This window comes from Spermophilus citellus (genome assembly GCF_964194105.1).
Source record: "Spermophilus citellus genome assembly, chromosome: 17".
Taxonomy (NCBI): Eukaryota; Metazoa; Chordata; class Mammalia; order Rodentia; family Sciuridae; genus Spermophilus; species Spermophilus citellus.
In genome coordinates, this window is record NC_138199.1 from 57,724,665 (window position 1) to 57,793,699 (window position 69,035).

A 69,035-nucleotide genomic window follows, 5' to 3' on the forward strand; every position below is an offset into this window, starting at 1 on the left:
AATTCTTTCCCCAAAGATGACGAGCAATTTAACCTGAGGCCTTGGACTGTTTCATAGAACTGTGATCTAGGACTATCAGGTCAGGGAAGGAGGCAGGAGTGTCTCTTGGAGGCAGCCTTCTTGAGGCCTGGCCTCCCTGCCCCAGAATCAGGGAGACCCAAGGCCTCACTTTTGCCTAGCAGTAAAGCAAAGGCATGCCTACAAATAGACTGTACCAGGGCAAGGCTATTTAGGACAGTTTCATTTAATAATTAAACTCAAAAACATTGACTGGCTGGCAGGCAGGGCTGCATCTGGGAACAGAGAGGGAAAGCTTCACCTTTTTGTCTTGGTTTTTCTTGGGCTGTAGGGGGCATCCATTTCTGGGGTGGAGAGGAAATACCAAATGCATTGTTGTTCTGCTCAGTACATCTCACGTGTTTCTAATAAAGGAAGCAGCTGAATAAATCGATCTGCCCTCCTGGTATTCCTCTGGTCAGCAGGTGGCAGTAAAAACAGATGAAGCATGGGGCTGGGCTAGAGCAAGGGTGATAATAAAGGCCCCCAGGAACCATGATACTAGGCCAGGTTTGGAAGACCTTCTTCCAGCACATACTTGGCTCTTCTCACCACTAGAGAGGAACCAGGACAGAGCCAGGTTCTCCAGAGGAGTAACAGCATAAGAGCATCAAGCAGTTTGGTAGTCAGAGTGGCTTCTCACAGGAGGATACAGGCACTACATCCTGCCAGAATGTCAGGATACCACATCCCCTCATGGGACACAAGCTGAGAGGTGATGTTGCCTGGTGGAAACTAAAATACCACAGCTCCATGGTCCCATAAACTCCTTCTTTTGACAGGTGTGAGCCCCAGGTTTTCTCTGGATCCTGACCTCCCGTATATTGCTTCCTCTCCCAGCATTGTTACAGAGGTGGCCTAGAGCGCTGCCACTTTCCACACTTTCATTTGTGAGGCCGTTTGCCTGTTCTTGGGGTGTGCTCAACTGAGCAGATGGGTCCTGAACCCAGCTGAGCCTGGAAAGTGGGGTTCCCTCAGAGTACTGCCCTGTGCCCCATTTAAGGTCACTGGTATGTGGTAGGGGAGTAGGTGACCTTGTGAATTAGTGTCTTCAGACAGATTTTTAAGTCAAGCGCAGCGGTCAGAGCTATTTTGAGCCATGGCATCTCCCACAGCCACTCCAGGCTATCTTAGACAGTCCAAGCCCTGCTGGGGCTCTCGCTGCAGCCGTCCCTCGGGGCCAGTGTTGTGGTTCAGAGGTGCTATGGCATGGGGGTGGTAAGGGAAACTTGCTTCTTTATTTTTCAAAACAGACACTCTCCCTGCCCTCTCCAAGGCTTTTTGTTTGTTTGTTTTTTTAATAGTTTTTTAGTGGTCCTGAGGATTAAACCCAGGGCCTCGAACATGCTAGGCGAGCGCTCTCCACTGAGCTACAGCCCCAGCCCCTCTCCAGGGCTCTTCTGTGACAAGTTACAAACCTACTGCCAGGTTTCCCCAGGACTCCACCTCAACACTCCCTTCTTGCTCCAGGAAGTGAAGCCAAGGGAGGAGAAGCTCAGGTTGGAGAGCAGGAGGAGGCAGCCAGGAAAGCCTGGGGGCTGGAGGGCTTTAGGGTAGGCTAATGCCTGGGGTGGGGGGATAGGGGGACAGCTCTGTGGGGCTGAGGGCTTAAAGGTGTCCTGCTTCCCAAGTCTCCTGACAGCTACAGGCCTGCCTTCTTATAAGTCACGATGAGGATATGGGCTGAGGACCAGAGGAGCTGGAGCCATCTCAAGACCCCAGGGTTGGAGCCCACTGATGTCGAGTGAGTGTCTTAAGGGCACAGATCCCCTGCTAGTGGCCCAGGAGGGGCTGGGTAGCCCTCAGCACCCAGTGAAGTCAGCAGCTGCTGAGCCGGCCAGGTGGGAGCGCTGGAGGGACTGTTGCTCCCACTAGTCCTTGCTCCAGGGGAAGAGAGGGCTCTGTGCAGACTGGTACCGGCAGAACCCTGGGGTGGTTCTTTAGTCCTTCAGGAGCGCTGGATGCGGATGTGGACAAAAAGCGTGGCAGGGGACAGTGATGCCCCATCCTTGGAAAGCAGGTGGATGTGGCGGTACCCTGTAGGGACAGCAGCCAGGCATCAGATCCTTGGACCCAACTCCTGCCTGGTTCAGGGAGGGCCACATGGGGAAGTCAAGGGTCAAAGGTGAACAGGGCTTGAGGCTGGGACCCCATCCTGTTCCATCCCTACCAGCTTCCACCAACCTTGCTTCAGGCTGTTGAGAGGCAGTGTAAACTGGCCCACAAAGTCATTGGGGGAGGTGGTATCATAATCTTCTACCACAAACCGCACCAGCACCAGCTCTGGGGCCCGCAGCTGGAACTGCAGGATCTGGCCCCAGTGGGGATTGAAACCTAGGGCACAGGTGTAGTTGTCAGGGCCCAGTTGGCCCCAGGGCCTGCCCTGTGCCTTCCTCCTCTGCTGTTTGTGTCTGTCCCCCACTCCCACCCATGGGCCCACCTGCCCACCATTATTGAGCACATAGCTGGTCTCCTTCCGAGCACAGTCTGCGGGCACCCCATGGATCTCCACACGCACCAGGGGGTCCACAATGGAGCTGGGCTTCTCAGCATTCAGCTTGGGCAGCTGCTGGGCAGTTAGTACCTGGGGAAGGGAGGCAGGGAGCTTTGACCGGGCCCCTAATGGGGCCATGCCCACTCCTGCTCCCCTGCCAGGACAGGAAGCCTCTGGCCCTATCTGCATGCAAGCCAACCGTGCCTGTGTGGACACTCAGGCCACTCTCACACCAGGCCGGCCCTGGCCTCCTGTGTCTTCCTCTACTTCAGACTGGTGCCTCTCCAGAATGAGCCCTGACCCGAGGCTGGATCTTGGTCCACGCTGCTGACCTGGACTGTTAGAGTAGTTCTGGGAGGTCCAGGGCATTCGGGGTCAAAGGTTGTGTCAGGTTGCCGTAGGCAGGCAGGTTTCAGGACATAGCCACACCGCCCATTGATGAGGAAGCGCCCTTCATTGAGGTCCATCTCATAACCTGGTGTCTGGAAGTTCAGGGCCACTGTGGACAAACAGGATTAAGCAGGGGCTTTTAGTGGCCCTCTCCTCACTGCCCAGTTTCAGGTGACTTGGCTAGAGAGGACACAGCTCTTTGCACAGAGGCCCAGCATCCTACTATCTGGTCAGAGATATCTGCCCCCACCATGACTTGCAGGAAGGGGGTCATAGCAGCCAGGGGACCCAATCCTACTGTCACCTGTACCTTCTCCCTGCTATCTCAAGTCTGGATGGTGGGGCTGGGCTGAGGTGCTAGAAAGGTCCCCACTCTCAGGGCTAGGCCTGGGTCAGAGCCAGGGCCTGAGAAGTCCTGGGGTTTCCATAACTAGCCCCAAAGGGACCATGCTACCCTCCTTTGGCAGGACTCGGTGTCCCCCAGAGCCCAACCCTGTCAGTCTTGACTTAGTAGGGCTGCCAGGTGTGTGTGCCCATACTTTTAAATTTCTAAAATTATAGAAACAGCTTTTAAAATAATTGTTGTTAACAGGATGCATATTTCTATCTTCTGGAAGGCTATGTGGCCCCCTCCCGTGGCTGCCCAGAGGCTACACCTACCTAATGGCATCTGGCTGCCCCACTCCTGTGGCCCCCGTGGCCCCTACTCACCCAGCTGACAGCCTGAGTTCCACATCTCCTGGGGGTTGTAGTTGGCCGAGTTCATCCTCAGACCCAGGGGATACACACGGGTCAGCTGGCGAGCATTGTGCCTGACAAAGCTGTTCCCTAGGGCAGAGTTTGGGCCAAGACTGTGACAGACTCTGGGGGTGTCCTTGCCCAGTGCCTGTAGCCTCCTGGAAACAGAGGCTGAACTCCCCCAATCCCAGCTTCCCACTCCCCTCTGACCTAGAGTGAGAGGGGACTCAGGAGGCTGCCGAAAGCCAAACAGAGGCAGGGACACAGCCTGGCACTACAGCCCCAACCCATAATTCCCACATTCCTGACTCCCTCGTGGAATACCTGGCCCCAGGCTGATCCCCTGCCACTCATCACTCATCCTGCCCACATCCTCCAGCCACACTCTGGGTTCCTGGAACCTTCCATAGGTCATGCCTCTGGGCCTATATACAACCTGTTCCTCCTGTCTGGAAATTCCTTCCCCTCTTCCCCAGGCTGCTTCCTCCTCGCCCTTCAGGTGAGGTGTCTTCTCAAGCTTCACCTGCTCCCGAAAGACTTCTCTGATCTCACCCACTCGGGTCGGACTTCCCCAGCCCCCGTGATAGCCAGACTGATTACCCATCTATGTTTAGCTTACTACCGGGCTGTGAGCTCTGTGAAGGCAGACACAGGCCCTCTCCTGCTCGTGGCTCTCTCCTCCATCCACGCCTGGCTCCATGTTGGGCCCTCATTCCCTGAATAGAGCCCCTCTCTGGGTCCTGATCTCTTATGGCCCCCACAGTCTTCTCAATCTCTTCAGACCAATTTCAGGATACCCCCTGACCCTCCAGAGCCTGCAGGGTCCTACCACCCTCCTGCCGCGAAACACGGAATCTCCAGCTCCTACCTGCCTCCCGCATGAACTTCTTGGCCTTGCGCTCACTGAGAGAGCTGACCTGGTAGGGCTGGGGTGGTCCAGGGCCAGGGTTCAGGGTCCGCAGGCGGGTGGCCCAGCAGTACACAGCCAGGGCTGACAGCTCCGGGGAGATCTGCTTGGCCTGGGAGACCAGCTGCAGTGGGGGCCCCTGGCTGGAGCCCCCTAGTGCCACCTCCCTTCCCATCCCAACCTCAGCCCCTGCCAGTCCACTGGTCCACCCAGGATGGCTCACCTTCCGTCTCTGCTCTGCAACCTCTGCAGCTTCTTCCCCCTCCTCTTCCTCCTCCTCCCTGTCTGATAAAATTCGGCAGTCCTCCATGTGTGCAGCTGGTAGCTTCTTCCCCTTCACCAGGACCCGGCCTTTCAGCTTCTATAGAGGCCAATATGGACAGATGAAGCCCTCCGGCCCCTCAGCAGCCGGTGGTCAGCCATTCAGCCACCACTGAGACTGATAGGGTTGGACACAGGAAGGAGACAGGTGAGCGATGTGGCTAATAGGAAAAAATAAGGAATAACCTACGAGGCCATCAATAGGTACAGCTAATAGGGTGCCTCCCTCCATCAGAATACCACGCAGCAGCAGATACAAACAGGACAGCTCAGGCCTGAAAGGGAAGGGATCCTCTTCTAAACGGATCTTTCAAGAAAGAAGTGAACAGGACGTGTAATGACATGAGCCTTTTTATGTAACATTTAAAAGAGAAGTTACGTACATAGGTGTGTATGCACATGAATATTCTGGAAGGATTGTGGAATAGAATGGGGTGAGCCTGAGTAGAAGATGACCCATTTTTTCATTCTATATCCTTTGTATAGTTTGGTTTTTCTTTTACCCTATGTATGTTATTTTCATACTAATAACAAAATCAAATCTCACCCACACACAAAGGTGAGTCAACATTCCTACATATTTGGCACTGGGAGGAAGAAAAGAATCTGTCAGAAGCTTAAAGGTTACACGTCTTAAGAGAGCAGATCAGATGCTCTGGGGCTTGGGGGAAGGGAGGAAGGCCTCTGGCCAGAGGGCTGAGGAGGCTCGTAAGGTCCAGGAAAGGGCAGGGGACGCTGGGCTGAAATTCTGAGCAGGTGGCGCTTGGTGAGTGCAGGTGGCTGGGACTCTGTGGGCAGAGACACAAAGCTGGGCAGGGCAGCACCCGGTGAGGAGGGCTCTGAGTAAGGTAAGGGGATGGGTTGTGTCTAATCCGACACAGAGAGCTAGAGGGCAGCACAGGGACAGATGAGTGGCAGGTATCAGGTGACCCGAGAAACAGGGAAAGGTTAAAGCAGAAGTGAGGGGTCCTGAACCAGAGAGGTGACATGAGCAGGGCTGGGTGGTGGACACCAGTCAGACCCTCCTCCCTCCCAGGCTGGGGGTTCTGGGAGCTTCACCTCTGGCGACGGCAGCTCCTCAGGATTCTGGGAGTCTAGCGCCTGCATCACCAGCATGTCTCCCAGGATGGTTCGAAGGTGGCGAGCCATGGCAGCCTGCTGCTCCAACCCGCAGTGGTTCTCAAGGGACAGGATGACAGGGTATGGGGACAACTGGGGAGCAAGAAGGGCAGCTGCTTAGAGCCACTGACTCTCCCTCAGTCACTACCTTTCCTCTACATCTGGCCCCCAACTCCTTTAGGACAGGAAGGCAAAGGCAGAGCTCTGGAGAACCCATTAGAGAGATCAAGTCCATGGGAAGTGGGACACACGGGGCCAGTATGTATCAGCAGACCAGTTAGATCTGGGCCTCGGGGAAGGGGTGGACAGTCTGGGACACTGAGGGCAACTGCAGGAATGGAGTTCTTTTATAAATGCTCTGTGTGTCCATGGTATTTACTGTGTTAACTATATTGCAATGTCCCACCATTATTTAATAGGACCGTATAACTTGATTTTTTTTTTTTTTTTGGTACTGAGGCTTGATCCCAGGGGTGCTCCACCCCTGAGCATGTCCCCAGCCCTGAGGTCTGTATATCTTGGAGTTGCAATACTATGTAGATGCTCCTCTGAGATTCTCCGATGGCTTACTCTTTGGAAGTCATGATTAAAATTCTCTTTCCTACTCTCAAGGTTTTCTTTTTCATTTTTGGTACCGGGGATTGAACCTAGGGGTATTTAACCCCTGAGCCACATCCCCAACCCTTTTTAATTTTTTTTTTTTTCTTTGAGAAAGAGTCTTACTAAGTTGCTGAAGCTGGCCTCAAACTGGCAATTCTCCTGTCTCATCTACCCTAGTTGCTGACCCCAAGGTTTCTTCTGGAAATTTCGTGATGTTAATACATGCGTTAACCGTGAAGGTAGAAGGAGGGAGCACTGAGTCCAGCTTTATTCTTTCCCATTGGCCAGTTTTCCCAGCAGCACTTGGTGAATGAGTGGCTCTCTAGACAGGGACTAAGGGTAGCTGGTGTATGAATGGGGTGAGGGTCACTGGGAAGGCTCTGGGGCTGGGTATGGGGTCCTAAGGGCTCACCACGAAGGCATGGTCACGTACGGCTTGGATCACATCTCGGAAGAGGATCTTGGAGGTGAGTGTGTGGCCATGGTAGATGACAGGCTCCCCTCCTGGGCCTTCCCAACAGTCCAGTTCCACACAGCGGCATCCCTGGGCAAAGGCCCTGGACAGACACATGGATGGGCAAGGTGTTGTGTGGATGCCATAGAGTCAGGCCGAGCCAGGGAGGTCCCTGGAAGCCCAGCATAGGGGTTGAGCCCCATATCCCTCCCTAAGCTGGGCTCCCAAATGTGTTGACCCCACCCCGGCTGCAGTACCTAACATAGGCCTCCGTGCTGCTGGGCCCCCCAATCTGAGAGTCAGTCAGATAAGTATTGTGAGAGGAGGAGATGAAATAGTGGGCAAGAGGCTGGCCCATATCCTGGAACACACACGTGTGAGCCGTGTCCAGGGCAGCCCCCTCGGGTGACAGCAGGTACATCATAAAGCCATCCAGTGTCATCAGCTCATGCTGCTTGGCTACAGAAAAGGGCAGGAAAGAGCATTAGGCCACAGGGGCTTCCGTGTCCAGACCCAAATACCCCTGTAATAACAACTAGAGCACCTACTGACTAGACTGCAGACACATGCCATTTAGTCTTTCACCACACCCTGTGAGGCAGACACATTATAATGCCAGGATACAGATGTGCAGTCTGAGTCTGCGAGTCAAGGTAACCTGCCCGAGATGGCAGAGCCCCTTGGCTGGGAACCCAGAGCGGTCAGGGAGCGAGACTGGGCTGAGCTCCCCAAACCCACCTGTTTCATTGAGTTCATAGGTCTGGATGAGCTGCTGGGCACGGGCCAGGGTGGCGCCATCCTCACCCTGATCCTCCAGGAACTCCAGTAGCTCAGGGGCACTCAGCACACAGTCCTCGCCTGAGTATCGACTGAAGATCTCCTCCAACTCCGGGCGCTTCAGCAGCCGCCGCAGGAACTCCTCAATTTCAGCTCCCTCCAGACGCTCATTGTTGGAACGGTCACACTCCTGGAGAGCCGGGGATGGGAAGATACTCAACAGAAGCCACATGGAAGGAGGACTTGATCCCACTGTCCCACACCAAGACCCATCTCAGCTGGGAAGGCAATGACCCCCATTCCACAGGTGGAGAAACTAAGAGCAAGGCTCTGGTCACACAGCCAGGGAACTGCAGAGTAGCAGGGTCTTGGGTTCAATGTCTCTCCCCAAGATGTGGGAGGAAAAATAATGATCCTGGGGCAGGGCTCAGCCCTGGTGCCACAGGGCCCCTCCAGGTGCACATACAACCATAACCATTACCACACTCACACACTCACACTTGGGGAGTGTGCAATAAGTGAAAATTCGCAGAGTGGTTCAGGTGCAGTGTTGGGCTGTGGATAGGTGCCACAGGCTCTCTTATCTTCTAGAGTCACAGTTTGGTCACAGCCCCTACACAGGTGTCTGCTGTGTGCCCTGACCACTTCCACACATGGAGAGCTACCCCAGTGTGCCCTGAGACGGTGTTCCCACACAGGCACGTGTGGAGGGGCCACACATGCCTCAGTGCAGGGTCCTACATGGAGGAGGGTATGTGCGCCCAGGTGTCTGCAAACCAACTCCCGCCTGTGCTCCTTCGTCTTAGCCACACATGGTTACAGGTACAAAGGCGCCCTGCAGGCTGAGACATGAAAGCAGCTTTGCTGCTCACTTCAGAGGGCTAGGGCAGTGCCACCCAACCCTGGGCTCTGCCTAAGGATGAGAAAAGTTCTGGTTCACCACTCCTAATCCCATCCTGGCCCAGTGGCCAGGGGGAGGGAAAAGAGTAACTAGGCCCAGATGTTGCTTTTCTGCAGGGAGAGCAGACTCCCTATAAAAAAGCCATAGTGGGGAGGGGTGCTGGGACCAGCAGAGTGGTGGCAGAGCCAGAGGGGCCAGGGTTCACCTTGAAGAGGCGGTAGGCATACATGTCATTCATGTCCACGTTCACCATCCTGAGGAGGCTCTTGATTTCCTTGAAGCTCATCTTACTATCCTGATTCGAGTCTGCCCGGTGCAGGTAGGAGTGGATCCAGGTGTGGGTGCTCAGGAAATACCAGCAACAGGCTGGGTCCGTCCCCTGCCCCCCCCCCCCCCCCAGTGGCAGGCAACTGAACCATAACTCACCACCGCCTGGGTCTGGGGGCTCTGGGGTACAGACTTGACTTTCTAGCCAGCCTGTGGATTCCCTGGTCTCTGTTGCAATGTGTTCTGCATGGGACTGGGCTCCCCAAACCAGAAGGCCTCTCCACCTTTAAAAGGTCCTTCATCCTCGCTGAGGAGGGGCACTGCCTTCCTCCTTGGTGGCAACTCAGGTCAAGCCAGGCCAGGGTGAGTGTCCCCACTCAGTTCCAAAGACTAGAGGCCCTATCTCAGACCTAAAGGCAGGACCATGGCTTCCTTGGGGACTGGGGCTCTCTAAGGGACCGGTCCTCCCTTTCAGCACCAGCAGGATATTGGTCAAGCTTCTCGCGCTGGCTCATAGCATCGAGGCGCGTGCGCAGCTTGGCCAGGCCACGCACCCAGCGCTGGGCCTCCTCGGCGGTGGGTGCCGCCAGGTCCAGGTTCTTGCGGCGACCCTTGAAGGCGATGGTGAGGCAGCGGGCAGGTGCGAAGGCGCCCCCGTAGCGCCGCAGGCCCTCAGACTGGTGCCCCTCGCGGACAGCCTCGATGTGCTGCACGAAGACTGTAGGCAGGCGGGGTCAGTTGGTGCCCGAGATCGTCCCCGCCGCCCACCGGGTGCCACCCCCTGGCCTGCTCACAGATGTGCTGCGATGGCGCATGAGGGATGCGCCTCTGGAACCACACGCTCAGGCCGTCCTCCTGCAGCCGGTACAGCCGCTCCTCGTGCCACGTGCGTGAGCGGATCTTGCAGAGCCGGGAGCCCCGCAGCATGGCGCGCACGTCCTCGTCCTCCGTCAGGCCTGCGGGGAGGGACCTGGAACATTGGACCGGCCAGGCAGAGTCCCGGCCAGAAGCTCCCACCTGCCCTCCCTAGCTGGTCCGCTGCGCCTTCCTTCCCTCTCTCAGAGCCCTGTCAGTGAGCTTCCCTGCCCCTCTTCTCATTCTAACAAGTCGCCATCACTGCACTTGGCTTTTGGCTTTGAGGCCCCAAACACCGCCCATCATCCTCCCTTCTGAGCAGGGGCCTCTGCAATCCCTTCAGGCAGGGCCTGGCACTCAGGCCTCACTAAAGGTCACCCATTTTGCTACTACTTTTTTTTTTTTTAATATATTTTTTTTAGTTGTAGATGGACACAACATGTTTACTTTTTAAATTTTATTTTTATATGGTGCTGAGGATTGAACCCAGTGCCTCACACATGCCAGGCAAGGACTCTACCACTGAGCCACAACCCCAGCCCCTTTGCTACTACTCTATCAAAGCCTTCAAGCCCAGAATCTGCCACCAGTAGCAAGTTCCTTGATGTGAAACCGGTGGCCATCAGGAAAATAGTCTATCTAATCTAAATCTCTCTTGCTACAACCCAAGCTTCTCACTTTTGCCTTCCCAAGACAAGGGAGGATAGCAGAGGCCATCTGTCACCAGAGACACAGACCAACAACCCCAGAACCATCCCTGCCTGGCGGATCTCCAGGTACCAGGGAACCACTGCACTACACTGTCCTTCTGCTCTGCCCTCTTCTTCCTCTCACTGCCGCAGCCACCCTGGGCAGTGAGAGGTGGTAGAAGAGCAGAATTTAAATTCAGGGGTCTGGGGCAGGAGGTCCCAATTCTGTTACCTTCCGGTTACTCAGCCCTGGTGGCATTAACCTGTGACTGCTCTAAGCCTCGTGTTCTCCACTTATAAAATGGGAACCACAATAATACCTATTGCAAAATCCAAAATTTAGTAAAAAAAAAAAATCCAAAACTCAGGGCTCTACGCCCCTGAACACACTGCCTGGCCCTGTGACGCCAGCTCTGAACCCTTTCAGCATAAGTCCGAAACCAAAGGGTTATGAGCCAGAGGACAAAAGGACAAGTGGGAACCAAGCCACAGGAGAGTCCACACCCTGTGGAGGGAGGGGGACAGCCAGGAGGGATGAGGGCCCAGAGTTTCCAGAGAACGGGAATCTGGACCTGGATGTGAAGCCTCCACATTTTTTAATGTTGGCAACCAAATCAGATTGGAAAAACAAAAAACCAAAACCGCTGTGAGCCAAACAAAACTCCACATGCCTCTCTGCCTCCTTTTTTTTTGTAAGAAAAAATAACCCAGGATTGAACCCAGGGCCTCACACATGCTAGCAAGCACTCCACCACTTAGCCACGTACCCGGCTCTTCTTTTCAATTTTATTTTGAGACAGGATCTCGCTAAGTTGTTCAGTCTAGCCTCAAATTTGTGATTCTCCTGCTTCAGCCTCCTAAGCATGCACTGGCCACTGTGCCCGGCTCCTTCTTTTAATAAGCTCCAGTTGCAAACTCTGACCTAAGGAATCAGTCTTGGCACAGTGGCACATGCTTGTAATCCCAGCCACTAGGGAAGCTGAGGCAGGAGGATTGTAAATTCAAGGCCAGCTTCAGCAATTTAGCAAGACCCAGTCTCAAAATAATAAAGAAGGGAGTTGTAGCTCCTGGATTCAATCTCCAGTACCAAAAAAAAAAAAAAAAAAAAAAAAAAGGTATAAATCTAATCTAAATCTCTGGAGATTTGCATCATCTCTTGGACTGTTTGTGGTATCCTTTTTCTTTCTCTTACTAGTAGCTGAGTTCTTCAAGGAAAGGCTCAGTCCCTCACCTCCTCCAGGAAGGCTTCTTTGATTTGTCCTCAAATGGCAGTTCTCCCTTCCTAACCAAGAGTACCTTTTCCTTTAATTAACCATTAAAAAAAACCCTATATTATAATTTCAGGGAAATTTATCAGGCCTGAGGGCAGAATGAGGTCTTATTTCCTCCCCAAAGCACTAGTTTATAGAAAGGCCCACAGTTGGGGGCTAATTGCGCTCTATCCCAGTCCTGCCCAGTCTTTCCTGAGCTCAAGGCAGAGGCTTGACAGGGTTTCTGAGCATTAGCTGAGCATGGAATCACCTGGGGGTGCAGAGATGCTGATGCAGCAGGTGTGGGGTACAGCTTGGGCATCTGTATTTAAAATTCTTACCTTATGGCTTTGAGGGTCACAGAGAAGCAGGATCTCAGGGGCAGGAGAAACCTGCCCTTCTTGTACCCAAGAAAGGGTACCTGCTGGGGCCAGCCTGGGGCCCTCACAGCTCGAAGAGATTTCTTGGGGACTTGACTTTGACCCTCTGGGTCAGCACCCACTTGCCCGCCCCCTGGTCAGGAAGGGGAGGTGGAACCCTCCTCTTCTTTCCATTCAAAGAGCCAGACATCCCTGCACTGCAGGCTTCCCACCACACTCAGGCGACTTCTGAATTCTCTCCTGAGAAACAACAGGGGGAGCAGGTCAGGGGAACCTGCAGTGCCACTGTGGCTGGCCCACTCCACCCCGCCCCCCAGCCCTGGGAAAGGCTCTGCAGCAAGGCCACCTCCCCTAACCGGCCAGTCCTCCAAGTCTGTGGGGGTGGGGAGGGGGCTGGTGAATGACTAAGGCCGGAAATGGAGGTGAGTCACTCAGCTTCTGTTTGGTCCTGAGCTTTCTGCAAACAGGCCACAAAGACAGGCAGCCCATGTGCCAGATGCCCCCTGGCAGGTTTTCACATGGAGGGGGCTGCTACTCCGGGCCTTTGCCCCCAGCTCCCTTGGAGCCTGCTGAGTAGAGAAGAGGGGTAACATTCCAGGCTGCCCACCCAAGTGGCACTGGCCTCTGAATCACATGGTCCACAAACCTCTCTAACTACACATTAGGTGTGTAGCCAAAAGAAAAGTCGAACATAATGAGGATCAACACAGGCTGGGCCTGGGGCTGAGTCCTGAGGCTGGGAGCCTTCTAAACCATGGGCAGTGAGGCTGTCCAGGAGCAAGGGCGGGGCCAGCAGACACAAGAGGCAAGGTCAGCAGGAGGGCCTGGCTCGCTCTCTACTTAGCCACCAAGAAAACATCTGTAGGTCCGTCCAGGCCCAAATTCACAGATGTTGCCCCAATCTCATTCTTGCAGGCCCTGAACAGGTGCATAAGCCCCCCACCTCCTCTGTCTGTGGGTTTTCTATCTGACCTGAGGCCAGTCCCAAGGCCACTCTTGAAAGAAATGAAATAATAGCAGGAAAAAGGAGGGTGAATTGCCAGAAAGTGGGGACAGCCCAACTGTCCATCCCAGATGAATGGATAAGCACAAGGTGGCAATATGCACACAACACGGTGTCACTCAGCCTTAGGAAACCTTAGGAAATCTGACACATGCTGCAATTCGGATGAACCCCCAAAACACAATGCCACGTGAAAAAAGCCAGGCGCAAAATGATAAGCAGTGGGTGATTCCACTTATTTGAGGCTCTCAGAAGAGGCAAATTCATAGACAGAAAGTAGTTTAGAGGTTGCCAGGAGCTGGGGGAGGAAAGAAGGTGGGGGTTACTGCTTAATTATTACGAAGTTTCTGTTTGGGGCTGTTTTGGAAATAGGTAATAGTGGTGGTTGCACCTATTAGAATTAATGCCTGTGAATTGGCCACATAAAAATGGTTAGAATGGTCAAGTTTATGTTATATCTATTTTATCAGTTGTTGTTGTTGTTGTTTTAAGATGAGGATTGACCCAGGGTGCTTTACCACTAAGCTACATCTGTGGTCCTTTTTATTTTTATTTGTGGTACCAGGGATTGAATCCAGGAGCACTTAACTACTGAGCCACATCCCCAGCCCTTTTAATTTTTTTTTTTTTTAAAGAGAGAGAGAGAGAGAGAGAAGGGGGGGGGATTTATTTATTTATTTTTTTAAGCTTTCGGCGGATACAATATCTTTGTTTGTATGTGGTGCTGAGGATCGAACCCGGGCCACACGCATGCCAGGCGAGCGCGCTACCGCTTGAGCCACATCCCCAGCCCCCCCTTTTAATTTTTTGAGACAGGGTTTTGCTAAGTTTCTGAGGCTAGCTTCGAACTTGTGATCCTCTTGCCTGGGATTACAGGTGTGCACCACAGTGCCCAGCACTTTACCCCTACTTTAAACATTTAATAATATACCAGAAACCACTGTATACTTTACTTGTGTGTGTGTGTGTGTGTGTGTGTATGTGTGTATGTGTGTAGTTGGTTGTGTGTGGTGCTGGGGACTGAACCCAGGGCCTTGTGCATGGGAGGCAAGCACTCTACCAACTGAGCTATATCCCCAGCCCCACTGCATACTTTAAATGTATGCATAATGTGGTATGAATTAATCCTGGGGAGGGGGGACTGGGACTGAACCCGGGGTGCTCTACCCCCGAGCTTCATCTCCAGCCCTTTTAATTTTTTAAGATTTTTTTTTTTTTAGAGAGAGAGAGAGAGAGAGAGAGAGAGAATTTTTTAATATTTATTTTTTAGTTTTCGGCGGACACAACATCTTTGTTTGTATGTGGTGCTGAGGATCGAACCCAGGCCACACGCATGCCAGGCGAGCGCGCTACCGCTTGAGCCACATCCCCAGCCCCTAATTTTTTAAGATTTTGAGACAGGGTCTTGCAAAGTTTCTGTGGCTGGCCTCAAACTTTCCATCATCCCACCACAGTTTCCAGAGTCACTAGGATTATAGGTGTGTGTGACTGTGCCTAGCTCACCGTGGCTAAAGGTCCAATGAATGTTACCTATTACTGTTACTGCTATGTGTCAGGCATTGTCTCATCCATGATTTCAATGATGAAGACTGATTAGTTTTTGCTGTAAGGTTTTGGATTTGTCTCTCCCCCTTCTCTTTCTCTCTCATTTTTTGTGTGTGGTGCTAGGGACTGAATTCTAGCACATGCTAGGCAAGCACTTGACCACTGAGCTACACTCAAGTCCATTTCGTTTTTATTTTTTGGAAGGGTACTGGGGATTGCACTCAGTGGCACTCAACAACTGAGCCGCATCCCCAGCCCTTTTTTGTATTTGATTTAGAGACAAGGTCTCACTGAGTTGCTTAGTGCCTTGCCATTGCTGAGGCTGGCTTTGAACTCATGTTCCTCCTGCCTCAGCATCCTGAGCTGGTAGGAATTCAGGAGTGTGCCATGCGCCTGGCTCATTTTATTTTTTTATTTTGAGAAAGGATCTCACCAAGTTGCTGAGGCCGACTGTGAACTTGTGATCTTTCTGCCTCAGTCTCCCAAATCACTGGGATTATAGGTTTGCCCACTGCATCCAGCATGGATTAATATCTTAATAATAAAAGTTGCTAACCTGGTGCAGTGGCACATGCCTGTAATCCCAGCAACTGAGGAGGCTGAGGCAGGAAGATCGAAAGTTGGAGGCCAGCTGGGCTTGGGGGCATATGATTTAAATCTTAATGCCTTGGGAGGCTGAGGCAGGAGGATTGAGTTCAAAGCCAGCCTCAGCAACAGAAAGGCGCTAAGCAACTGTATCTAAATAAAATACAAAATAGGGCTGGAATGTGGCTCAGTGGTTGAGTGCCCCTGAGTTCAATCTCCTGTACAAAAAAAAAAAAAGAGAGAGAGAGAGACAGAGAGAAAGAAAGTAAGTTAGAGGCCAGCTTCACAATTTAGTGAGACCCTGTCTCAAAATAAAATGAAAAACAGGGCTGGGGATGTAGTTCAGAGGTAGAGTGCTTCTGGGTTAAATCTCTTGTACCAAAAAAGAAAATTAACAAACAAATAATAACAAAAGCTGCTAAAGAGGCAAAGAACATCTAGCCAACCCCTCTGTGGTCACCGGTGGGTGAATGGTAGAGTTTGATCAAGCTGAGAGTTGGAAGAATCTAATCCCAAATGAGAAAAGGCACGAGGCACTCAGTTTAGGGCCTGGCCCATAATAGGTGCAAATAATAACAAAGACAGGACCCGGGGCAGGCTCTGGAGGTGAGTGGTGCCCCAGGAAGGAAGAGGCAGCTGCCTTCCTCATACCCGGGGGCTCCATACTGGTCCTCTTCTGGACAGGATGAGGTTCTTCCCGCCCACTGAGCCCCAGGGGCTCAGATACCTTCCCTGAACCCACTGCTCATCTCGGCCCCAGAGAAGCCCATGGCCTAGCATTTCTAACTTTGGCCTTCACCAGGCCCTATGATCTGGGGTCTCTGTAGTTTGCCTTGGTGGCCAGAGCCAACAGCCAGAGCCAACAGCCAGAGACTGCCTCAATAACCAGGGCAGTCTTAGGAGAGCCACTGAAGCTCAGAGAGGGCAAGCTGTGCACTTGAAAATATTGCAGGTCATCTAAGGCCAGGGTGGGTGCAGAGGTGGCCGTGTAGGGTGCTGGCAGGCCAGCATAGGCCTGGGGAAGTAGCAGGGGCATTATGTTGTTCTGGGTGTGTAATAGGGGTGGTATGCAGAGGGCAGGGTGTGTAAGGAGGGGTTGGTCTCCAGTCAGGGTATGTGCAAATAGGGTGTGTGTATGGGGGAAATGTTGGGGAGGGGAATAGGCAGTGTGTGTGTGAGAGCCAGTGCACACTCAGGAAGGGTGCCCAGGGCTCCTGCAGGAATTTGAGACATGCAGGGAACAGAGTTTGTGCCAAGGCCAAGGGCAGGAAATGAGCAGCGTTTCCTGGTGCCCGGCCCCAGGAAATGCTGGGAGAGGACAAGCAGAAGGACAGGTTCCCAAACATCTTCCCACCTTGGCCCCTTAGTCAGCAGGCAGTCCCTGCACGGTGGGTCCCCCTCACTCCAGCTGGCAGCCACACCCAGGCTGGAGGCAGGGAACACCAGTGTCCATAGCATTCTTGGAAGAATAAACAAAGGCAGGAAGGGTGGGTGGTGCGCCCCCTGACCATGCCAGCTACATGGAGGTAGCAGCACCTTCCCGGTGGGGCCAGAAGAGGCATGAAGCCTGTTGGTGGCAGAGGTGAGACTGGGGGCAAGGAAAAGGTGAGGGGGCCACAGGACATGAGAAAGCCAGCCCATGCTTAGGATGTCCCTGTTTAGCCTGGAGGGCTACCCAGCCCTTTCCACCACCAAGCCAGCACCTGCCAGGGATGGGGGTCACTGTGGAGACCCCCACTTGCCAACCCCACCAATGACAGTCCCACTCACCCTGCAGGAGACATCCTAGATGGGCCATCGAGAGAGCCCAGGGGTGGGTGCAGGCATGGAGAGGACAGAACAGGATTGTGCCTACTCAGTCCTCTGCCTGCTGGGAGGATTAGGGGTCAGGGCGGAGCATCAGGGCACAGGCGCAGACAGGGCTCTGGGGAGCTGGGACTGCTGGATAAAACTCAGGGCAGCAGTTAAATGTAAATTTCAGGAAAACGACGAATGCTTTTTTAGTATAAGCATGTCCCATAGGGCTGGGGTGTAGCTCAGTGGTATAGCACTTGCCTAGCATGTGTGAGGCCCTGGTTGCACCCCCAGCACGACAAAGGAAAACAAAAACAAAAACAAAAAACCTAGGAGGACCTCTGGAGGTTGGCCGGCCACCTTGGAGAGAGCAGCAGCAGGCCCTCGCCAGGTGGAAGCTTCTCTTTCAATTGTCTTAGGAGCCTGGACCGGGGTTCAAATCTCTCAGCTACACCCAGCTTTGAACCTGGGTGAGTTATAGAACCTCTCTGAGCCTCAGCTTTCTTATTTGTAAAAGGAGGCTCTGGGTACCGCCTACCTCATGTGATTATGAGCAAAGGTGATTAATACTCCAGGAGCACCTGGTGTTAATTAATATTTATTCATTTGATAACAGAGAGCACCATGGTACTCAGGCTGGGGCACAGGCAGACGGTCTTAACTGCGCAGTCTTGGGTGGGGGCTTCACCCCTTCCCATTTCAAGTTTCTCACTTGTCACCAAGAAGCGCACTTTCCCACAGGGATGTCACAGGACTAAGTGGGATCACCAGCAGGGGGGTTCCCTGGGCTGTCTTCCCACCTCTGCATATTCCCCGGCCAAGCCAGGGCTCAGCCCTGGGCTGGGGATGCTCCCATTGGGCAGGAGGGGAGTCCTCCCCGGTTAGCTTCATTCTCCCTTGTGTGGTCCGAAGAAATGTTCTTTCCCTTGGGTCCCTCTGAGCCGCTCCCTGCCCTAGTTCCCTGACCTGATCTGAGATAAGATCAGTTCTCTTAGCCTAAGGGGTGTGCTGAAGGCCCAGGAAGAGCAGGGGTAGGCTCTTCTTGGGAGGGGCAGAGGCTCTGGTGGTAGTGGAAGCTACTTGTGTGGTAGGCCTAGGCCTTGGTCCCCCATGGCCTGAAGCACTAAGCCCCAGGACACCTGGGTCTTGTCTCCACCCTGTCCTTGGGCTCAGTGGGGTTTGACAGGGGCTGTCCCCACAGACCTACATTCCTCTCAGGGATCACTCAGCAGTCACTCAGCAGGATGAACCAGTGTGGGGAGGGAGGGTGGCCAAGATGACATTCCAATTCTCAACATAGTTCCTGACAGTGTCACCCTTGTGAGGTGCCCAGAGCGCCTGTGCAGCCTTACTCAGATGTTGGGTGCCGAGTTAGGCTAATAATTATGCATCCACTAGCATCCAAGCTCCCCGGTTGGCAAGTCTCTGTCAACCACTGCTGCAGCCATGGCCAGCACCTGGCCTACTGATGGACAGAGGCAGCCAGGTGTGCAGTGGCCTCAACTATATTTTCCCTTGGCATCCATACCCCCATCAGGGGCTGACTCCACTTCTTTGGCTCCTTGATAGCCCTTGGAGGGCACACTGGCACATGCCTGTAATCCCAGTGGCTCAGGAGGTTGAGGCAGGAGGATCACAAGTTCAAAGCCAGCCTCAGCAACTTAGCATGGTCCTGAGTAATTTGGTGAGACCCTGTCTCTAAATAAGATATCAAAAGAGCTAGAGATGTGGTTCAGTGGTTAAGCACCCCTGGGTTCAATCCCTGGTACCAAAACCAACCAACCAAACAAATAAAAACCTTGGCTGTCTTGGCAGTGGATCCCCTTACCATGGCCATGCCTTATCCCCAAATCACACTGCTTCTTAGCCCAGAGAATGGTACCACCTAACCAGAGACGCCTTCCAGATGGCGCATCACAGAGCCCCCTTGTCTACCTAATAGGAGCTTCTTGAACCCACACCCCTGCACTAGCCCAAGTCTGAGCTCCGACACCTTTCCCCAGCTACTCCTCCGCCTCCCTCCTATGGGTTCCCTTGTTCCGCCCTGGCTTTCTCTACCCACTGCCATATAACTCCTGCCTGAGAACTTTCTGGGGTTCCTACTGCCTTCCAAATAGAGTCTATAACTCTACAGGGAGAAGCTGTGAATAGCCCCCCCACACACCTGCTTCTCCCTTTTCCATTCCAATCGCCCTCCAGCTTTGGGGTATAGTAGGGCCCTCACTGGCTCCCTGACATTACATTTACCCCACTCCTTTCTGGGTCTCATTCTTACTTCCACTATCTGACCTGTTTGCTGATGTGCTCAGCTCTCTAGGGACAGAGCACACAATAAATGCTGGACACGTGCATTATTGATGGGAACGTAGGCAGGTCTTGGCAAATAAAGCACAATGTTCAGATCATAGTCTGTGCCCAATAAATTCAGGTGGAATGAGTGAGAGAAGGGCGCAGTGGTGGAGGGAAGGCAAGGTTGGTAACTGGGACATCTGAATTCTGCCTGAAGATTGGGCCCGGTGTTTCTGGGCAGCCCTGTTTTTCTGCCCTGTCTTTCCCTAGTTCTATGCCTGATCCCTCTGTCACTAACTGCTACCAGTGGCAGTTCTCTAGTAAGGTACTTTACTTTTATAAAATGCTCTCATCTATTCCCCCCTTGTTATTCAAAGCCCTCACCCCAATAAGTCTCACTTCACCCATACTCTGAGGGTACCAGTGGTGTGCTGGAGCACAGCCTGGGTGCCCTTCATTCACTATGTGATCCCAAATTCCTTGACCTCTCTGAGTCAGTTTCCTCACCTGTGAAGTGAGGATTACACCTCCTACCTCTCCGGAAGGTGCCGAGGATTGTATGATTGCATGTGTACGTCACCCTGTGTCTGGCTGTTTCTGAGACATGCTTAATATGCCAGTTACATTCCTTCCGAACTAGTGACTTCCCTTAAGTCTGAGCTGGGAACTTGGGCTTTCTGACAGTGTTCTCCCTGGTTACCACAGTCCTGCCAGTACTGTGTCGCTGGAGTTGGAGTTCTCTTGGGAGGCCACTCTCTTTCAATGAACCGGCCTCAGATATCTCATCCTTCCCAAGGGCCGCCAAGAACCTTGGATGTCCTGGGAACCCATAGAAGAGAGCCGGGTGAAGGACACTCCAAGCCTTTATCTCCCCCTCCACTTCCCTGTCCCCTGGAACCCCATCCTCGTCCCAGGCCCAAATTCACACTCTGGTGACACGCCCCGCGGGCGCCTCCTGGTGGCGCGGACATCCTGGATGCCTGGCTCGGCCAGGGAACCTAGGATGACCCCAGGTGCGACCCCCAGTTGAGACGGTGCATGCAATCTTCACCATTGCTTCCCAGCCCCATGCCGCCTGGGAATCCCAGAAGTGACTGCCCGGAACATCCCGCTCCTCCCGGAGCGAGCCCAGGGAACAGTCCGAGCCCCCCCTGAACTCCCGCTGCGTGTCACTGACCCATCTTTTTCAGCGCCCGCAGACCGGGCCTCTTGGTGCCGCCGTCCGGAGACGCTGGCGAGGGCTGGAGCGTGAGGGGCGCGGAGACCTGAGCAGGCACCGGAGGCTCCTCAGGCAGGCGGCGGCACCTCCTCCAGTAGCCGCACAGCATGGCGTGGTGGGGCCGGGGCCGGGCCCGGGGTCTGCGCTCGGGGACACACCAGCGGAGACACCGCTCGTGCCCGGCCCCGGCTCTCTGCGCGGTCCCGAGAGAAGAAACTTAGCGGCGCCGGGAGAGTCGGGAGGAGGAGACCTTGGGAGGAGGGAAAGAGGGAGGGACGAGGTGGAGGGGCAGGGGCGGAGCGAGGACTGCGCAGGGGAGGCGCGAGCCGGCCGCGGGACCCCAGGCCCGGAGCTGTGCGGTCCCCCGAGTCTCCGCGTTTGGTCGTGAGTCCCCTCCCCTTTCCCATGCGATCTTCGGATCTCCGCCCCATCTGTGGTCAGAGCCTACATGGCGGGGGGAGCACTAGAGGGGCGAGGGCTGTCCTCCCGCACAAACACCCTCTCCTTTCCGGGGACCCTTGACTCCAAGAGGACACAGGAACCCACCCCACCCTCTCTCATCGGTTCCACCAGGAGGACTCGGGAGGGAGCCAGGCAAGGGACCGGTCTCTGCGAGGACTCTCCTGGGTTAAGGGTCTTCGGGCCGGGAAACCCCGCAGAACTCGAGAACCGAGCGGCGCGGCGCGGCAGAGAGAACCCGAAGGGCGGGGACAGGGAGGCCTTGGCAGTGACATCACTGAATTAACCTCCAGGTGCCGGGCCAGTGCAGACCCTCAGTGGTGGAAGTCCCGAAACTGACTGATCTGGAGAGTGAGGAAGCACCAAGTCGAGAAATTGGGAACTGGTTCTGGGGTTCGAAGCTTGAACGGGTTGACACCCCAGCCTGGGGCTCCGTGGTCCGCCTCACGCTGTGTGAGTGTCCTTGACACCAACTCGTGGGCAACGTCCACGTGCAGATTCTGGTGGCCGTGTCAGGTGTGTGCTTATAAGCGAGAAGGGTGGGATGTCCTGATGGCTGCGTTGTCCGCAGCAGGTGTCCTGGGTCAGGGCAGAGAGCCAGGCACAAACCGCCACTGGGCAGTTGCCCACCGCAGGGCCTCCCACACAGAAAACCGCTGTTTTCAGGACCTAGATCTGCCACCTATTGCTCCCCATTCTCAGATATTTTCAATCCAGAGATTTTGCATACTGACTTGAGTCCCCACCCCTGTGGAGCCTTGAATTTTCTTTCTGAATATCAAGTCTTCACCTTTGTACTTTTTGATCTTTCGAGCCCTTCTTCCAAGAGTACCATCCTCGTAATTCTCTTGGGTCACTCTCAAATCTTCCAAAATTCAGCTCCGATGTCTCTCCTCCAGAACTCGTGGCTCAAAACAAGACTCTATTTCTCATTCCCCAGCGCCCAAGTATCCGAAAATCTGAGTTGGACGACTCCTATAGCGGGGTGGGCAAAAACCAGCGGGAGTGAATTTCCACGAGGGGGCGCAATGACCCCACGACTATTCACTATGTCCACAGGGGGGCGCCGCAGCTCGCCTCTGGCTGTCGGGTTTGGGAGTCCAACACGTAGATTATCCCCGCCTGATTGGTACAAGCACCGCGACGCTATTTACATAATCTTGAAAGGGCCGTTCTGAGTGGTTAGTGTATAGATACTGAATGTGAAACGGTGCCTCTCATTGGCTTGAATTTACCCTCTTGCAGTGCGTTCCCATCCCAGCCAGACTGGACCCCGAGGTCAGTCGGAAGCCACCACTTAGTGGCGAGAGAGGACCCAGGTGTCCCGGCATTGGGAGTCGCGGGGTGAGTGCCGGGCCGGGCTATGGGGGCCCTTGGTCCGAGGCTGTTCGCCCCGCCCTGATCCTTCGTTCCCTCATTCGCCTGTCCAGGAGCTGGAGATGTGCACCTAGAAAAGCGCATCTGGGACATGTCAGCTCTGGAACCCTTGGCACCTGGTTCTCCACTCACTTATTGAGGTCCTCATCACATCGACCCCACTCCTACTGCCTTGAGGTAGGGAAAATGAGCCTGCTCAGCCGCAATTTCTGACTTCACAGCTCTCTCTCAGGCCTCTAACGACCCTAGTTACGCTCCTCTGGGAATGGACCCGTGGCTCATGGATCTTGAGGCTTGCTCACACCGAGGGTCGTTCTTGCAGAGTCGCCCCAAAGTAGGGCCCCAGGGCTTGGAGAAGCATGGGCACCAAGAATGAAAGCCCAGAGCCAGACTACCAGAAACAGTTCCAGGCTGCGGTCAGCGTCATTCAGAACCTTCCTAAGAATGGTGAGGCTACGGGGACCAGCGCTTTGGGGTTCAGGATGCGGGGGTAAGACTCTAAGAAATTAGTGAGGAAGATCCTTGCAGTGTTTTCACACAAGTTCCTACCTCGACTATCCTGATGGTCCCCGCTACCTCCTGTCCTTGTCCAGATGGATGGGACCCCTCACCATCTCTGCCCTCTCCAGGGGTGTTCCCCCTTTCCCTCTATTCTCTTGGAGCTGGAGGTGATGTTGTGTTCTCCACTTCCTAATCCTGTACCCAGGTTCTTACCGCCCGTCCTACGAAGAGATGCTGCGATTCTATAGCTACTACAAGCAAGCTACCATGGGGCCCTGCCTGGTCCCAAGGCCTGGATTCTGGGACCCCATTGGACGATATAAGTGGTGAGCTCCTCACCTGCCCAGCAACTTCGGTTCAGCTGTTAACCAGCCTTTTAACAGCCTTCTACCCCTCCCCGCACCCTCCAGGGATGCCTGGAACAGCCTGGGCAAGATGAGCAGGGAGGAGGCCATGTCCGCCTACATCACTGAGATGAAACTGGTGGCACAGAAGGTATGAAGGGCTGTGGCTCTCTGTCCCCAAGCTTCCAGATTGGTGGCCTGCCCCTCACCCTTCTGGTGCTGATCTCCATCATGTCTCCTCACATTGATACCAACTTGGGAATCACCACCTTCCTGTTGTCCCTGTGTCTTGCAGGGTGCAAGGTAGAAGTGTATGCCAGGGCATAGTAAGGGGGAAGGGGCCTACTGAAAGAGGACAGAGGGAGCAGAGGTGGGAAGGGCCAACTCTTCTCCATGAGAGCCCCTCCCCCACAGGTGATCGACACCGTTCCACTGGGCGAGGTGGCAGAGGATATGTTTGGTTACTTCGAGCCCCTGTACCAGGTGATCCCAGACATGCCGAGGCCCCCAGAAAGCTTCCTGAGAAGGGTCACAGGTCAGATCCCGAGCATGGGAGCTCCAAAAGTTCAAGTGAACTGTCTTAGGTCTAGGCTAAGGGGGCTGGGAAGGGAGGTGCTGGACACCGAGGGCCCCAGTTGATGTCCCTGTAAGGACCCCAGCCAGTGCCCTTGATGGACTGGGTGTCCAGCAGTGTTTCTAGCTAATGGGGCTGAGGGACTTGATGTCACTTAAGCGGTACCAGCCTTTCCCCAGCCCTATCTCTGGATATTGTGTCCTAACAGGCTGGAAAGTGCAGGTGCTGAATGGTGATGATGGGGCTGTCCCTGGACCTCCCTGCCATCCCAAGCAGCCAGCACCCCCATGCTCAGGTTAGTGCTTGGGCAGGAGGCACAAAGGACTAAACCCAGCCTGGTGGTGGCCACCTCTAGGAGGGGTGGAGGAGAGCAGGCTGGGAGGCATGCCATGCTGTGACCTTCATGGCTCTTGCCCATGGACACTGAGCCCCCCTACATTTCCAAAGGCCAGGGGACAGGCTCTGGGATGCCTGTTCCAGGGGCTCACTCCTGGGGTCTGTAGTGCCTGCTGTGGCAGGACTCCTGGTATCTTCTGAATGGGTGTCTCTGCCCAGCTCTGCACCCCTCCCTTCCCTCCAGGGCCTTCCTCTTGGCAATAACCCTACCTCCCCTTACCCAGAGTCCCAGCCACCCAGAGACCTGGACTTGGAGGTTTTCTGTGATTCCCTGGAGCAGCTAGAACCTGAGTTGGTGAGACTACCCTCCATTCCCTCCCCTTCCCCACCCACTGTGCCCTGGTTCTCCACTTCCACCCCTGGACCTGTGACTCATCTCAGCAGGTTTGGGCAGAGCAGAGGGGAGCAGCTGGAGGAGAGCCTGACACCAGAAACAGTCTTGAGCCCCCTGGAGAGGAAGGTGAGCTCCTGCTGTCCTTTCACCCCCTCTGTCCTTCTCCAGGGTTCTGGGGCCCCAGGCCTTCCCTTGGCTTCGCTCTTAGGGCAAAGGTAAAAGTCTAGAGCTGGTCCTGGGGACAGCAGCCTCTGCCCAGCAAAAGTTGCCAAACAGCCGCAGACGCCTGCCTGGGTGGACAAACCCCTGCCCTGCCTCCTCACCAGCAGGCCACCCAAGAGTCTATACCCTCAGCAGGTCGCTGAGAAAGGACAGCTCTGTCACTGCCAGCTTCATGGCTTTGGGAAGTCACCAAAATTTTCTGAAATTCTCTCTTGGGAATCTCAAAAGACGATGAATTCTGCCCTATTCCCTTTTAGAATTTCCTGTGTGCCAAATCCCCAAAGGAGCATGTCCATAAATATTTCCTTTATTTCACTGAGCAAGCTGCCTTGAGGGCTAGGGGAGCGCTCTACTACTGAGCCACTCCCCCAAGTCCTTCTAACTTTCAGATGACAAAATGAGACTCCTCAAAGTTAAAGATTTACCCATATCCTTCCAGCTAATCACTGGAAATTGTGGGATTCAATCCTCTCACCCACCACAGCCCAGTACTCAGCCCTGTGGATGAGGACATTACAAGAGGCACACTTGGGACTAAGCATTCAGCTCTACTTAGACACTTTCCCAGACCTGCCCAAGTCTGCACCATAGCTAAGTCCCCTTCCCTGTGTCTCTGTGCTTTGCAGAAGGGTTGGGGGTCACCCTGCTGGGGCCCCAGGAGTTGGATACATGGCTGGTGGGGACAGTTCGGGCACTGCAGGAGAACATGCTGGATGTCCAGGGGAGGCTGCAGAGCCTGGAAAGCAAGCCCCAGCCCCCTGAGCAGGTGAGGTCCCCCTCCCTTATTTAAGAATTGGGATGAGATTGGTACCGAACTTTGTCTCTGCTCTGGGCTCCTCATCAAGCCATTTCTGTCGTTGTCACCATGCCTTCATCTGCCCACAGCTCTGTGCAAAGAATGCTGTGGCTTCTGTTGCAGGCAGGGAGGTCAGGGGGTCTAAAGTACTTCTATCCTGGAGGGAGAGTGGGAAGAGGACCCTTCCCTGCTTATCCACCTCTGCCTGAAAGAAACCCAGCGTGAGGCTAATACCAAGAATTAGGAGGACCACGAGGTATCTGAGCTTTGCAGTGGGGCTGAGGTCCCTGTTGCCCCTCAGCCAAAACTCCAATTCTCAGATTTAGGGTTTACCCCCAAACAGTTCATTCAGTCCTGCATCCTCCATCCAGCTCAGCCATGTTGAGTAAATGACTGCTAACATTTCTGGAGCCCCAGCAGCCAAATATCTGCATTCTGTCAATGAATCCATATGGTGAGCCCATGAAATAGGTTTTCTTTTCATCTCCCTTTTACACATGGAGAAACTAAGGCTCTGAGAGGTTGAGTAACTTGTCTGAGGGCACAGAGACTCAATGAGATGCACAAAGGTGCTTCTGCAGTGCTCAGTGTCCAGCAAGGCCTCCTCCAGTGCAGTCCACTGTTATTACAGTTATTATTAACATTTAGGATGGAGTTGGGCTTAGCCTCAAGTTGGTCTCCCCTTTTACGCTGGTACCCAGCATTCTGAATGGTCTGGGTTTTTTATTTTTATTTTTGGAGGGATGTGCTGGGGATTGAAAACCCAGTAGGTGTTTTTTTGGTTTTTTTTTGGGGGGGGGGTTTAACCACAGAGATATGTCCCCCAAATTTTCTTTTTTTCCCCTTGAGACAGGGTTTCCTCCCTAAGTTGCTTAGGGCCATGTTGAGTTGCTGAGGCTGGCCTTGAACTTGATATCCTCTTGCCTCAGCCTCCTAAATCTCTGGGATTGCAGGTATGCACCACCAGGCCCAGGTATGCATGGTATGTTCTTGAGAAGCCTGGGGTGGCTAGAGCAGAAGAGGGTTGGCTGCATGTGGGGATCTCTGGGGTGACCCCTAACCCACTGAGCATGGTGGGTGTGAGCCATTACAACAGGGATTTCAACATCCCTTCTTAATGGCTGACTTTCAGAACCACCCCTCCCCCCACAGGGCATTCTTTCTTTTCTTTTACTTTTCTACTTTTTGCCAATTTTAAATGCCAAGGATTTTAGAGTAGATTATAGACATCATGATGTTTCACCTCAAAATACTTGGATTTACATCTCTCAAAAACATTCTACTACCTTGCCAAAACATTTTATCACACACAACTAATTCCTTAACTCATCAAATACCGCATTCAAATTCACAGTTCTCCAGTTGTCCTAAAACTGCTTTTTCCAGCTGCTGTTTGCTCAGTCCAGGACTATAACCTGCACCCAGTTCTTCTGTCTTTTAAGTGATTATATTATTCTTATTCTTATTATTTGGGGGCGGGTACTGAGGATTGAACCCAGGGCTTTGAGCATGGTAGAAAAGCACTCTGCTGCTAAGCATCTCTATTCTAAGTGTCCTTTAATCTAGACCAGTGCATTCCCATGCTACTAGCTTACTGATCAGGCTTGGGAAGGAAACGTATCCTCTATACAAGGTGTTTCCTGTGAACTGGACATTAGAAATAAGAAACTGAGTTAGGGTCAGGTTAAAGATTTTGGACCAGAGGTGATGTTCTTCACATCAGAGGACATTTGATACCTGGATGTTTACTACTAGAGATTCTAGCAAGGTCTGCTGGCATAAAAGAAGGGGTGAAGATCTCACTCCATCTATGTAAAGTCAAGTTTTCCTCTTGAATCCAGGAAATATCTGGTTCCTCAGCATTTGCCACACAGTTTTTGACAACAATTGATTATCTTTGCCTGAATCAATTATTTAATTAGTGATTGCAAAAAAAATTGATTTTAAAATTCTATTCCTGTAACATTTATTAGATGAAAAATTTCTATAGGGTTTCCCTGTTTATCTTGGGTTTTCTTGAAATACAATCCCTTATGGAAAAGCAGATTAAGTTCTTAATTCTTTCTTCTTATTGTTTGTGCATATGACACCTGGCATAGAACCCAAGACCTTATTATTATTTGGGGGGAGGGGGGTACTAAGGATTGAAAGGGCTTTAAGCATGCTAAGCAAGCACTCTGCCACTGAGCTGTAACCTCCAGCCCTTAATTATCTATTTTTAAAGTAAGGAGTTGACTTAAAAGTAGTCTCCTCAATGGTGATAAACTTCTAGTTTTATTTGTATTTTTTTTTTTTTACAGTACTGGAAAGTGAACCCAGGGCACCCCTCTACTACTGAGCTACACCCCAGTCCTTTTTATTTTGATACAGGGTCTCACTAAATTGCTGAGACTGGACTCAAACTTTCAATCCTCCTACCTCAGCCTCCAAGTCACAAGTGTGTGATTCCCCATCCCAGTTAGTTTTCTCTTTTGAGTAGATTATGGACTCCTGATTTTTAAAGACTCAGTATCCCAATCAACTGTAATGATCATTCTTTTTGATGCCCAGATTGTCTCCAGTCTGGCAGTGGAGATCCTTGCAAGCCAGGTCTTTCCTTCTTAGAACATGACCTCCTTCATTTTTAGAAGCTACCTGGCTTTCTGGTACAAGAGGCCCCACACACTCCCCACCAGCTCCTTTCACTGCCCCAGTCCTGGAATCTGCCACTTCTCCAAGGAGCTCTGGCTCTTTCTAGAAGATGATTTTTATTTATTTTTTTATGTATGTATGTATGTATGTGCTGGGGATTGAACCCAGGGGCGCTTTACCACTGAGCTACATCCCCAGCCCTTTTGAGACAGGATCTTTTTAAATTTCTTGGGGCTTGGCTAAGTTGCTGAGGCTGGCCTCCAACTTGCCGCTGCCTCAGCCTCCAGTAGCTAGGATTACAGGTGTGCACCACAGGCCCGGCTGGAAGAGAACATTTACAAACTAACATCAGGTCCTTGTTTAAAATATGTGGCACATCCTTTACAATACAGGGTTTTCTGGTCCTAACAACAGGGTCATTGCTGTGTGGCCCAGAGGAGCCAGTCCCTCCCTCCAGCCTGTCCTGGCATCTGGGCCTGGAAGATGTGGGAGGAAGTTGGGTCTCAAGGAGTCAGGGACACTGCCAGCTAGTGGTTCAGACTTGGGGGTAAGATCTTCCCAATCTTGGGGAGGCAGGATTCTCTGTGAGTTCTGGAAGCAGGTTCCTAAGGAGGGCTGTGCTGAGCCTAGGATGGCCTCTGACTCCTTCCCTCTTGACAGCAGAGGCCCAGGCCCAGGGCTCGGCCTTGGCCTCTCAGGCTCTCGGCTCCCACGCTGCTCTTCCTCCTCCTGTGGCCCTTCGTCGTCCAGTGGCTGTTCCGGCAGTTTCGGATCCAGAAGAGGTGACTTCAGCAAGGGGCCTCTAGTCAACCCAGGGGGCTTTGAACTCCTGTCCTGCTGTGCCCTGAGTCTCCCACGTTTTAGGAGAAAAGCATTAGCAATCCCCTCCCATCCGCGTTTGCCTTGGCACCCCCTTACCCAATAGGGGCCCGATAAGACCCCACCCTTCCCAGCAGGTCACACAGACTCTCCTTCCACCCACCTCACGCTGTCCTGGAAGGCTGCAGACTAGGTGCTCATCGCCACATTTTCGGGTGGCTGTGAGCAGGGCGGGGCTGCCAGGTCTCAGCCCCTCCGGCCCCACCCTCTGGGTCACTTGACTCCGGGCTTCTCCCAGAGGCGGCTCAGCTCTTGGGCAAGTTGGGACTTGGGCCAGGCCCTGGAAGACGGATTGGCTGGGAGGTGGAGGAGTGCGCAGGCCCGGGGAGGGCGGGGAGCGCCGATCTTGCTTGCTTCCCTGTCCAGCCGCCCCGACACACCGCTCAGGACGTCTTCACAGAAGATTCTTTTACGACAGAAGACTCTTTTACGAATGAATGTTTCACTAAATAAAATAAAACCTCAATCTTCTGCCGTCTGGGCCCCCACGAAGGGAGCGGGAAGGGGCTCGGTGCGCGAGGCACAGGTCCCCGGCAGGCTCCTCCTCCAGTGCCCCGTGGACGGCCCCAGAGGCCCGCGGCTAGTTTCTGAATGAGGACTGTTTTCCCTCCTCCCCGGGCAAACCGAGGGAAAACAGGCCCCCGGCGGGCGGCCGCGCCCTGGCTCCCAGCGCCCTGCCTTCCCGCCCGTCCGGGCACATGGGGCTGGTAGGGCCGGTCCCGGCAGAGCAAGGGGGCGGGGTGTGACAAGGAGGGCCCGAGTTTGGGGCCCTGTCTGAAGGGGAGAGCGGCGGCTTCTCGCTATGCCCGCGGCCCTCTCCTCAGCATACCTCCCATCTTCCAAGAGAACTTTCTGGAAGGCCAATGTCCAGCGGGAGCCCCGCCCCTGTTTTCCGCTGAATGCGGAGACGGGGACAAGACCTATTAAGGTAGGCCTAGCTCCTGCTTAGACCTTAGGGACCGCTTGGCTTCTGAACTTTTGTAACTTTTTTTTACTAAGCCTCCCTCTGGTCCGTGCCTGCCCGGTCTTCCCTGCTGGACCACCCTGGCTCCAGCTACCAGCCTGTATTTGATCTCGACCTGGCCACTCCAAGTGCCTCCTGGTGCCTGGGCAGGGTTCAGAGTCATGGAGGACTGTAGCAGCATTGACCTCCAGCAGCTGCCACCACTTGGGTCCCAGGACCTTTCTGTCCTTGAGTAAGAAGCAATCTTGAAGGCCCTTGGCTAGAGTCCCTTAGACTTCTGAGCTCCCTCAGCCCCTGTCCACTGCCCCAAGCTTGGCCATCATTTGCCCCACTGGAAGCCACAGTCACTCTTTGGCCTTCATTGATAAAGATGAACAGCAGCAGGGCAGCTGGAGAAAGACTAAACTGGTGATGGGTTGCAGGGAGGATGCAGTCCTCCCCTTGCATGCTGGCTCTGTGAACCTGGGCAAGATTCTTAACTGCTCTGAACCTGGGTTTCCTTGTTTGTGAAACAGGAATGATCCCTTCATCAAAAGGCAAGCCTGAGTTTAACAGTGCGGTTTAACAATGATTGACCAGATAAAATGTCTGACAAAGGAATGAAATTCAGTCAATATTGAGGTGCCTGGCCCCTTGTTTCATAGCAGAATTTCACACTGTATGAGTCTGATCACCTCTCCCCCAGTATGACAAATGAGACCTTATAGCTGAACCATCTAGTAAACTGAGGCTGGGTTCAGCCTCAATTCTCTGAAGCCTAAAAATATAGTAAAAGTTTGAAAGGCTTTTGACTCTCCTAGTGAAATTCTCTACCAAGACCCTTCCTTCTGGATTCTTGGTCTATAAGAGCCTCCTAAGGGATAGATAAATTCAGGCCGGGCACGGTGGGGCAAGCCCGTAATCCCAGCGGCTTGGAAGGCTGAGACAGGAGGATTATGAGTTCAAAGCCAGCCTCAGTAGAAGCAAGGCGCTAAGCAACTCAGTGAGACCCTGTCTCTAAATAAAGTACAAAATAGGGCTGGGATGTGGTTCAGTGGTCAAGTGCCCTTGAGTTCAATCCCTGGTACCAAAAAAGAAAAAAAAAAAAAAAAGAAAAAGAAAAGAAATTCAGAGGAGGGAAGGCTTTTCAGATAGACTTGATTTACTTGAAGCCCACACAAAGCTGGGGTGGTAATTTCCAAAACACCTGGAAACGTCCCAGAGTCACTTCTGCTTCTTTTTCTTTGGAGGCAGTCTGCACTGAACATGCCCATTACTACCGCCCTACCAACTACTTCATGCTCCTAGACAATACTCTGCTTCCCATAGGAGGCCTACTCCTCATAAAACGTCCTTCTGGCCAGGGGTGGGGGCGCAGGCCCATAGTTCCAACTACTCAGGAGGTTGAAGGAGAATGGCTTAAGCCCAGAAGTTCCAGACCAGTCTTGGAAACAGCGAGATCCCCTCTCAAAAAATAATAATAAAAAGTAAAATCGTTCCGGCTGGGGATATGGCTCAAGTAGTAGCGCGCTTGCCTGGCATGCACGAGGCACTGGGTTCGATCCTCAGCAGCACATAAAAATAAAATAATGATATTGTGTCCACCTAAAAGCTAAAAAAAATAAATACTGGGGGAAAAAAAAGTAAAATGTCTCTTCCTGCCACTTTGCACGAAAATTCTTCATCTTAAGAGCCAACTCACAAACAGCTTGGCTCACAAGCCTTTATGGGGATTTTCTTTACTTACCATTTTGGTTCACTGTGGTTTGGTGGCAGTCCATGAACAACCTGAAGCAAGTATGACATTTTATTAATCTTTGTGCCCTCTTAACTACCAAATGATGAAATAAGGGTTTGCATTAGGTGAAGGCTATTGGAAATAAAAGGAACTCAAACTAGAGTTCTTAAGGAACAAAAGGTGTGTGAGTGGGGAGGGAGTTCTGTTTCTGACAGAAAGAAAAATGACATGGGGGTCACTTTAGCCAGAACTGCCACTTAGCTCTCAGGTGATCTTGGACAAGTCACTTAATTTCCACATTTTTAAAAAGATTTCTTTAAAATGGAAACAATAATTCCTGCCCTGCCTACCTCACTGGGCTATGATGAGGTCAAACGGTTCTGTGCCTAAAAGAACCTCATCCAATCTACACCATTTGGAATGTAAGGAATTGCTATTATGGAATAAGAAGGGGTCACTGGGTGGGTGGCCTGGGGGAAAGTGGCGATTATGCCAAAGTGGAGGGCTCTCCCGGATCTTTGGACAGAGTTTTGCGTAGGGAGAATGCCTCTCACTGGAGAATCCCCCCACCCGACCCCCGCAGCCTCGAATCTACCCCCCCAGTCCTGGATCCTCATTTAAGGGCAAGGCCCTCCTCCTCATTAGAGAAGCCTCTGGCCCTGCTTCCCTACCTCCCTCCCTCATTCTCGTTCAGCACCCATTGAGAAGGGAGGACCTTTGTGGATGACACCCCCCTTCTCTTCTAGAAACCCAAGACTGTTTATTTAAACTCATTCATTTCGAACCCCTTCTCAAGAATGATGCTCATTAGATGACCCAGCTTCCCCTGACCTAGCTGAGGAAATGTTTTAGGTCTCGGAAGTGAAGAGACCAAATCAGCCCCAGGAGGCCATTTTCTTCGACAGAAGCCGAGATCCGAGGGCGAGTCCTTCACCCCCACCCAGCGCTTTAGATCCGGCCCCCCGGAGAGGCTCGGTCGCCGATCTCCATTTTGCATTGGCCCCTGGGGCGAAGACGGATCTCAGGGACCAGGCAGGGGTTGGAACTCGGCCACCTTCACCCAAGGGTTCCCGAGGTAGTCAGGGATCGACGTCACCCGGGACTCGAACCCGCTCTCTTCTCTCCCGAGGCCTCATCTGAGGCTGCTTCACGAAAGGGCGGTCATACTGTCTCTTTAAGGCGGCACTTTTTTATTCTTCATTTGTTTACTTCTTCATGCGCTTTTGCGTTTTTTTTTTTTTACAAAAACATGTTGACTATATCCTTCCGCAAATGTCCGGCCCAGGCACCAACAACCCACCTTTAAGCCACTGCTGTAGTCTTATGAATTGAGAGTTTGTAGTTGTGGCCAGCATCTTTCTTTATAGGATTTCTCCTCTTTTACACTTTAGGGACTACTTTTTAGGAATAAACCATTTTTTACTTTAATTAACAAATGTTTATCATTGTCGGAACCCTTCCGCTGATAACAGAATACGATAATAGTCTTTAAAACGCATCTTTTCATAAAAATATTCTGTGTGGGCTCCCAAAGACCATGGAATCTTCTTGTATTCCTGAAGCAGAATGGTATGGTCCAGAACCCGCCCCATGTCCTCTGCGATTGGCCTTCCTTCCTTGGTGAGACAAGCGACTCTTGACCAATGGTTACTCGGGTTTCTCTAGCAAGGGCTAAACGATGGAAGGAGGCGGCCTGGGAGACGCCTCCTGCGTGATCTGGGATTGGCTACGTCGCACGGCGCGCGAGGATGGCGGGCCTGAAAGATGGAAACTACGACTCCCGGCATTCAGTGATGGGTACTCCGTTACGCATGCGCATGGGGGGGACGAACAGACTTCTATATAAAAGGGGCGCAGAGGGCTGGGAGGCAGCAGTTGGAAGTTGGCAGGTGGAAAGGCAGGTTGGGAGGGGAAGTCGGGGAAGGAGGCGGAAGAGGAGCTGTCTGAAAGGGGAGGAGGGAGGGAGGGAGGAAAAGAGGAGGAGGCGGAGGAGAATTGAGCTGAGCAGAGCATCGAGCCAAAGGGGAGATGAGTTTGTCTGTCCTCGGCTAAGGCTCCGGCCGGGCCTAGGGAACTGGGAGCTCGGGCTGGAGCGACACCCGTGGAAGTGGGAGGAGGTGGCTCTGGGACTTTAACCCCTTGTGGGCTCTGCGGCAGGGGATTTAACCCTTTGTGGATTCGGCCCCTCCGAGAAAGCGTCATCGGGTAGTTTTAACCCCTTCGGGGCTGAACTTAACCCGTTGGTTCTCCTCTTCTTGCCCAACTCCTCGATCGTGGGGGCATTCGGCGGGGAGGTTTGAAGCCCACCCAGTCCGCACGTTACGTACTGTTCCTGCGGCTGCACCCCTCGGACCCGCTAGCTGGCCGCGCTGTGGGCGCTTAACCCTTTACTGACTTGAGCTCCCAAGTTGGGATTGGAGTTTGCTGACAGAAGGACTGGCTAAAGGCGACACTGCAGAAAATACAGACCGAAGAGAACTGTTGGACATATTTTAAAAGAAAAGATAAACCTCTTTTTCCCTTAAGGACTTACAAAATTCCTCAAACTTCGCGGACTCTTCTAGTCATGGCCGAACCACTCTTGTCAGAATATCAACACCAGTCTCAAACTAGCAACTGTACAGGTGCTGCTGTTGTCCATGAAGAACGGAACCCTGAGAGCCCCCCAGGCGCGGAGGAGCGGGTGCCCGCGGAGGACGGTAGGTGGCAATCGAGAGCGTCCCCCCAGTCGGGTGGCCGGCCGGGGCCAGAGAGGGAAGGGAGTCTGGAGCCCCATCCTCCTCCCCTGCAGACCCAGGCCTGTCCAGAATCAAGCTTCCTGGAAGTGGGCGAGAAGGGCCAAAATGGGGACGACATGTCCGCTGGCGGAGTCTCCTCACCGGCGGGAGGAGAACCGACGTCCGAGGCGCTTGCCCAGCCGTGTCATGACAACGAGGCCAACAAGTTGGGGGCTTCTGTCGTTGGGGGAGAGGAGGCGTGGGGACAACAGCAGAGACAGCTAGGCAAGAAGAAACATAGGAGACGCCCCTCCAAGAAAAAGCGGCATTGGAAACCGTACTACAAGCTGACCTGGGAAGAGAAGAAAAAGTTCGATGAGAAGCAGAGTCTGCGAGCTTCCAGGATTCGAGCTGAGATGTTCGCCAAGGGCCAGCCGGTCGCGCCCTATAATACCACGCAGTTCCTTATGGATGACCACGACCAGGAGGAGCCAGATCTCAAAACCGGGCTCTACCCCAAACGAACCGCCGCCAAATCCGACACTAGCGATGAGGACTTTATGGAAGAAGCCGGTGAAGAGGACGGGGGTAGCGACGGGATGGGAGGGGATGGCAGCGAGTTTCTGCAGCGGGACTTCTCTGAGACGTACGAGCGGTACCATGCGGAGAGCCTGCAGAATATGAGTAAGCAGGAGCTCATCAAAGAGTACCTGGAGCTGGAGAAGTGCCTCTCGCGCATGGAGGATGAGAACAACCGGCTGCGACTGGAAAGCAAGCGGCTGGGTGACGACGCTCGTGTGCGGGAGCTGGAGCTGGAGCTGGACCGACTGCGCGCCGAGAACCTCCAGCTGCTGACCGAGAACGAACTGCACCGGCAGCAGGAGCGTGCGCCACTTTCCAAGTTTGGAGACTAGACTGAAACTTGCGGGGAGGGGGGCAAAGGGGACTTTTTACAGTGCTGGAATGTAACATTATATACATGTGTATATAAGACAGCGGACCTTTTTATGACACATAATCAGAAGAAAAAATCCCCCCGGCTTTGGTTGGTTTGGTAAATTTAGCTATGATGTAGCTTGCGTGCTTTCTCCTGTTCTTTAATTATGTGAAACTGAAGAGTTGCTTTTCTTGTTTTCCTCTTTAGAAGGATTTTTTTTTTAATGTGTAAGTAATTTGACCAAGTTATAATGCATTTTTCTGTTTAAAAAAATCCCCTCCTTAAGCGGAGCTACAAGGTGGCCAAATCTGAGAACCATTAAATTCATTCTAGTTATAATAAATTTAATATTTGTAAATGTAACATAGTTTCAGTGTGATTTATAGACCTAACTCTTGATTTATGACTACATTTTTGAGGAGAGATGATGAAATAGTCATTGTCAGTTTGAAAAAAAAATGGGAGAATTTTTTTTTTGATTTGTGACCCCCCCAATAATGAATAGGTTTTAGTATGCTTCAATATACAGTTCAGCCAAAATATAAATATTTGATTATCTTAAATACTTAAAGTGTGCTTGCTTTCTAGTGCCTTGGTTTTCTTTCATGATGTTGGAGAAATGTGTTTTGGAGAGTGCACAGAAGCTACAGTCAGAAGCTTAATTTTAATTCTGCTTCCTGATGGCCATTCAAGTCTACTAACACAATTTGGCAGTTTGTTAGGACAGACAACTAACAGCCTTCATTCCTACAAGTTGGTTTCTAGTAATTCTTCCCTCCCTACCTGCCTCCCCACTCCCACAGGGCTAGAAGTTCCTGGATGCTTGGATGAGGCTCTTAGTAAACCTTGCTTTCTTAGTACAAGCAGTGATTAGATTAGGTAAATTTATGGGACAGCTATTTCTTTCAGTACTGGGGATTGAACCCCATGGCACTTTACAACTGAGCTACATTCCCAACCCTTTTGATTCTCTGAGACAGGGTCTCTGTAATGTGCTGAGGCTGGCCTCACATTTCCAATCCTCCTGCCCTTAGCCACTTTAGTAGCTGGAATTATAGGCCTCTAACATGGTGCTTGGCAGTGGCAGGTGGCTCTTTATGCTGAGATGTTTGAAGGTAGGGAATATTAAATTTACCAAGGACTTACCCTAATTGTCCAATACCTAAGTGCTTACACCAAAAAAAAAAAAAAAAAGTTGTCCACCCTTCCATGAGGGTTGAACTAAGTTAGAAATGCACATCACTGTAAATCCAATGTAAAGCAGTGAAGTGGTGCATGGTTGTAATCCCAGCTACCTGGGGAGGCTGAGGTAGGAAGATCACCACAAGCATGAGGCCAGCCTTGGCAGCCTAGCAAGACATTGTCTCCAAAAAATAAAAAGGCCTGGGGATTGAACTCAGTGGTAAAGTACCCCTGGGTTCAATCCCCAATATAAAAAGAAAAACTTCTAGTTAGATGAGGTTCTTGGATGCTGAAGGAAGGACCCTGCATGTTTCTTATACAGCAACTATTCTGTTCTGTCTCCTTAACTGTGCTTACAGCTGCTTTTGTTCTTGAGTAGCTCTGCTCTTAAAAAATGCAGGGTGGCCCTGAGAACTAATTCTTGTCCCAAAAATAGTAAAAAATTAAATGACTATTCCTTCCTGTCACCATGGTTTACCCAGTCCTCATTCACTTGTCCTGTTTCCCTAAGGAAACTATTGTTTAAATCATTAGCACAGGGGTTCCTTAACTTGGGGCCTTATAAACCACAGGGGGCCTTTGGGTCCCTGAACCCACAAAATTATATGTAGTCTTGTGTCATATGCACATTTTTTTTCTGGGGATGGAGTTAAGAGTCATGAGATGTCAAACTCCTTGAAGGTTAAGAACCTCTGTAGGAAAAGGAGAAGAAACCCCTCCCTTTGGGAAGCCAGCATTTGAAGCTAAATAGCAATAGTGGAGGTGGTGGGAACTTCAAGAATGCACCTTCTGACGCATAAGTAGTATATACAAATCAATAAATCAAGGGGAATTATGCCAGTAGGATGAAATGAGGGCCTTCAAAACTGGACTGCGCTCATCCTGTTCTGGTAGGCGGTTCACTGGAGACAATGTATTATCCGTGTTTTTCCTTGGCCTAAAGATTACATTAAATGTCTATTTTGAAATAGTTTTCTTCGTGTTTTTAATTTTTCGTCTACTATGACATCATGCAGCAGCACAAGAAAAAATGTTTGGTGGAAAGGTGGCAGCAACAGTGCCCTCTGGCTTTACTGTGCAGAGCCATGCCTCATTTTGACTGCACTACAGGATGCAGCAGTGATAATCTCTGATTTTAGATCCTCTTCTTATGGAGGATTTAATTAGAAAGAACCTATTTCCCCTACCATTAGAAACATGAAATTTCCAAAATCAATCTTGGAAAGACTACTAATGTGTTTATTATCAGAAAAAAAAGTGTTCTACTTTTAGGAGACAAGTCCAGTCAAAAAATATACAAATATTTAGCTCTAAGTAACTCTCAAATTTGATTTGAGTTATGCAACTTTGTCGGAATCTTGCTTTCAAAGGCACTTGCATTTCCCTATACTTATTGCATTTATGTTCTTAGAATGAAGTTTATGCAAAACATGTTTTCTAATAACACTTTCTACATTCAGACACTTGGCTAATCTACTGCTCTCCCAACAAAGAGGCCAAGTTGCTTATAGTAACCAGGTTGTGATGACAAATGATCCCCTAGCCAACTATGAGCCTTTCACTAAAGTCCTTTGCAAAACATTTTAACTGAGCCGTTCAAAAGAATGGGCTTACAAATTAAGACATTTCAGTTTCTTGCCTTTCTCATATTGGGACCTGGGTAACCAACCAGGGAAAATGGCTTCCCAAACAGACAAACTAGTTGGACAGAACTTTATCCTCCCTTGATTTTTTTCCTGGGCTAGCCTATAACAGAGGTCATTAGGAGACAAGGTCCTTCAGATTTCAATTTTGAGGGAGAGGACTAGGGAGTTCCATATTGGTTTAGTTCTGAAAAAAGGACTAGGTCAGCCTGGCATGGTGATGCAAGCCTGTAATGGGAGACATAGGAGGCTGACACAGGATCACAATTTTAAGGCCAGTCTCTGCAACTTAGTGAGACCCTTAGCAATTTAGGAAGACTCTCTCACAAAGGGCTGGAGATGTGGCTCAGTGGTAGAGCACCCTTGGGTTCAATCCCCAGTGCTGGAGGAAAAAACAAGGGAGTATATCTAAAAATAGGAAGCAAAAAACTAGGTATAACTAGGAATTAGACAACCAGGGTCCTAGTCATATCTTTGATATGAACTAACAGTGAAATCCTAGACACATCTCAAATTCTAAGCCTCCTTATTATCAACAAAACAGAAGTAAGGGGGCTGGGGATGTGGCTCAAGCGGTAGCGCGCTCGCCTGGCATGCGTGCAGCCTGGGTTCGATCCTCAGCACCACATACCAACAAAGATGTTGTGTCCGCCGAGAACTAAAAAATAAATATTAAAAAAAAAAAAAAAAAAAAACCAGAAGTAAGCATTGTCATGCCTACTTCATATAATTGTAAGGATTTAAAGAGCACAAAAGATACAGTCAGGGGGCTGGGGTTGTAGCTCAGCGGTACAGTGCTCGCCTAGCACATGCGAGGCCCTGTGTTCGATCCTCAGCACCACATAAAAATAAATAAAAACAATAAAGTATTGTGTCCATCTACAACTAAAACATATATATTTAAAAAAAAAAAGATAGACACAGTGGTGCAGGAGTGTAATCCCAGTGATTCAGGAGGTTGAGGCAGGAGGATCAAAAGTTCAAAGCCAGCCTCAGCAATTTATCGAGACCCTGCCTGAAAATATAAAATGGGCTGAGAATGTGGCTTAGTGGTTGAATACACCTGGGTTCAATCCCCAGTACTAAAAAACAAAAACAAAATTAAGATACAGCCGGATGCGCTGGCACATGCCTGTAATCCTAGCATTTTGAGGCTGAGGCAGGAGGATTCTGAGTTTAAAGCCAGACTCAGAAAAAGCTAGGCACTAAGCAATTCAGTGAGACTCTGTCTCTAAATAAAATACAAAACAGGGCTGGGGATAAGGCTCAGTGGTTGAGTGCCCCAGAGTTCAATCCCCTATACCCCCACTCCAAAAAAAACCAAAAACCCAAAACCAAAAAAAACAGGTATACAGGGCTGGGTATATTTGGGTATATGGGACAATGATAGAGTACATGCATGATGCCCTGACGGAGGTGTGGGGAGGGGAGGTACTACTGGCATGATTATTGATTCTGTTTAATCATTCTGCTTAAACTGCCTGAGCAGATGCCCAACAATTTGATTAGTGTTTCAACTTTTAGGGGGGGAATACTTGAGCTTGAACCCAGGGGTGCTTAACCACTGGGTTATACCCCAGTCCTTTTTATTTTTGAGACAATGTCTGACTAAGTTGCTTAGGATCTCACTAAACTGCTGAGGTTGGCTTCAAACTTGTGATCCTCCTGTCTCAGTCTCCCAAATTGCTGCAATTACAAGCAAGTGCTACTGTGCAGGCCAGTGTTTCAATGTTTGCTTCACCAATAATAAAATAAAAATCCTCTTCTTGGTAAATGTAAATAAATACACTTTATCCTAATGATTTTAAAAGTTAGAACTCAGTAAAAAAGTTAGATCAAAGAGGGACTCCATAGAATTAAAAACAAAATCCAAAACTGAATAGTCTACCTTCAGAAACTCAAAGGCTGACTGTATTTAATCAAACATTAGATAGTGTCCTGAGTGTTCCCTGGCCATTTATACTCCTAATAGTTGGTGAAAATATTCACAACAGTGTGGTGAAAAGTAGACTATAATTAAGACATTACTTGCATCTATCTACCTTAAATACTCTTGAGTTCATGGGGCTTTATTATTTTTCTGGGGGGGAGTAACTTTTTCACATTTACACAGGCAAGATCATGAGAATATAAACTTCACTGACTTTTTCATACAAAGCATAAATGGTTAGTGTTATAAATAAAAATTTTTATTTTAATTTGTATTTTTTTTATTTTAGTTCTACCACTGAGCTAAATCCCCAGTCAGAAAAGCAATTTTAAAACAAGAAAAATGTCAAAATTTGGATCCTGAACATCATCAGAGTTGCTGACTGAAGGGTAATAACAGTCATTCTTTGCAATTGGAACAAAATATATAATCTAGCAGGCAAAGATTGAATCTTTGTCCAACTTTTGCCAATTGTCTTTGAATACTGGAAACCTTACCCTTATGGTTCTTGAAAAAACAAAATGTTGGGCTTAGGCAGATCAATAACTCAGCCGTTACCATCTTCTCAAGTAAAATTTTTCTTGGTTTTACTTAGAGGAGTTCAATTATGACAAATGATAAAATAACATGGGTAACAGGAGGAATAATCCTAGTGGTTCATTAATAAACCATTGCATGCCAACAAAATTCAAATGGTTGAGCTACTACAGTAAATCGTCAACTCATTTGAAATACCTAGTGTGATTGTTCCCTCAAAATAACATCAAGAGCAACTACACTGGGCCTAATTTTTTTTCAAGTAGAGCAAGAATTCAGAAGAAATTATAAACTCTTATCTAAAGCTGTATTCTTTTAATCACAACCACTGACTTTGTGTGAAGTGTTAAAAGTCCTGGATCAGCTGGACGAAGTGGCAAAATCCTGTAATCCCAGCAGCTGGGGAGGCTGAAGCAGGAGGACAGCAAGTTCAAAGCCAGCCTCAGCAACAGCAAGGCACTAAGCAACTCTGTGAGACCTGTCTCCAAATAAAATACAAAATAGGGCTGGGGGTGTGGCTCAGTGGTTGAGTGCCCCTGAGTTCAATTCCCAGTACCAAAAAAAAAAAAAAAAAGTCCTGGATCTCTCCTGGGCACAGTGGTGCCTGACTGTAATCCCAGCACCTCAGGAAACTGAAGCAGGACTGCAAGTTCAAGGCCAGTCTCAGCAATTTAGTGAGGCTCTAACCAATTTAGGGAGACCCTGTCTCAAAACAAAAAAAAAAAATTTAAAAAGGGCCAGGGATGTAGTTCAGTGGTAAAATGCCCCTGGGTTCAATCCCTAGCCCTAGCAGCACCAGCACCACTCCCGTCCCCGCCCCCCAACTAAATCCCAGTCTCTAGGGAACAAAGGTACATTCCAAAAGAAAACTGTGAAAACAAATCTTGAGTGCTCTATACACAAGAATTTGGGAAAACTACAGCAAAATCTCTCAGTTAAGGCTAGAGCTCGTCCTTGCCTTCAAAGAGTGAGAGGAAGACATTAATTTGGAATTCTGAAACTTGATATTTAAAAAAAATTTTTTTTTTTTTTTTGGATACTGGGGATTGAATCCAGACCTCTGATCTATTATTAAGCTATATCCCCAGGTCTTTAACACAAGATCTTGCCAAGTTGCTGAGGCTAGCCTCAAGCTTGCAATCCTCCTGCCTCAGCCTCTCAAGTAGCTGGGATTTCAGGTGTGCACCACTGCGCCCAGCTAAACACATAATTCTAAATACCTGAATAACCCCAGCACAACTTTCCAGTAAAGCAAAACATCAAAATTAGGTATGGAAGGAATATCTAATAGGCCAGTTTCATCTTCCTCTCTAGTTGTTACTCTACACTGCACATTTTAAGCTCTTTTTAGTTGTGGATGGACACAATACCTTTTTTTTTTAATGTGGTGCTGAGGATTGAACCCAGTGCCTCACATATACTAGGCAAGCTCTCTACCACTGAGCTACAACCTCAGCCCACTGCACAACATCATAACATTTTTCTCCAGCACATGACAGGCAAGTATTCTTACCACTGTGCTGCATTTCCAGTCCTTTTTGAGACAGGGTCTCACTATGTTGCCAAGGCTGGCAGCTCATACATTTCGTTTTACTTGGATGGCTAGTCTTTTCAGGAAAGCCATGGTCATACTTGGGAAGACAGGCTTCCCAACTTTTTTTTTTTTTAATTTTTTTTTTTTTGTAGTTGTAGATGGATGAATGCTTTTATTTTGTTTTTTATGTGGTGCTGAGGATCGAACCCAGTGCCTCACACATGCTAGGCAAGCGCTTTGCCACTGAGCCCCAGCCCCAGCCCCCAGCTGCCTTTTCTGTTGTTTTGGCAGCACTGGGGACTGAACCCAGGGCCTCAAGCATGCCAGGAAACAACTCTATCACTGACATGTATCCTGAACTTTTTTTTTTTTTTGGTGGTACCAGGGATTAAACCCAGGGGTGCTTAACTAGTGAGCCACATCCCTAGTCCTTTTTTGTATTTTATTTAGATAGGGTCTCACTGAATTATTTAAGGCCTCGTTAAATTGCTGAGGCTGGCTTAAACTCCTGATCCTCCTGCCTCAGCCTCCAGAGCCACTGGGATTACAGGCATGTGTCACTGCACCCAGCTTGCATCCTAAAAACTTTTTGAGAAGTTGGGAGGTAGCACTGACATAATTTTCAAATTAGGAAACTGAGGCATACAGGCTTGTAGAAACTCATTTGTAAGGGGAGAGCTGAGGAGGAAGTTGAAGGTCTGGTTGGACATTGGATGAACAGGCTCAACAAATGACTGGCCTCATCATCAGGATTTGGCCTCTAGCCAAGCCAACCAATCAGTGGTAGTGTGTACAGAAATAGAACTTTTTAAGTTCCTAACCTCCAAGCATAGGCCTGTGTTTTTGTGCAGTAGGTTACCAGGGGGCCATTAATAAACTATTTTGTTTGTTTGAGAAGGCAGTCTCACTATGGTGCCCAGGCTGGGCTTAAACTTGCACTCCTACCTTGGCCTCCCAAGTAACTAAGCACAAGAATGCACCACCATGCTTGGCTAATAAACTGGTTTTATTCCCAACTTTTTTACAAAGGAATGGAAAAGCTTCTAAGTCAACCTTAAAAACGGTTAACTTTTATTTATAAATAAGTGACAAATTTCTGTACCTGATGCAGTATCACCACTTAGCATCCAAAGGTTTAACTAGAATGCTTCACAATGGAGGATGAATCACAAGAGGCTGATCCTCCTCCAATAAATTCTTGACAAAAGAACTACAAAATAACCCTTTCAGTTCCTATGACTATTTGATTCCAACTTAGTAAACTTACTCATCTTCTCTTGATCAGTGTATAGTTGAATGTGCCCAAAATCAAACTACAGGATGAATCAAGTGTACTGACGTTTGTTTCAGTTAGGAATTAAGTGGTTCAAATTTTGGATTAAGGACCCCAGTCAAGTCAGGTATGGTGGTATACATCTGTAATCCTAGTTATTCTGGAGGCTGAGGTGAGAGGATCCCAAATTGAGGCCACCCTGGGCCACTGAAAAGACTGTCTCAAAATAAAAAGGATTGGTGAGTAGTTCAGTGGTAAGGCATCTCTGGGTTCAATCCCAAATACTGAGGGGTGGGGGGAATACTTCTCAAGGGTGAATCTATTTTTGCAGTCCAGTTTTAAGATTTCTCTGAGAAGCCAGGTGCAATGGTGCCCACCTGTATTCCAACAGCACAGGATGCTGAGGCAAGAGGATCACAAATTCAAAGCCAGCCTCAGTAATTTAGCAGTTTTTTTTTTCTTTTTTTTGGTATCAGGGATTGAACCCAGGGGCACTTAACGACTGAACTACATTCCCAGCCCTTTTTTATATTTTATTTAGAAACAGGGTCTCCCTGAATTGCTTAGGGCCTCACTAAGTTGCTGAGGCTGGCTTTGAACTTGAGATCCTCCTGCCTCAGCCTCCTAAGAGCCGCCAGGATTACAGGCATGCGCCACCATGCCCAGCAATTTAGCAAAGTCTTAAACAGATTAGCTGGACCCTGTCTCAAAACAAAAAATAAAATGATATGGAGATATAACTCATTGGTAAAGCATACCTGGGTTCAAACCCCAGTACCAAAAAAAGAAAAAAAAATCTCTGAGAACATCTGAGGAGTGGAGGAAGAAAAGAGTTAAAGCTATGAAACTGCCACTCATATGACTTAAGGAAAACTAATAGGAGCAGCAGCACTCCAATTCTGAAGAAATTTTCAGGGTTCTTGGTTTTTGCTATTAAAATCAAGGCTTAGGAACAATTTAACCATCTGTAACTAGTAATGATAATTCATCACAAGGTACCTACAGAGGCAAAGTTCCCTGGCCAGTCACCCGCCTACTTCAGAGCCTACTTAGGCATTATTTCAAGAGACATTTTAGCGACAAACTATGATTTAGAGATATCCCTGAGTCACAAATCTCTCTGAAATTTAGCTCTCAAGCAGTAGGAAATAAGATGGTTTTATCTGGCTGCACTTGGTAGCACAGGCCTGTGATCCCAGTGACTCAGGCTGCTAAGGCAGAAGAATCACAAGTTCTAAGCCATCCTGGCAACTTAGTGAGATCCTGTCTCAAAATAATATAAAAAGGCTGGGGATGTTGCTTAGTAGTAGAGCAACTCTGGGTTTAGTCCCCAGTACTATCCACCCCCCACACACACAAAAAAAGAAGTTTAATTCAATACAACTTCACATCAAACTTTTTCAGTCTTTAAGAAGCTGATACAGCTATAATTTAGGGTTGAGTTTATTCTTTCAAAACAGGTTTCCCACACCTCCTAAATGCCAACTATTTAAGTAGATCAAAACTGCCATTCCTACTTTTGTGGCTTTTAGATCTACAGGAGATTCTCTCTTAACAATGCATTAGTGGCATGCAAAATATTCCCCCATTTTGTTTAGTCTGTGAAACAAAATTCTTTAAACTGGAAAGATCTTGTAGTCTTACAGAGATTACATTGGAATTAGTTCTTTTTTCCCTTTAGGAGGGCAGCCATTCCTCCACAAGTTACAGCTCCGATTTCAAAACGTAAACAGATGTTTTTTAAGCATCTCAAAAGGGCCATTCCATTTTTATTCTGGGCCATGGTGATTCTGAATTATTGTGTGTTCCAACCCCGTAAAGGGTTGAACCTCATCCCTTTGGTGTAAACTTTCAAGAGAAGTGGGACAGCACACTTTAGGAGTTTCCAAAAGTGGCTGGCGACGTGTAAGGCCAGGTCATTCTGAGAACCCGGGCTGGATGGGAGAAAACTTGAGGGCAAGAGTGCTCAGAGATCCCCAAGCACTGAGGCTGCAGGTTGTCTTCCCACTGTCCCCCGCCCCATCTAGGTGTCTCAAGGGAATTGATGGTTGCTACAATACTTAGAGGACAGTTCCTTTTCGCAGCCCGGGAGGCGGGGTGGCTTTGGTGTATGGGGTGGGGGTGGGGTGCGGAAAGGTGCTCCGGACTCAGCCCTCGAAGCCTTCAGCAGACTACCACACTTGGGGCACAGGCGACCAGAGCGGCAACCTCCGCCCTTCCCCTTGGCGCCAGGGCCTGAAATCTGGCGTCGCCCCTACTTAGACGAAGTGGGGGTCCCGCTAAGCTGGGCCCCGCCACCATGCCCAGGCCGAGTGGGGGTGGGGAGAGGCATTGGCTGAAATCGGTCTCGAGACCAGCGCCCCAGTGGGAGGACAGCAAAGGGTAGGCGTCTCCCCAGCCTCTGTCCTGTTGGGGTCTCGGGAAACACGCGATAATCAGCCAAGAATCCCGCCCTACGTGAGCGGCGAAGCTGCGGGGCTGCCGGGACAGTTTGAGGGCCGGGTTCGGCGGGAGAGACTCCAACCTTCACCCTCCCTGGCCCCTGGTCCCACTCCCCGCCGTCTCCCGACGCCGCCACTTCAGACAGCCCATTCGGCCCGGCCTCTCCCCGCGCCCGGACCACCCCCCATGGGGTGCTCTCACTGCGCAGCGAGTCCCTCCGCTGCCTCCTCCCAGCCCAAAATGGCGGCGGCGGCCACTGAGCTTCTCGTCGCCTTCCTCAAGGGCCTGGGATCCCTCCGCGCGCGTAGCCCCTCCCCCCTCAGCCGGATCTATTTTCTGCCCCGTAAAGATTAACGCCATCAATGAACTCTTTAATTGAGTTCGGAATGGGTGGATCCGGTTGTGCTTCCGCACCGCTAATCGTTGAAGAAAGTGAAATTATTGGCAGATCATTTGACCAATCAAAGAAGACAGCGGAGAGCGCGGGACGCCACCCGCGCAAGGGTAGATGGGTTTTAGAGTTCCGGGTGTGGTTGTTGACGTGACAGGACCTTGGGTTGCATTTCCAGTCTGGAAGAACTACAGTCCCCAGCAGGCCTTGCGCTTCAAGGCTGTCCCCTCCCCTCAACCTTAGTGCCTGAGCAGCTTGGTCAGAACTGCTGCAACTGCAGCAAGAGGTAGGGCTGAGGCGTTGGGAATTTCACAGACAGGCGGTCGCACAGAAAGACACACAGAGGTAGTCGTGTGCATAGCTCTTGACAGCAAATAGGTCAGTTCCACCTTTGCAAAAAACCTCCCTTCCATGATTATTTCCCCTTTTCCAAGAAATCCATCCTTAACCCAGTTGGGTTTTCCCTTCCAGCTGCATGTAGTGCGAAGACTTCTCTTTTCCTCTTCCTCTCTTTCCCGTCCTGAGGAGAAGGAGGGAAGCAGGCCAGGCCCTGTAGACAAAAAGGCCTCAGCTCAGGCTCTCCGGGGTCCCAGTCTTGGTTGCAGAGACTTTGCCTTCTGGATCCCTGCCTGGGGAGGAGGTGGGGTGGGGACTGCAGTGGAGACTCGGGGCTCCAAGAGCTTGCACCCCGTTTTCTTGGAGCCACAAACCCACCTCGTTCCCAGTCCTTCCGGGCAGTCACGTTTTTGGCAGAGAGCAAAATTTAGTCTTATGTTTCCTAGCTGCCAACCCAGGCCTCGGTGACTTACATGAAAAGGCAGTATAGGACATTAGCCCTGGCCTGGGACCTTGTGGAACAGGGCTAGGAAGATAGCCCCTTAAACCCATTTGGCCCCACTCTGGAGGTGTGAAAACCAGGACATGAAGGCAGGCTTTAGGGCCTTCGTTTAAAAATGGTGGGCAATCCTGGTGCTACAAAATGGCTGCCGCTGCCTGGACAAACAATTCCTGGGCAGCCAGATTCTTCCTGAGAATTTTCCTTTAGGACTTAGGTTTCTGTTGTTCAAAGCAGGTGTGACTAGTTAAAGGCATCTGCTGAAAGACTGGGAGAAGAAAAAGATGGCCACTCTGAATCAGACCAACTGTAATACCAAGTCACCAGCAGCCCTGGAGGAGGCCAAGGTAAGCGCCCACCCTCCAACTCACTTGGGACCTGCCTTCTGGGATCCTAGCTTCTTGTCTCAGATGTGTTGATAGATTTGAAAAACCTGTTTTTTAAATGAGTCTCTTATCCCTGGGTGATAGGTTAGGTGCTAAATTTGTGTGGTCTCATGAACTCCTAGAAGCCCTTAAACGTAGGAATTATTTCCAATTTATAGGAGCTAAGGTTCTGAGAGCTGAAATACCTTTTCCAGAATCATGCCACTGACAAGCAGCAGATCCAGGGTTTAAATTTAGGACCTCTGACTGCAGGTCCTTGCCTTGATCTCAAGGACAAATAACTTGGTTGAATATTTGCCTTTTGGCCAGGCTAAGACCCAAGTCTACAGCAGGAAAAAGTATGGGGTTCAAATTTTGCAATGGAGTTTAGGGGTTAGGATTGTTTCGTTTCCTCTTCCTTGGATTAGGCTATAATCCAAGGAAGCGGAAACAGACTGATATCAGGCCCTCAGAGAATACCTTCTGGGCTGGCAACAGGAGCCCAAACCCTCCCGGCTCATGCTTTTTCACTACCCTTCTGTACCCATTCTCTCCTGGCCCACTGTTTCCTATAGATCAGAGATTTGGGGGTCAGAGAAGCTTCCAACTTATCCTGCATAACCACTTTCAGTATTTCTTGGATTTGTTGAATTTGGAATTCCTGGTATGTCAGGGCTACCAGGTTCAGAGAGGGCAAATGACTCACTCAGGTCACACAGCTTATCTCTGATATTGATAATGGTGGTAGAGGGATAAGCCTTCAGGAGGGAGACAACATATGGGGCTTGGTGGCAGAGCTGGCTTGGGTTGGGGGAAGGATTACCAGGGGACATTTATTGAGGGCTGGGAGCAGGTGAATGATTATGACACAAACAAGCCAACCTGCTACAGAGTTCTCTGTGGCCTTGCCTCTTGTGGGTGGGGCAGCAATTCTGTTTTAGTTGGCCCAATCCCCTGGTGGTTGAGGCCTGTCATTCATGATGGGTGATCTCCCTGTAGGTAAAGTAACACAACACACACACATACACACTCTTATTCAAACATACCTCCTTTCCCCTGAAATTCTCCCTAGGGTCTCAGCAACACAGTCCTAGTTCTCCAGGGCTGCCAATACCACATCCCTCAGAACACTTCCTACACTTATAGGGATCCATGCTCAGAATCATGTTGTGTTTTATAAAACAAGATGCCAATTGTTGTGTTTATTATTAGAAATCCCTCAAACCACAAACTTAGAGCAATTTATCCCCATCCCCCACACCCAGTACTCCCAAGCTCACCACAACAGAGATAAGCAGATGCCCTGAGCACACATATGTTCTCTTGACAGATGCTTTCCACCTCTTGCAAGTTCTGGAACTCTTGACTGCAGAAAGGAGTTGACCCTTCCTTTCTTTGGTTAGGACCTCTTTCTGCCACTCACACAGAAGAGTGATATAGCCAGGCATGGTGACACACACCTATAATCCCAGCAGCTCGGGAGACCGAGGCAAAAGGATAGCAAATTCAAAGCCAGCCTCAGCAACTTATTGAAACCCTGTCTCAAAATAAAAAAGGGCTGGGGACTTGGTTCAGTTGTTGAGCATCCCTGGGTTCAGTTTCTGGGACCAAAAGAAACAAAAGAGTGATACAACTCTGCCTGAGATAAACACACTCCATCTTATTTACCCTAGAAAAATAGAGTCTCATTTTCCAACATCTTTTGGATCCCTCTATCTTATAAGCTTTAAGCACTTTTTTTTTTAAGAGAGAGTGAGAGAGGAGAGAGAGAGAGAATTTTTAATATTTATTTTTTAGTTCTCGGCGGACACAACATCTTTGTTGGTATGTGGTGCTGAGGATCGAACCCGGGCCGCACGCATGCCAGGCGAGCGCGCTACCGCTTGAGCCACATCCCCAGACCGCACTTTTTTTTTTTTTAAAGAGAGAATTTTTTTAATATATATATATATTTTTTTTTGGCGGACACAACATCTTTGTTTGTATGTGGTGCTGAGGATTGAACCCGGGTCGCACGCATGCCAGGCAAGCGCGCTACCGCTTGAGCCACATCCCCAGCCCAAGCTTTAAGCACTTAATAAAAAATTTTTTGTGGGGAGGGTTACTGGGGATTGAACTCAGGGGCACTCAACCACCGAGCCACATACTCAGCCCTATTATTTTATATATTATTTAGAGATAGCATTTCATTGAGTTGCTTAGCACCTCACTGTTGCTGAGGCTGGCTTTGAATTCACAATCCTCCTGCTTCAGCCTCCCAAGCCACTGGGATTACAGGCGCATGCCTGGCTCATTTAACAAATATTTCTTGAGCACTTGCCCTGTTTCATGCATCGGGTAAAGAGGTGAACTGAATAGACAAGACACATTCTCAGGGGAAAGAAGACCAATGATAAATGATAACATGCTAAATGCTTTGTGGGATGTTAAGTGCATGATGTGATACAAAAGTCACTGGGGAGGGGCTGCCTTCGGTATGATGGACAGGGAAGGCCTCCCTGAGTAGGGAGCACTGGAACTGAGCCCTAAAGGATGAGAAGGAGTTGACCATGCAAAGAGCTGGACGCAGGATTGGCTTTATGATTTGTGGGGTCCCTTGTTCAAAGGTTATTAAGGACTTCAAGACAGGGATAATAGCATCAAGCTAAGCATGGGGGTTTTCTGAATGTGGGCCTCTGTGCAAGCATGTAGGTTGTGTTCCCACAAAGCCTGCTCCATTTGAAAGACATGCTTTTTGGAAAGAGGGAAAAGCAAGTTGGGTTTCTGATCAAGCAAGTGCCTCAGGGGCCATCTTCTATCCCAGGTTTCTCCCTCTTCTCCATTCATTCAGACAGTATTTGTGGAACTCCTACTCTGTGTCAGATATTGTTCTAGGCATTGAAATGATAAGATAATACTCAGGTAAAATGCTGCTCTTCCGGTGAGTTTACTTGGGGAAGGTTGGGGCACAGACAGTAGACAGGTAAATGATTGCAAAAGGGTGAGGGAATATAGAATGACCAGGTGAGTTGTGCGGGGCTTCAGGCTGGGTGGTCAGGGGAGGGTTCCATGGCCAAGGATAAGCTGCTTGTGATCCAACTTCCCTCCCCTCTTTCTCTTTAGACCTCTGGTGATTCAGGGAGCCCCCAAACACCCACTAAGTCTCATGACTGTGGCAGTTCCCTGTCCCTGACACCACAAAAAAAGAGCCATTCAGAGGATGAAGATCTTGCCCAGGCTGCCGGTGGCCTGAGCTGGAACTGTGGTGGACCCCAAACCCAGAGCCCAGGGGATTGCTCAGTAGAGGCCGTGCTGGGCCGGAAGAAGCACCGGAGGAGGCCATCCAAGCGCAAGCGGCACTGGAGGCCCTACCTGGAGCTGAGCTGGGAGGAGAAGCAGCAGCGCGATGAGAGGCAGAGCCAGAGGGCCTCCAGGGTCCGCGAGGAGATGTTTGCCAAAGGCCAGCCTGTGGCGCCCTACAACACCACCCAGTTTCTCATGAATGACCGAGACCCCGAGGAGCCCAACCTTGAAGTGCCACCCTATGGGGCGTCCCACCCAGGTTCCAGCGGGGACAGTGAGGCAGGGGACAGTGACGGGCAGGGCCAAGATCATGGCGAGTTCCAGCAGAGGGACTTCTCTGAGGCCTATGAGCGCTATCACACTGAGAGCCTGCAGGGCCGCAGCAAGCAGGAGCTGGTAAGAGACTACCTGGACCTGGAGCGGAGGCTCACCCAGGCCGAGGAGGAGACGCGGAGGCTGCAGCAGCTGCAGGGGCGCATGGGCCAGCAGCCCTGTCGCCAGGTGGAGGAGCTGGCCGCTGAGGTAGAGAGGCTCCGCACTGAGAACCAGCGGCTTCGGCAGGAGAAGGAGATGTGGAACCAAGGGGGCAGCGGCCGCCATGAGGAGCCAGGCACCTAGGGGTGCCCCCCAGCCAGGTGGACCTTGTCCTGATTCTCAGCCACTCAGGCCAGCTGGGTCTCAAAGAGACAGGTGGCAAATGAAAAGCACTCTTGAAATCACTGTGCCCCCTGAGAACAGCTGAAACAGGTTCAGACTTCCACCTTGTCATTTCCACAATTGGTTCTTTGATGTCATCTTACTTTTTACAAAAAAATTAAATGGTCTTGCTGAGACCCAATGGGAGTGGCTAGGATTTATTTCACTACAGCTCTTCTGACATCAAAACACTTTCATCTCAAGGGCTAAAGGCATAGTGGCGCAGGCCTGTAATCCCAGTGGCTGGGGAGGCTGAGACAGGAGGAATGTGAGTACAAAGCCAGCCTTAGCAACTCAGTGAGACCCTGTCTCTAAGTAACATACAAAACAGGGCTGGGGATTTAGCTCAGTGGTCAAGTGCCTTTGAGTTCAATCCCTGATACCCACCCAGCCAAAAAAAAAACAAAAAAACTTCCATCTCAAAGAGGTTCCAGTCCCCTCCCCCTTTCCCCCAAGCCTTGGGAGGACAGTGGACCCCTAGATAGGATCCTGTCAAGGTCTCCAGGATGCCTGAATTCTGTGCCCTGTGTCCTGGAGCTATCTCTGTGTGTTAAGGGTTTATAGGTGAGAGGGAGCTCAGGCAGGAGCCCCCAGATTCCACCCGAACCTGGTACTCCCAGATGCCATGAAGAGAAGGAGCTGGGCTTTTAGAGAAGGTCCAAGCCCAGAGTTCCTTCAGGGTTTACTCCCTGTGTTTTCTCCATAGTTTAGAGGACTTGGCCAGACAAGATCCAGGTACTTGTGCCTCCTTGTCCTTGACAACCCCTCCTCCCAGCAGGGGGTTGGACTGAGGTTAGTCATCATGTTTTTGTTTCCTTAACTCCTGGAAAGACATTAGTAAAGAAGTAAGCACTCCAGGGAAGGATCCCCCTGTTGGGAATTAAAGGAAAGTGGCAGAGGGGACAGTGCCTTAGCAGAGCTGCTCCACCTTTCTCCCCTGGTGCCCCTGGTACTTTGTGTGCATCCTGCTCCTCTCGGTCTAATCACGTGTGTCATCTGTTTCCTCTGAAGTGCAAGCCTTTTGCCTGGGCAGAGAGAATTCGGATGCCCCCAGCTTGCCAGCCATCATTGGGCTCTGAAATGAGCCAATTCCCCTCTCACTGAGACCCACCCTCTTGCAGATACCCTGTCTGTTCCATCACCCTCTGAGTGTCCTTGCTGGCTGGCACCGGGTGTCTGGCTCACAACACAGATTAACTTCAGTGGTGTTGGGGGAAGTGAGCTCACCAGTGAGCCCATGTTTTCTCAGCCACCAGCCCTGGGAGGAGTGGAGGCCAGGCCAACCCAGCCTGGCTTCCCTTATAGGTGCTCATCAAACCAGCCACACTGGGCAAGAGAAGGGCTCAGGCCTGGGAACTGCCAGGGATGGAAATGTTGACGAATCCTGTATGTTGCCAGGACAACTTTTATTTCTGCCCTGCCACACCCAGGCCTGGCCAGCACCTTCTAGCTTCTAGGACAAAGCAAGATGAAAACATTTGAGGAAGGAACAGGTTTCAGGAGAAGGCAAAATCCCATCCTAGGGCATCTGCCCCTGGAACCCTGGCCCAGGGCTTTCATCTCTGTCCCTTTGCTCCCTAGGTAGTGTCAGAACAACAGGGAACGGCAGGCTTGGTGGCACATGCCTGTAATCCAAAGATTCAGGAGACTGAGGCAGGAGGATGGCAAATTCAAAGCCAGCCTCAGCAACTTAGCAAGACCTCTCTCAAAAATCTAAAAAAAAAAAAAAAATTTGTTAAAAAAAAAAAAGGCTGGGAATGTAGCTCGGTGGTTAAATGCCCCTAGGTTCAATCTCTAGTATCAAAAGAGAAAGGGCAATAAGGATGATTGTCTCCATTTTGCAGATGGGAAACCCAAGACTCAGAGAGGAAGTGGCTTTCTAGACTCCAGAGAAGCCAGCCAGAGGCCTGCCTTACCATAGGGTGCTAGCCTGCGACCCCAGGCCTCCAGCCTCCAGCCTCCAGCTGCTACATTCCTCAGAACAGAGCTTGGAGCCTGAGGGAGGGGGAGGGCAGGAGGAAGATTGTTTACCCTGCAGGAGGCTGTGTTTGCTACTAGGAGGGTAGCAGATTCCAGAGGGCTGCTGGAGTGTGGGGGTGGAATGTAGGCCTCATGTTGGAGAAGGTGTTGGGGCTCTGTGGGGAGCTGGGTGGGCTGTTGGGTCCATGAGGGGGCAGCTGAGAAGTCTGGCCCTTCTTGGCCCAGGAGCTGAGGAGCCTGGAGAGGGAAGACTGCCATCTTTCCCCTACACACACACAAACACAAAATGGCTGAAGGTCTCTTGGCCAGAGCAACACCAAGGTGAGTTAATTTTCACAAGGCTGGTGGGGACAGGGTGCAAAAACAAAGAGTATGTTAGCTGTGATATCTCAAATAAAGCCTTGTTGGGCGTCCTTTATAAATCTGTCTCGTTTGGTCGCAGCGCGCCTTGCCTGATCTTACAGTGAGTGACATGTCAAGGGGGACTGAAATGACTGAGTCAGCGAACAGTGTCCACTTCAGCCCCTGCCCCAATCTGGTCCCCTGACTTCAGGGCTTCAACCTTAAGGTGAAGGGTGTGGATGGTGATCATGGGGACTCAGTACCAGGGACAGCCCCGTCACCTGTAGGTAGGGGCCAGGTGCAAGTCCCTTCTGGACTCTCCCTGTTTTTCCCTTCCTGCCTATCCCACTGCAATGACCAAAGCTCCAGTTTACCACAGACATCTCCTCATAAACACGCCCTCAGCTAGGGAGGGTGGGTTTGACCCCCCAGCCCCAGGCCTTTGCCCAGCAAGTGCTCACTGACTTCCTTCCCTCAGCCCCTTTACTGTCTAGGATCCTCTTGGTGGCTTGGGCCAGGGGCCTAGAGAGCAATTACTTCACAGGAGTGATTGCTAAAGCTTTCCACCACCACTGGCTGGCTGGCCTAGGATGCCCCTTTTTTTCCCATCAGGGACTTCCCAACCCCAGGTAAAAACTCCTGTGCCCAGGGGACAGCCCCTACCTGCAATGGGATTAAGGAAGAAGAGTGGTGGAGTGGGCAGAGGTAGTGCAATGGGTCAGGAGGAAGCTGCCAGGAAGCGGGGAAGGGCATCTAAGATGAAGTAACTCAGTTGTGGGGACAGTGTGGCCAGGTACCATTGCCCCTACTGGGAGCAGTGAGGATGGCACTGGCCCTTTAAGTGGGGGTGCCAGTCAGTGCCCTCCCCCGCCAACCCAATTCAGGGGCACACTGAGCATGTGCAGGAGCTGTGCAAGTGGGGAGAGAGGAGGAGGTTGGGGGGGATAGATTCCGGAGGGAACTTCCCACCCCTTACTTCCTGTAGCTGCCCCCACTCTCCTTCCTGGGTCTGACAAAGGAGCCCATGGTGCTCCCCCAACCTCTTCCCCCTGGGAGTGCTGAACCACCAAGGGCATTGGGCAGGCCCCCTTGCCCTGGGAAGTCTCCCTACTGCCTGGAGGCCCCACGGCTCAGCCCAGGGCTAACCTCACTTCTCTAGTGTGGGCGGTGGCTGATCTTCCTGCAACTTAACGTGTTCAATTTCATTCCATTAGTGCCAGGGTTTTTAAAAGTATCCTGGGTTGCTGCTCTGAAAATTAAACACAGTGGGAAGGGTGAGGTCCCTGCCCCCATGCTCCAGCAGCTTCCAGTCAGAGAGGAAGCAAGCAGCTAGGCTGCTAACACCCTTGGCCTTCCAGATTCCCTCTTTGGGCTCTCTCTCCTTCCCCTAAAGCCCAGAGGCCCCCAGTCCACCGATCAAAGGCTGCTTTGTTCCCTGCAGCGGGGAACCTCCCCTTCAAACCTTTCCCCTATCTCTAGCTTGCCTGTTTCTGCAGTGTCCCCAACCCCAAGACCTCAGCCCCTCAGATACCTTCCCTAGCCCCTCTTCTCCTTCTTTGGTATGAGCTACAGGTATTATCATCTCTTTAAAGTAGATGTGAAACTCATACTATGAAATTTACCCTTCAAAAGAGCAATTCAGTGGCATTTAGTACATTTGCTATGTGTGTACCCCACTTGATAACCTAGTTCTACATCAATCCAAAAGGAAACCCCAAATGCATTAAGCAGTTATTTCCCATTCTCTCCCTTCCCCAACCTGAGCACCACCCACCTGCTTTTTGTCCCTGTGAGTTTACTCACTCTGGGTGTATTCCAGAATATACCCAGTCAAGAGGGAAAGACTCAGGGCCTATACTAGAAAACCATGGTCTCCTTGAGGGTGCTACTGTGGAGAGAACACTGGGCCAGGAGTCCTGAGACTAGTGACTCTTCTGATTTCTTCTCTGATTCAGGGTTCCCTGTGTTCATTTGTTCAAAGCTGGTCAGGGGCTTGGGCCAGTCCAGGATCCTGGGACCCCCAGGCTATGCTGCCTGGCATGAAAAACATTCTCCCCTTTTACCCTCCTTGCTCCTCCTGGCAGGCCCAGGCAGTGAAGGTGGCCCCAGGGGACAGTGTGATTCATACTGTGAGGTCTGGGGTCAGACCCAGGAGATGAAGAAACTTCAGCTCAGAGAGGTTGAGAAATTTGCCCAAGGCCACACAACTGCTGACCTGGGAGCTGGTTAGGTCTGATTGTAGTCTGAGCTCTTGACCACTGTACTTGGGTCTTCAAAGAGATAAAGCAAGTTAAGGGCTTAGCTAAGTGCCAGCTGTGTGGGAGTTGCTCTCAAATGGAAGCAGCCATAAATTTTACTACTTTCAGGGCATTGCATAATCATGAATAGCTCATTCCAAGGTGGTTCTTGGGAGTTCTTCTCAGTCCCTCCTTCCCTTATCTTTTTTTTTTTTTTTGAATTTTTAATATTTATTTTTTAGTTCTCGGCGACATAACATCTTTGTTGGTATGTGGTGCTGAGGATCGAACCCGGGCCGCACGCATGCCAGGCGAACGCACTACCACTTGAGCCCCTTCCCTTATCTTTTGAGGAGAGTTTCCTCTTTGCCTCCTTTACTGGGCTCTCTAGGGTGGCAGCTTTTGTGGGGCTGGACGGGGCTTCCTGGACTCTGAGGCCTGTGAGCAAGTAGGGATGGGAATCATGGTTCCCCTCCCCTCCAAAGGAGGAGGAGATGTTGCTCTGTCCCTCACCCACTTCTCCACGGTTGAACATCCACCCCAGCCCCTAAACAGAAAGTCCTTTGTGGAAACACAGAAGGGAGGGGCCTTGCCTGACAAGGGGATAGGCTGAGCAGCTGGCCCCCAGTTGGCCACTGTGTCCCAGCTGCCTGTAGCACGGACATTCCAGAGACCACCTGCTCCAGAGACCCTCTCTGGATCCCATCCAAGAAGGAATACCCCAGACCAGCCCTCAAGGCTCCTGCTGTCTGAAGCCTCAGGGCAACCAGGGTGGCCCCCCCTTTCCTGTTCCCTCTTACCCCGAGAGGGCTCCAAGAGGATGTTTCCAAGGAGATTAAGTTGTGGGAGGAAACTGAGATCCCTCTGGGCCTCCAGAGCCTGCCTCTACTACAGCCCTGCCTTCCACAAAAAAGAAAGGGATGAGCTGCCTTCTCCCTGGGTCTCCTCTTCTATACCTAGTTCTTACTCCTTCCAGCTTCCTCCTGGTGACTTCTTAAGTCCCCACCCCCTGGCCTCCGGGCAGCCCTTCAGTGACTCCTTTGCACCAGGGGAAAGACCCAGACAGACTTCTTCAGTCTCGACTGGAACCAAGCCCTGTGGTTGCCTGGCCAGCCAGATCCCACTCTAAGGATCACTGGGGCCCCAGGCACCACTGTCCTTTCTGGCTAGACCTCCATTCTTTTGTTTGTCCATGGCAGTCAGCTATTTTCCCTGTGGGCCTCTGAGAAAAGGTCTCTTTTTTTTCCTCTGGGCCCCTGGCCCAATTGTCCTCACTTGTAATTCACATTAGCTATGTCTGTAGCCACAGGCGGCACCTCCAGCGGTCTCCCAGGCCCCCTTCTGAATGACCTTGACTTCCCACCCCCCTTGGGCAGTGCACCCAAGCTGCCTTTCCTCCCTCCTTTCCTGGGTTGCAGATTCTAGAAAACTTTTTGTAAAAAAAAATTATTTTAATATTTCCAAATGGTTATGCATTTCTGTTATGGTCCGAACAATATTGAAAAATTATTTTCACCATGATTTGAAACTCCTTTTGTATCCTAATTTACCTTCACATCTGTGTGCTTCATATTCTATGTCAGTTTTCTTTCTCCTTTATTTTTCTGTTTATTTTGCAGTGCTGGGAAAGGAACCTAGGGCCTTGCATGGGGTAGGCAAGTGCTCTACCTGTGAGCCAAACTCCCAGCCACTCTTTCTTATTTATCGATGAACCAATTCCATTTTAAAAGTTGTTATAGCTGGCCACAGTGGTGCATGCCTGAATCCCAGCAGCTCAGGAGGCTGAGACAGGAGGATCACAAATTTGAGGTCAGTCTTATCAATTTAGCTAGCTTTAAGCAACTTTGTAAGATCCTATAACAAAATAAAACACAAAATGGCAGGTGATGTAGCTCAGTGGTAAAGTTGGGTTAAATCCCCAATGCCAAAATAAATAAAGAAAAGTTATAATCAACTGGGTGTGATGGTTCATACCTTTAATCCCAGTTACTCAGGAAACTAAAGCAAGGGGATCACAAATTTCAGGCCAGCCTCAGCAATTTAGTGAGACCCTCTTTCAAAATAAATTTTTTTTTTAAAGAGAGAGAGAGAGAATTTTTTAATATTTATTTTTTAGTTATCGGCAGACACAACATCTTTATTTGTACGTGGTGCTGAGGCTCGAACCCGGGCCGCACGCATGCCAGGCGAGCGCGCTACCGCTTGAGCCACATCCCCAGCCCTCAAAATAAAATTTAAAAGAAAGGTTGGAGATGTGGCTTAGTGGTAGAGCAGCCCTGGGTTTATTACCAGTACTGCCAAAAAGTAAAAAATAAATCAAAAAATGTTATTATATCTGCATAGTATGCTTTTTTTTTTTGCGAGAGAGAGAGAGAGAGAGAGAGAGAATTTTTTAATATTTATTTTTTAGTTTTTGGAGGACACAACATCTTTGTTTGTATGTGGTGCTGAGGATCGAACCCGGGCCGCACTCATGCCAGGCAAGCACGCTACCGCTTGAGTCACATCCCCAGCCCTGCATAGTATGCTTTATTATCTGATAACTCCATTCCCTCTTATTAATCTTTTACTGAAGATTCCTAGATATTCTTAGATTGTTAATTTTTTCCATGCATTTAAAAGTTGTATTTGTCCAGATCTCCACTCAAAGCATGTATTTATAGATCTATATATAAAGATAGATAGACAGACATGCAGTTATAGATATCTTGGAAAGAGGCAGGCAAAATACTCCTTTAGGCTGTATTATATATCTTTCTAAATCTATGACACTCTCTTGTATTCCTTTTCATTATAAAATGTACATAACATAATATTGTGCCATTTAACCATTTTTAATAATCATCATCTTTTTTTTTAATAGGTCTGGGAATCAAACCCAGGTCCTCATGCATGCCAGGCAAGTGCCCTACCACTGCACCACATCCCCAGCCCTCATCTTAATCATTTTAACATACAGTTCAGACATTAAATACATGCACATTGTTGTGAAACCATCACCACCCTCTATCTCCAGAACTCTTCATCTTCTCAAACTAAGGCTCTGTACACGTTAAACAATAACTCCCTACTTCCCACCCCCAGTCCCTGGCAACCACTACTAGGCTCTTCTAGAAGACTTTCTACATGACTGCTTCCCTGCTGCCTCCTCTTGCAGAACTCCTATGTTTAATAAATCACTACTACTTTTTTTTTTTTTTTTGGTACCGGGGATTGAACCTAGGGGGCTTAACCACTGAGCCACATCCCCAGCTCTTTTTTTTTTTTTTTAATATTTTTATTTTTTAGTTCTCGGCGGACACAACATCTTTGTTTTGTATGTGGTGCTGAGGATCGAACCCGGGCCGCACGCATGCCAGTCGAGTGCGCTACCGCTTGAGCCACATCCCCAGCCCCCCCAGCTCTTTTTATATTTTATTTAGAGATAAGGCCTCACTAAGTTGCTGAGGCTGGCTTTGAACTCGAAATCCTCCTGCCTCAGCCTCCTGAGCTGCTGGGATTATAGACATGTGCCACCGCACCTGGCAATAAATCACTACTTCTCAATCTGACTGCCCATTGGGAAATTTTCCTGCAAGAGTCATGTGGGAAAGTTTTATATTTTATTTTCAGTACTGGGGGATTGAATCCAGGGGTTCTTAACCACTGAGCCATATCCCAGCCCTTTTTATTTTTTATTTCGAGACAGGGTCTTATTAAGTTGCTTAGGGCTTCCCTGAATTGCTGAGGCTGACTTTGAACTTGTGATCCTCCTCCCTCAGCTTCCCTATTTGGTGAGATTACAGGCATGTACCACTACACCTGGCTCCAGCCCTTTTTATTTTGAGACAGGGTTTCCCTAAATTGCCAAGGATGGCCTTGAACTTGCCATCCTTTCTGCCTGAAGCCTCCTGAATTGCTGGAATTACAGACATGTACTACTGCATCCAGCAAATTGGAGAGGTTTTTAAAAAGTTCCAGTGCTTAAACTGGGCATTGTGGTGCATACCTCTAATCCCAGTGGATCAGGAGGCTGAGACAGGAGGATTGTGAGTTCAAAGCCAGCTTCAACAATTTAGTGAGGCTCTGTCTCTAAATAAAATATAAAAAGGGGCTGGAGATTGGCTCAGTGGTAGAGCACCCCTGGATTCAATCCCTGGTAGGTACAAAAAAAAGAAGAAAAGAAAAGAAAAAAGAAATTCTAATTTAATTGTTCTAGAGGATATCCCAGGCATTGGGTTTGTACTAGGGACTAAACCCAAGGCCTTGCATGTGCTAAGCAAATGCTCTACCACTGACCTACATCCCAAACATTTTTTTAATTTTATTTTGAGACAGAGTATCAAAACTGAAACCACCCTCTTGAATTTGGGGATTACCTTTTTATTTTTTTCTTTTGGTACTAGAAATTGAATTGCTCTCTGTGGCCTTTAACTTGTGAGCCTCTTTCCTCAGCCTCCTTGGTTGCTGGTTCTACCTGTGAGCCATACCTGGCTTTTAAATGCTAATCCTCATTTATGAAGCACCCTGAAGGGTTCAAGGTAGTTTCATTCAAGTGAATTTCTTTGGGTACAGTGGTCAGATTCCTATTTCACAGATGGGGAGGCTGAGTTTTGGGGAACTGAATTGACTTGTGTGGAGTCACATGATTATTAAGTCATAACACAAGTAATAACAATATCCAACACTTATTAGACGCCAACCAGTGCAAATTTTACACACTTCATCTCATTTATTCCCTATGAGCATTTTGTAGGTTAAAGAAGTTGAAGTAAGTTGCCCAGTGTCATGGGGCTAATAAAAGATCACATCAAGTCTTGAACCTGGGCAGTCTGACTCCAGTGCCCATCTCTTCACCACCCCAATATGGCTCACTACAGTGACTTACGACAGCCTTGGGTCTCCTTTAATACCATCTGCTTTGCACCAGCAAGTCAAGTCCCATTGCTCAGTGTACCTTCCACATCTAGCAGAGGGTCATGCCTATCTCTTTTCTTTCTTTTTTTTTCTCCCTCTCTCCCTTCTTCCTTCCTTCTTTCTTTCCTTTCTTCCTTCCTTGTGCTGGGGATCAAACCCCGGGCTTTGTGCATGCTAAATATATATATGCATATTAATCTATATTACTTGAATATTCAAATATTCGTGTGTGTGTGTGTGTGTGTGTGTGTGTGTGTGTGTGTGTGTGTGTGTAGGCATATATAGGCACTAGAAATTGAACCCAGTGGAGTGCTACACTGAGCTACATCTCCAGTCCTTTTTATTTTTTTATTTTGAGATAAGGTCTCACTAAATTGCCCAGACTTCAAGCTTTCGATCCTCCTGCCTCAGCCTCCTGAGTTGGTGGGATTATAGGCATGTGCCGCCCTTCCTGGGTCAAATATTTGTCATAAACTATTTGAACTATAAAACAGACACCCGTGTACCCACTTCCTGATAAGAGGCAACATGGCCGTGGTTGTTCCTGAAGCGTTACCCTCCTCCTTCAGTAGCCCCACCCTAGAGGTAACTGGCACCCTAGTATAATAACAATCACTTCCATACATTTATAGAAACAGAAAGTTACTTTTTGGCTGACAATCAGGGATAGTCTTGTCAAGGTGTTAGAAAGACAGAGCATAGCAAGAAGTGGGGATCAAAGTAAAGGGAGAGCTTGAATGGAGTCTCTTTTGAAATATGTTAGGTGAGATGTTTCAGATAAGAGAAAGGTATACATAGAATAGTAAAACGGAGAGCCTACTTAGGAACTCAAACATGAAAAATGGTTTGACAGGATTTTCTTCCCCAGCTGCATCATTCCAGATGAACCACCCTCCTGAATTTTGGAATTACCTTTTTATTTTTTTCTTTTGATACTAGAAATTGAATCCGGGGTGCTTTACCACTGAGTCATGCTCCTAGACTTTTTTAAATTTTGAGATAGGGTCTCACTAAATTGCCAAGGCTGGCCTCAAACTTGCAATCCTCCTGCCTCAACCTTCTGAGTTACTGGGGTTATAGGCATGTAGCACCCTGCCAGGTGGGGCTTATCATTTTTAGCTGGATCTTGGAGGAGGAGCAGGGATTTGTCAGAGAAGAGATGGCATTCCTCACAGAGAGCACAGTAGGACAAAGACCCAGAGCAATGACCTGGGGAGGCAGGTGTTGGGCATGGCTGGGAAGCAAGGTACCTATGGGGGTGGAGCTTTGGGTAAGTTTGGGGAGTATTATGGTTTGAATGTGTCCCCAAAGTTCAAAGGTTGGAAACAACCCCCATGTGACAGTATTGGGAGGTGGGGGCCTAATAAGATGTGATAAGGTCATGGACATTCAAAATGAATGAATTGGGCTGGGGATGTGGCTCAAGCGGTAGTGCGCTTGCCTGGCACGCGTGCGGCCCGGGTTCAATCCTCAGCACCACATACAAACAAAGCTGTTGTGTCTGCCGAAAACTGAAAAATAAATATTGAAATTCTCTCTCTCTCTCTCTCTCTCTAAAAAAAAAATGAATTAATCCACCAATCCATCAAATTTGAATGAGAAAAGTTATAAAGGGACTATATCCTTGATTAAAAGGATGAGTTCTGCCCCCTTCCTCTGGTTCAATCCCAGTATCATCTCTTGCCCCTGTGCCTTCTGTTTTCTGACATAGATGACAATAGCATGCAGACCCTCACCAGATGTGGGTCTCTTGATCTGGAATTCCTCAGCCTCCAGAACTGGAAGATAATACATTTCTTTTCCTTTTAGCCTGTGGTATTTTGTTATAGCCATACCAGATGGACTATGATATGGAGGTAGATAAGCATCCAGTCCACCCTCCTCTGGGGTCTGACTCGTATTTCCCTCCATCATTGACCAAATCCTAATGATTTGTTAGCTTGACTGAGATCCTGAGGGTAGAGAACCTTTTAGTCATCTCAATGACTAGCACAAACAGGCTTTTATTAAATATTAGATTGATAAATAAGTGAATGAATGTTTGTTACATTGATTTCTTTTTTTTTTTTAATATTTATTTTTTAGTTCTCGGCGGACACACATCTTTGTTTGTATGTGGTGCTGAGGATCGAACCCGGGCCGCACGCATGCCAGGCGAGCGCGCTACCGCTTGAGCCACATCCCCAGCCCCTGTTTCATTGATTTCAACTTTCCTGGTGGGGGCTGCTGGTGGCAAGAACACGGGCTGAACAGAAAGTCTGCATGAGAATGTTCTGAGGGGAACCAGACACAATAGCACCTGTGTCTTCATCAGTGTTGCCCAGTTAAGATCTTGCCTTGGTACGTATCAGGGAGGGAGAGAAATCGGCTGTGCAGACAGATGTGCCACGATGCAGGGATGCAATGACCAGATGGGCTTCTCAGGGGTTCTGCCACTGGTAGCATCATTCACAACTCTTCAAACTATTGGCTCTGATTGGAGTTAAGCAAATAATCAGTCTCCCACAGAAGTAAGACCTCTTTAAAAACACTCCTCAAAGCCCACAGATCCCCTTCAGTGTGCTCATTAGTTGGGAGCTGAGTACACTGCACAGGCCCCTCGTTTGCATTCCTAGAAGCCCCCTCAAGGCTGGACATGCTTCGGTAAGTTCTGAGCTGCAAAAAGTGCTTTTCTCAGAGGCTGCATCCCACAGGGGCCTAATAAACAGATAAAATGCATCTGCAATTAGTGGCATCTCTGCTCTCAAAGACTTAATTCTCTAAAGGCTGTTCATTTATTCTCTTGCAGCATTCAAATCTGCACCACAACCTGTTTGGATCAGACCTTGGCTTAGAGAACCCTCACTTCTGTCCAATGGAGAGGACAGTGCAATAATGTAGAAGAGATAAAAGAATCCAGCTGCGTGTATTGTATAGACAAATCTTAAAAGCTTTCAATAAAAAGAGAGTTGTTAAAAGATTTTGGTAGTATTGACTTATAGAAATTTGGGCCACTCGATTCTGAATTTGCAGGGTTCCTATTAATGAAATCATTTTGTTCTGTTTTTGTGCTCTTTAATTCAGTAATTCTGTAATTCTGCTCAGGTACAGAGAGTGCGGAGTCAGGTTGTAACCTCCGCTATCCCTTCTCCCCCTATTTGCGGCAGGGTGCCAAGTACCCTGGACTTGGGATTTGGCGTGGGAAGACTGGCATTGAACTCTGGTTCCAATGGTTTACTGGTCCAACGATCAAGTGGTCTTTCATTCACCAAATGTTTGTTGGATGCCAGGCACTGGGTAGGTAGGTGTTAGAAAGATAAAAATAAATAAAACACAATTTCCTCCCTTCTCTGTTTTGTTGTCTTTTTTTCCCCTTGTACTGGAGATTGAACTCAAGGACACTTAACCACTGAGCCACATCCCCAGCCCTTTTTATATTTCATTTAGAGACACTGAGTTGTTTAGGGACTTGCTAAATCACTGAGGCTGGCTTTGATTTGCTGAGGCTCACAATCCTCCTGTCTCAGTCTCCCAAGCCACTGGGATTACAGGCATGAGCCATCTCACCCGGCTGTTTACTTTTTTTTTTTAATATTTATTTTTTAGTTATAGTTGGACACATACCTTTATTTTATTTATTTATATGTGGTGCTGAGGATTGAACCCAGGGCCTTGCACATGCTAGGCGAGTACTTTACCACTGAGTCACGACTCTAGCCCCTCTTTCTTAACTTTTAAACACTGAGTTCTTTTAATTATGAACTATCTTAATTTGACAAATAAAGAATATTCAGAATAATAGAGTGAACACCCATGAATGAATCATTAGTCAGGTGTGGTGGCACAGGCCTGTAATCCCAGCTACATGGGAGGTTGATACAGGTGTATATTCCAAGTTCCAAGCCAGCCTGGGCAACTTAACAAGACCCTGTTTCAAAATAAAAAGGGCTGGGGATGTGGCTCAGTTGCAAAGTGTCCCTGGATTCAATCCCAGTACCAAAATAAAAACAAAAACAAACAAAAATCCCAAACATCTTAAGAAATAATGCTAGAAAAACATTTGAAATCTCCTGGGCATATCTCAGTCTCCTCTCTCCCACTAAAAGAAAAACCTATTCTGCATTTGGTATTTATCACCCCCCATGCCTTTTCTTTTTAGCTTTCTTTCTCTCTCTCTCTTTTAAAACATCCTTTATGCAAATAATTTGGGGACATGCCATGAGTCACTTTAGTGTTTCAGGTGCAAATTCTTTATTAATTTATTTTTTTATGTGGTGCTGAGGATCAAACCCAGTACCTCACTCATTCGAGGTAAGTGCTCAACCACTGAGTCACAACCCCAGCCCCTTTTGGTAGGGGGGATTCAACCCAAAGAGCTTTACCCTAGCCCTTGTCATTTTTTAAATTTAAATTTTTATCTTTGCTTTCATTCTCCCCCCCCCTTTTTTTGTTTTAATTTTGAGACAGGATTTCCCTAAATTTCTGAGGATATTTTGGAACTCGTGTCCCTCCTGCCTTGGCTTCCCAAGTCACTGGAATTGCTGGAGTGTGCCACCTTATCCAGCTCCTCTTTTCTTTCTATTACCTAAGTGTGTATGTAATCTTACACAATATGCAGTGCTAGGCTGTTAGGCACTGTTAAAATTTGTCCATGAACTAGGTATGGTGGCATGTGTCTGTAATCCCAGCAATGAGGAGAAAGATTGAGGCAGGAAGATTACAAGTTTGAGACCAGCCTGGGCAATTTAGTGAGACTCTGCCTCAGAATAAAGGACTGGGTGTGTAGCTGCCTAGCAGTGCCTGCCTAGCAGTGCCTGCCTAGCATGTGCAAGGCCCTGGGTTCAATCCTTAGTATTGAAACAAAAAAAGTAGACTCATATAGTTTTTTTGTTTTGGTTTTTTAGTATTAGGGATTTAACACAGGGCTTCACTCATGCTAGACAAGTGCTCTGTAACTGAGCTACATCCCCAGTGCTCCCAGTCCTTTTTATTTATTTTATCTATCATCTGTCTATCTATCTATTTTTGGTACTAGCGATTGAACCCAGGTGCTGAAGAACCACTGAGCTACATCCTCAGACCTTTTTAAAAATTTTCAGACTGGGTCTCACTAAGTTACCCAGGATGTCTTCCAACTTGCAATCCTCCTGCCTCAGCCTCCCAAGTAGCTAAGGTTCATTTTTTAGTGAGAAAATAAAAGGAGCTGGGGTGTTGCTTAGTGGTAGAGACTCTCTGAGTTCAATCTCCAGTACCAAAAAATTAAAAAAAAATTAAGTCTAAACACTTTCTATGCATCTCTTGTTTTACCCTCTTGAGAGCTCCATGAAAAAAGTGTTGTTCCTTAACACTGTTGTATAGATGAGAAATTGAGGAAGTTGAGGAACTTTTCTTTCCTTCTTCCTTCCTCTTGTTCTTTCTTCTTCTTCTTCTTTTTTTTTTTTTTTCCTGTTTTTTGGTGTGTGCTGAGGATTGAACCCAGGACCTCTCCGATGTTAAAACATGCTTTCCCACTGAGCTAGACCTCCAACCCCTAAGGGACTTCTGAAAGGCCACATAGTAAGGGCTAGTGCACAGCCCCAAGGTTTACTATCCCAAGCCAGTCACTATGGTCTGAGGTCCAGCCTGGTAGAATGGGGTTACCATTAGGACAAATTTTTGGAGGCTGGTAAGACTTGGTAACTGGGATTTATCAAGTGAGGAGACCTGAAGAGGAAAGAGGTGAACCCTGATGGGTTAGTTGGGAGAAGTCAACAGAGAAGCACTGGATTAAGCTGGCTCTTTGGACAAGTCATCTTAGAGTATGGTACCTGTCTCTGATGGTCCTAATTAGGATTTAAGGTGCTTGCTTGAATTAGGTAAAGCTCCTAACACCTCGCACAGAGCTAAAGTTCAGTGAAAGATTGTTGAAGAAATTAATGAACATATTAGTCCTCCTTGGAGCCAGGCTCCTTTTACCTTGAGTCTGGGTAGACCAGCAAAGAACTGAAATAAATGGTCACTTCACATCCCAGGTAGGAAAGACTCCTCCACTCCCAGCCCACAGGACTGCAGAAGACCTGTGAGGGCAACTCCTTCCCAGATGGAGAAGAAATAATAATATCACAGGACATTATCAAACCCCTTCCCTAACCCAGCACCCTGCACCCCTTTCCCAGCTCTACCCTGCATCCAGCAGAAGGAGCTGGAGTTCAGAATCTACAATTCCCAGAGAAAAGGCCCAGGCAGGCGTGGGATGGGCTGAGGAGGTGTGTTTGTTTAGATCACGCTGCTCAGGAAGAGGAGGAGGATGTGGAGGAGGAGGGAGAGAGGGGGTTGGGGTGGAGGAAAGGGGAGGATTAATTTGCTACGTGGACTCTAAGGCCAAGGACTGCAGCTTGTCCCTGAGTACCTCCCCTCCTCCACTTGGCATCATCAGAAGGGTTGCCTTGGGGCATCCGTGGTGGGGCGGGAGTATGGGGAAGCTGAAACCCTGGAAGCGGGAGGGCAGAGTGGGGCAAAGATGAGCGAGGCCATTCACAGTCCCTGGTGGGCTGGGTTCTGGAAGAAAACCCCTGAGCTGACCAGCTAGCTCCCAGTGCCAAGCTGAGCCTCAGCCAGGTTCAGCGAGAGCTGGCTCAACAGCGGCACCTGCCGGTCGGGGTCCTCCCTGCGGGGCGGGGCGGGGCGGGGCTCCCCCACCGCTCTGGGGTCCTGCAAATGAGTCACTCCTGGTCAGGGTCTGCTGTCTCCCTAAAGCTGTCAAATAAAAAAAAGTCTCGGGTTGATGAATGTCCCGAAGCAGTGGGCCCTTGCCCTTCCGCTCACCACCTGTGCCCTTAATTCCACCCTGTTCATCTAGGACTCTGACCAACGGAAAGGCCCACCCTGGGCCAGCTCCCTGCCAGCACTAGGGGAAAAGAGCAGAATAGAGATCCCTAACTTTTAGAAGGCGCCTGGTTTGGAAATTTTTGTGGTTGCATTAAAAAAAAAATTTGGAAATAATTTCAGGCTTACAAAAGAGTTTCAAGAAGATACGAAGATTCTCTATGTGTTTTACCTGGATTCACCAGTTGTTAAAATTTTGTGCACTTTCTCTTCATGTATAAAATATATACTTTTGCCGGGCATGGTGGCACACGCCTGCAATTCCAGCAACTCGGAAGGCTGAGGCAGGAAGATCCCGAGTTCAAAGCCAGCCTTAGCAATTTAGCAAGGCATTAAGCAACACAGTGAAACCCTGTCTCTAATAAAATACAAAATAGAGCTAGGGATGTGACTCAGTAGTTGGGTGCCCCTGAGTTCAATCCCTGGTACACTCCCCCCCAAAAAAATATATATATAATTTCATATGTATATTAAAATGTATGTGTTGGGTGTAGGCGTGGCTCAGTGATACATGATTAGCATGCTTAAGGTCCTAGGTTGGATCCCACACAAATACATACATATGTATATATTACTTTCTGAACTGAGAGTAAGTGGCAGCTGTCATGCACCTTGGCCCACAAATACTTCAATGGGCATTTACTTCCTAAATATAGGATATTCTTTTGCATCACCATAGTTGACTTTCTCCTTCAGGAAATTAATTCATTAATTAAGGTCCTGTTTAATTTTTTTTTTTTTTTTTTTTTTTTTGAGATAGGGTCTGGCTAAGTCACCTAGGTTGGCCTCAATCTTGTGATGCTCCTGCTTCAGGCTTCTAAATTGCTGGAATTATAGGTGTGTGCTACTGAGACTAGCAGGAAATTTAATATTGATGACTAATCTGTCCACACTCCAGTGTTATCCACTAATTCAATAATGATCCTTTAGAATATTTTCCTTTTAGTATAGGATACAGACCATGATCAAACACTGCATATGTCTCTTTATGCTTCTTTTTTTGGGGTGGTGGGGTACTAGGGATTGAACTCAACCACTGAGCCACATCCCCAGCCCCATTTTGTATTTTATTTAGAGACAGGGTCTCAGTGAGTTGCTTAGCACCTCGACATTGCTGAGGCTGGCTTTGAACCTGAGATCCTCCT

At 49.5% G+C, this 69,035-nt stretch overlaps 4 protein-coding genes across 13 annotated transcripts; 3 read left to right on the forward strand and 1 right to left on the reverse strand.

Moving 5' to 3' along the window:
- Positions 1–279: 279 nt before the first annotated feature.
- On the reverse strand, positions 280–20,914 carry PLCD3 (phospholipase C delta 3). Its single transcript, XM_081271774.1, has 15 exons — positions 20,593–20,914; positions 9,820–9,981; positions 9,449–9,743; positions 8,964–9,309; positions 7,819–8,047; positions 7,338–7,539; positions 7,039–7,183; positions 5,967–6,119; positions 4,810–4,947; positions 4,548–4,698; positions 3,653–3,769; positions 2,884–3,050; positions 2,506–2,641; positions 2,242–2,391; positions 280–2,094 (listed from the first exon to the last, which is right to left on the reverse strand). The coding sequence occupies exons 1-15, from the start codon at positions 20,741–20,743 to the stop codon at positions 2,006–2,008; spliced, it is 2,631 nt and encodes an 876-aa protein (XP_081127900.1). The 5' UTR covers positions 20,744–20,914; the 3' UTR covers positions 280–2,005.
- On the forward strand, positions 20,901–29,616 carry ACBD4 (acyl-CoA binding domain containing 4). Of its 10 annotated transcripts, none has more exons than XM_081271409.1 (13): positions 20,901–21,018; positions 21,387–21,609; positions 22,339–22,437; positions 22,524–22,647; positions 22,793–22,960; positions 23,177–23,297; positions 23,382–23,466; positions 23,730–23,850; positions 24,098–24,184; positions 24,510–24,580; positions 24,667–24,745; positions 25,468–25,607; positions 28,929–29,616. In XM_081271409.1, exons 5-13 carry the CDS (start codon positions 22,843–22,845, stop codon positions 29,052–29,054), a joined length of 948 nt encoding a protein of 315 aa, XP_081127535.1. In that variant the 5' UTR covers positions 20,901–21,018; positions 21,387–21,609; positions 22,339–22,437; positions 22,524–22,647; positions 22,793–22,842; the 3' UTR covers positions 29,055–29,616. The 10 variants fall into 10 exon arrangements, with proteins under 10 accessions (XP_081127535.1, XP_081127536.1, XP_081127537.1 ...); XM_081271410.1 differs by having other exon boundaries at positions 24,670–24,745; XM_081271411.1 differs by having other exon boundaries at positions 22,793–22,917; positions 24,670–24,745.
- A 4,076-nt stretch (positions 29,617–33,692) lies between these two features.
- On the forward strand, positions 33,693–37,634 carry HEXIM1 (HEXIM P-TEFb complex subunit 1). Its single transcript, XM_081271404.1, has one exon. It carries the CDS (start codon positions 34,395–34,397, stop codon positions 35,457–35,459), a length of 1,065 nt encoding a protein of 354 aa, XP_081127530.1. The 5' UTR covers positions 33,693–34,394; the 3' UTR covers positions 35,460–37,634.
- Positions 37,635–46,668: 9,034 nt separating this feature from the next.
- On the forward strand, positions 46,669–51,652 carry HEXIM2 (HEXIM P-TEFb complex subunit 2). The gene is made up of 3 exons (XM_081271415.1): positions 46,669–46,792; positions 47,487–47,596; positions 50,717–51,652. Exons 2-3 carry the CDS (start codon positions 47,534–47,536, stop codon positions 51,512–51,514), a joined length of 861 nt encoding a protein of 286 aa, XP_081127541.1. The 5' UTR covers positions 46,669–46,792; positions 47,487–47,533; the 3' UTR covers positions 51,515–51,652.
- Positions 51,653–69,035: the final 17,383 nt, after the last annotated feature.

Bases quoted from the DNA above. Each gene is read 5' to 3' on its own strand.
- PLCD3 (XM_081271774.1), bottom strand. From the start codon at position 20,743: ATGCTGTGCGGCTACTGGAGGAGGTGCCGCCGCCTGCCTGAGGAGCCT. The intron at 9,744-9,819 runs GTGAGCAGGCCA...GCCTGCCTACAG, and splicing joins TGCGCCATCGCAGCACATCT to TCTTCGTGCAGCACATCGAG. The intron at 3,051-3,652 runs GTGAGTAGGGGC...GTTTGTCCACAG, and splicing joins GAACTCAGGCTGTCAGCTGG to TGGCCCTGAACTTCCAGACA.
- HEXIM2 (XM_081271415.1), top strand. From the start codon at position 47,534: ATGGCCACTCTGAATCAGACCAACTGTAATACCAAGTCACCAGCAGCC. The intron at 47,597-50,716 runs GTAAGCGCCCAC...CTTTCTCTTTAG, and splicing joins CAGCCCTGGAGGAGGCCAAG to ACCTCTGGTGATTCAGGGAG.
- HEXIM1 (XM_081271404.1), top strand. From the start codon at position 34,395: ATGGCCGAACCACTCTTGTCAGAATATCAACACCAGTCTCAAACTAGC.
- ACBD4 (XM_081271409.1), top strand. From the start codon at position 22,843: ATGAAAGCCCAGAGCCAGACTACCAGAAACAGTTCCAGGCTGCGGTCA. The intron at 24,581-24,666 runs GTGAGACTACCC...GACTCATCTCAG, and splicing joins AGCAGCTAGAACCTGAGTTG to CAGGTTTGGGCAGAGCAGAG. The intron at 25,608-28,928 runs GTGAGGTCCCCC...CCCTCTTGACAG, and splicing joins AGCCCCAGCCCCCTGAGCAG to CAGAGGCCCAGGCCCAGGGC.